The 69,411-nt window shown below is 40.6% G+C and overlaps 1 protein-coding gene and 1 non-coding gene across 4 annotated transcripts; both read right to left on the reverse strand.

Moving 5' to 3' along the window:
- Positions 1-637: 637 nt before the first annotated feature.
- Positions 638-52,974, reverse strand: SAMD13 (sterile alpha motif domain containing 13). 3 transcript variants are annotated; one of them, XM_056815419.1, is made up of 4 exons: positions 52,833-52,974; positions 46,873-46,963; positions 21,434-21,545; positions 638-833 (listed from the first exon to the last, which is right to left on the reverse strand). In XM_056815419.1, exons 1-4 carry the CDS (start codon positions 52,840-52,842, stop codon positions 690-692), a joined length of 357 nt encoding a protein of 118 aa, XP_056671397.1. In that variant the 5' UTR covers positions 52,843-52,974; the 3' UTR covers positions 638-689. The 3 variants fall into 3 exon arrangements, with proteins under 3 accessions (XP_056671397.1, XP_056671398.1, XP_007480677.1); XM_056815420.1 differs by lacking the exon at positions 52,833-52,974 and adding an exon at positions 48,388-48,587; XM_007480615.3 differs by lacking the exons at positions 21,434-21,545; positions 46,873-46,963; positions 52,833-52,974 and adding an exon at positions 8,380-9,511.
- MIR7262B (microRNA mir-7262b) lies at positions 40,383-40,440 on the reverse strand. Its single transcript, NR_127480.1, has one exon. It is a non-coding gene; the product is annotated as a microRNA mir-7262b (primary transcript).
- Positions 52,975-69,411: the final 16,437 nt, after the last annotated feature.

Raw genomic sequence — 69,411 nt, forward strand, 5'->3', positions numbered from 1 at the left:
CTCACGAAAACAAGCTGGAAGTGGACAATTACCCCAAATACTTAACAGCACTTCACTTCTCAGCATTGCCTTCGGCTCGGGAATGGGCTTATGTGCACAGTGTCTGCTCATTCCTTTCACACATTATATGGCAACATGGGTAAACCTTAATAAGGTCAAGTAGAGGACCCTCTATAAATAAGGGTGTTGGCAATTCCAACCAAGTAACACTAAGCTACAACAAGGAGCAGGAACTTGGGGAGGGTTCTTTCTTCCTTTCACTTTTCTCTCTTCCCACACCCAACTTCCACCCTCCTTTTTCTTTTTTTTCCCATCTCTCTCTAAGTCCATGAGCAAAGATGTTCTTTTCCTTGTTTCTTTGTCTTTTTGAGAGTTTGGGGGAAATAGCATGTGAAGGAATGAAGATATATGTATATATATAAAGCAAGCCTTGTCATTCAAGGCCTTGGAGCCCAATTCTCTCCAGGATTCTATGGATAACCATGCATTCTGGTGGCGTTCCTAGCTACCGATGGTTGAATTGGGGACAGTGGATTGCCTGTTCTATCCCATAGGATAAAGTTTTCTTTTGGTTTAAAATTCTCAACATATACATGTATATGTATTTCTATGTTTACAAAGTTTCATCACATGAAACTAAATTACTTAATCATTTATTATTTGAGGTCCAAGGCCCCAATTTGACTGTACTACGAGGAGTTGTTCTTTAAATGCCGTGTCTGCAGAGGTTTTACATGATATTCGTAGATTTTCAGAGCAGGACCCAATTTTAATGAAAGTCCTGTCAACACATCATTCCTTGTCATCAGCAGCAGGGATTTTCCATCAATTTCCTAAAACAGAAAACATAAAATAAAACCAATTTTTTACCTCTAAAAGCTCCAGAGAGTCTTAGAAATCTTGCTCTTCCATTTTGAAGGAAGAAATAAGGTCCTGGGGACTGTTAGCAAACCAAAAAACCCAAATCGTTTTACTTCACATGGGACGAGCTCAAGAAAAATGTTTCCAAAGGTCATTTTCCCTTAAAAAAAAAAGAAAGAGCCAAACAAATTGGGATTTGATTAAACACGACCCACATCTAGTCACAGCTATCAAAATCTCAAGGATTATATCTTAGTAACACTGATGGTGAGGTTTACAGCTCATGACCTGAAGATGGGAAAAAGGTAGCTCTCTAGATTGATACATGACAAGAAGAACTAAGTTACTGGTTTCTCCAAATGATTTGAAGGAAACAACAGCAAAGATTCCTAACATCAGGCACTTGGCTGTGCCAATAGGCACTCAGATTTCCAAAGTCTTGGTCATGTTGGACTCATTGATGATGGCTTTGGGCAACCTATCTTAACCTTATTACTGGGTCTCAATTTTCCTCTTAAAAACAAACAAACCAAAAAATAAAAAACAGTATTCCAAACCCACACTAGACTTTAACAGTTAATGCATGCATTGGGATATCAACCAATCAATTGCCATCAGAGATAAATGGATTTACAGCTAGTAGAACCTTGGGGACCATCAGCTCCGATCCTTTGATTTTCAGATGGACCCAATGCTCAGAGGAGTGGAGAGTTTTGCCTGAGGGTCATATAACTGGTGAGTAGGCATGGAAGGACTGAAATCTGAGAGCAGTTTCCAGGAGAATGGGTTTCCTGGGAGATCTCTAAACCAGCTACCAATAGCACATTTCCCTCTTCTCTGTGGTTTGCCAGGAGGCCCACACAGAAAATTATAAAGAAAAAAAAATTAAGTTCTTTTCAATCAACAATTTAACTATCAATCAAATAGGCTGTCCCTTTTTTTTTTTTTAACCTCTCACCTTATTCTAAGATGGAAGAGCAGCAAGAGCTAGGCAAGCTGGGTTAAGTGAGTTGCCCAGAGTCATCATCACACAGCTGGGAAGTAAATGATTTTAGATTTGAACCCAGGTCCTCCCTACTTCAGGACTGGCTCTCTATCCACTGAGCCATCTAGATGCCCCCAAGGCTATCACTTTTGCTGTGTATTGAGCTACATGAACAAAGGCTGGATAAACATCTTTTAGGGATGTTCTAAGGAAGATTCTGACTCCCCTGTGAGTTGCAATAGCTGAGATTCTATAAGCATAAAGTCAAGAAATGGAATCTCCTTGGGGGTGCAGCAGGAGAGGCTTTATTTTTGTCTTTGTACCTCCACTGGCTTAGAATGAGGGCTTATACATTTTTTTTAAATTTGGATTTCTGATGTCATAAACATAGAAGACTCTCAAGTATGGAGATTCCCACTACTAAGGCAGATCAGTACTCATCTGTCACTGAAAGTTTTAGAGTATTGCCCGCCACCGCAGGAAGACAAATGATTTGCCCAAAGTCATAGCCAAGATTTAAGTGTTGGGTCTTCCCGACTCCACATCCTGCCTTCCATTCACTACAATATGCTGCCCTCTCGTACTTTGCACACTGAGTCGGGAAGATCTTCTTCAACATCTTCCATGGGCACACGAGGTTTGTTTAACCGTGGATAAGTCCTCTGTCTTCTCCCAGTGCCCTGCATAACTCATTCTCAGGAAATCTGAAGCTAAAGGGGTAGACTTGCCCATCCGGATCCATGGAGAACGTTTCCACATCGGAAAGCAGATAAAATCACAGGTCAGGACCAAAATAATATAAAAGTTTTGGTTTCTTCATCTGAGATTAGGGAAGCTAAGGCCACAAGGGGCAGCAGACTTTAAAGCCCTAACCATCCGTCATCAACCTTGTTCTTATGGCTGAAGTGAATGGAATTTCAAGATGGCGAGCCAACCATCATCCCCTCCAAGAGCTACCAGGGTGCACATGAATATATTGGATAATCTGAGGTACAATGGGATGGAGTGAGTGCTCTGAGTGGGAGAAGCCCTACAGCAGGGGTCACCAAACTTTTTACACAGGGGGCCGGTTCACTGTTTCTCAGACCATTGGAGGGCCAGACTATTTAAAAAAAAAAAACTATGAATAAATCTGTATACCGCTGTCTGGGATAGTGGAGGCTGCAGAGCTGGCTGTGCTGGGCCTGTCACACCTTGCACAGACCCATCACCGCCACCATTATACCCAGCATCAGTAGACACAGTGCGGAATCCCCTCCCCCAGATCACTGCTCACCAGGCTGACATCTTCCATTGTGCAGCCACATAATCCTTTGCACAGAGCCTCGTTCTCATTCAGTTACTCTCAGAACAAGGCGCCACGCAAAGGATTATGTCACCGGAAGTAGTACTGCAGTGAGCAACACCACGATTTGTAGTGCCTCCACATACAGTGCTCCTCTCACTGACCACCAATGAAAGAGCTGCCCCTTCTGGAAGTGTGGTGGGGGCCGGATAAATGGCCTTGGGGGGGCCTCATGTGGCCCACCAGCCATAGTTTGGGGACCCCTGCCCTAGAGGAAGATCTGGGTCAAATCTTGCCTTTGATAGAGAATTAGCCATGTGACTATGAGCAAATCACTGAATTTCTTAGCATCTCAGGCAACATTCTAACACTATAAATTACGGGTGAGTTGCTGATCTCTATCTGGATCGATGGAGAGAGTTTCCATACTGGAAGATTCCCTAAATTGATAAAGTCACAAGATTTGGAAAAAAAAAATTATACACACACAGAATACTAAGGACACAAAGATAAAAGGAAAACATTATGTACCCTCAAGGAACTTATATATAAAGGAAATGAAAAGTCTCTCTCTCTCTCTTTCTCTCTCTCTTTTTCTCTGTCTCTGTCTCTGTTTCTCTCTTCTTCCCTCTCTGTCTTTCTCTCTCTTTCCCTCTGTCTCTATCTCTCTCTTCTCTCCTTCTCTGATTCTCTTTCTCCCTCCCTCTAACTCTCTTCCTCTCTCTCTGTCTCTCCTCTCTCTCTGACTCTCTTCCTCCCTCCCTCTGTCTCTCTCTGTCTCTCTCTCTCTCTCTCTCTCCCTGACTCTCTCTTCCTCTCTCTGTCTGTCTCACTCTCTCTCTCTGTCTCTGTCTGTCTCTGTCTCTCTGTCTCTCTCTGTCTCTCTGTCTCTCTCTTTCTCTCTCTCTCTCTCTCATATACACCCATACACACAACTGAAGACTTCTACAGTAGAAAGTGTTTTGAGATCCTTGGAATAATAGTGCTGTGGGTAATGTCACCTACTATTTATTTCTCATCAACACAATTGTCATGAATTCAGAAGTTAGAAACTTGGATTTGAGCCCTAATAAGCGGAGGGGCTAAACTCCTGATGGTTGGTTGCAGGGCTTCTTTTCTCCTCATGTCTAGACCCATTTTTACAAGTAAAGCAAATTGCTTTCCACTGTCACACCACTTTGCAGGTGAGCTCATTTAGGCAATGGAGATCAATGGCTACATGAGAGGTGGCATACAGCGGGCCATGAGGCTGGAGGAGCTCTGACAGCTCTGAAAGGAAGAGTTCTTTCCCCAGAGTGATATAGAAAGCTCACTGAAGGGATAAATTTCCAAAACTTCTCATCTACTTGAGAGAGTTGTTGTAAGAATAAATATGATCAGATCCTAATGAACTGATTTGAATATCTCTTGGGAAGAATGCTAGGAAATTGAGGATGACATCACGATCATCATCATCATCATCACCACCACCATCATCATCATCATTATCATCCTCCTCTTGGCTATGGACCCCATGACAGTCAAAGTCTCCAGGTTCCATGTTGTTTCTGGCAATAAAGCTTCAGCAAAATCTCTTTTCGTTCAGCCTGGTCATTTGTGGGTTTAGACTTCTCAGGCCTTCACTGGACTTTGCATCTGAACAAAACCATGTGCCTGGACTCTATATCACCCAATAACCAGTGAGGTAAGTTCTCAGGATGGCTCTTTGAGGGGGCAAGAGAACAGAGTATTTTAATAGCCATGTGGCTCAGCCTAGCCATGTGCCCTCCCAGGCATTTGATCATTCTTCCCCTTTCCCAGGGCAGCTGAGTAGGGAGCTTTATAAAGATCAGAGAGAACAAAAAAAAAAACAGTGTTTGTGTGGGCTCCCAGCAAATAGATTTTTTTTCCACCCAAGGGGCAGGCACAGGTCTGAAGGCTTTGTGATGTCGCTAGCGTCCAGAAGCAGAGACGGATCAAGGTTTGTTTTCTGGAGATGTGCAACCTTTAATCTGCCCACAGCCTCACCACCCACTTGTTCTCGTTTGAGACTTTTCAAAATAAATGGTCTCATCCGCAAGCTCCCCGGCTTTGCTTTTAGTCATTCATTGAAGGGGATGCTGGATGTGTATGTTTTACACAAAGATTAAGACAGATGGATCTGCCTCTGCTCTGCAAAATCAGGAGGCTTCCACGAGGGCCCGCAAAGTGAAATCTTTTCATGTCGGTTGGCATTAAGATCTTCCACAAGTCAGCACTTCTGTCAAAAGCAGAGAATGTCCGGGAAAGACGCCGAAATCTGGCTTCCACTTCAGACAAAACGGAAAATCGTGTTTCATGCTCCAATTTTGTTTTCCCTGTGCTCAGCAGACACTTTACTGTTCACCTTGGACCAGGGTTTGGAAAACAAAGGGCCAGATGGAATTCACAATTAAAAACAAACAAATACACATGGATTCGATGAACATCATGAAATTTCTGACTGATGCCTCTGAGTTTTGGGAGACGGAGGCAGGTCATAATTGCTGCTGGGCAGAAGTCAGCAGGTCCTTCTCAATTCTCGCCCTCCTGCCCTCTGCCTCCCCTGGACTCGGGGCACTGCTGAATCGCTGACCCCTACAGAAGGAGCTGGGGCATTTTTCAGTGTCAAGCCTCTGCCAACCTAATGAGGTTAAAATGCAGAGAATAAATGTCTGTGGTCAAACCACACAGGTTGGGGGGTTGCGGTGGTAGGAGACATTCACGCTCCGAATGTGCGATTTCCCCAGCGGGACCTGATGGAACTCCATTAGAACCAGAGGCGTGTGTGATACTAGAAGGCATCGCCCAGTGGTAGGAACAACATTAAGCCTTTAAAATTGGGTTCAAAGGTTTGCTTTGGACATGAACTGGGGACTAGAATGGCTCTCTTATCATCTACCTAATATGGGGAAGGGGGGTCTCTTGGAAAGGGAAATAGTGAGCCAGGGAAATCAGAATGGTGGCCAGCTCCTTTTCTCCCTCTCATCCTCAGCTTCCTCATCTGAAAAAGAAGGGAATGGGTCTAGGGGATGCTTGATGAATTGCCTTAATATTCCATAATCCTATGTGCCAACACCAACATGTTGCTGAAAGACCTTAAAGCATATGGCGGGGAATACCATAAGCTGTTCTCACTTTTTAGTTGAGGCTGAATCTTGCTAGCTTAAGGGAGGTATGACATCTTCCATTCTTTTTTTTTTTAACTTACTGAAATGTTTATCAAGATTCAACTGTAGAATAACAGACTGGGACACATATGTGGAGTGTGTGTCTAAATCCACCCCCCCCCATTCATAAATTAAATTAGATTATACAAACAGAACAGAAAGTACAGAACAGTAAAGACAGTCAGTCATGCAACAAATCTTTTACCTTAAAAAATAAATCCCCCCAAAGCTCAACAGCATAGAAATAAATGCAACATTGTGCCAATGATGACATCTTCCATTCTTAAAAAAAAAATTGGAATATTGAATTGAAAATATTGACCAAATTTGAGCTCCAAAAGAAACAATGAGAGATTTACAAATTTTCATTATTGTTGGGGGGAGCTGGGTGCTTGAGAGTCATGGGGATGTCCTGGGTTCAAATCTGATCTCAGATACTTCCTAGCTGTATGACCCTGGGCAAGTCACTTAACCCCCATGGCCTAGCCCTTATCAATCTTCTGCCTTAGAACCAATACACAGTACAGATTCTAAGATGGAAGGGAAGGGCTTAATTTTTTTTTTATCATCGTTCAATATCCACCAATGGCATCAAGATGAGAAGTCTTTTCCATATGTATACACACATATGTAATATTGCAACACTTTCACTTACAAAGATGTGTACACATATATTTGTGTTTTATGTATTTATACATATATACAAAAATGATTACATTTTAGGGAAAAAAGACATCAAAAGGAATTTACTAATTATTCCTTCCTGTTACTCGGATTCATCTCTATAGGTCAGCATGGTAGAAATTGCCATCGAGTTACAAATATCTTTATGTATATGATTTCACTTGAACCTCCCAATAACCATGAGAAGAAAGTACTGTGTATCATTATCCCCATTTAATGATGAGGAAATTGAAACTGAAAGATTAAATAATTCGCTTCTGCGTCACGTACCCCCCTGCCCCCAGAGAATGGACAGAAGATGAACCCAGGTCTTCCTGACTACAAGTGCCACACTCCATCGCCCATCCTAAGTGGTTTCTCCATCATGATGGTGGCGTCTTCCATTGTGTAACTGACTCAGTTTTCCACTTGCCATCTTGTGACTTCATCTCATTTGATCTTCACAACAGCCCTGTGACATGGGCAAGGGAGAATTTATCCTCACTGAACGGATGAGGAGATTAGAGTAATTTACTCAAGTTTACACATCTAAGGACTGGCAGAGATGGACTCGGTACAAAGATTTTCCATTTCCTAAGCCTTCATCCCACTGGACCGTGTTCCCTCACATGATAAAGTAGAGTTAAAACACCGGCTCCCCATGAAAGAAAAAAATATAGAAAGGCTCAAATGTTCCTTGTAAAAGTGTAAATTATTTAAAAGAGTTGTTGGGATGGGGAGTGTCCTATGAGAGAGGTACTAAGAGGCCTCTTAGGGAAGCAACATGTGGAGGGAGAGAGCATCCTCGGCCTACCTGCATTCAAATCACAGCTACTTCTTCCTACCTATGGGACTGGAGAGTCATTTAATCTCTCTCTAGTTAGTTCTCAATAGGATCACCCATAAAATGAAGGTGTGAGATCAGATCCCAAATTCCTTTCAGGGTCTCAACCTATAGACCCAAACTGTACAGGACACAGGAACTTTCAGCCTATATTTTAGACAACAGTCATGTGTCGTCAGTCAAATCTACCATTTTGAAGATCTGGAGGCCTAGAGATTTGCCTAAAGTCACACAAAAAGCAAGTGGAAGAGCTGGGAACTGAACGGAGATCCTCTGAACCCAGGTCCCCAATGGCCTCCATTGCTAAAAAAGTTTAAAAATAATTTTTTAAAAATATATGGGAACTTTGTCCTTCAAACTGCTTGATTGTTGCACAAAATAAAAAATAGCTTAATAAAGAGCAATGTAACCCAGAATAATATATTAATGGCTTCTAGCAGGCTTTCAAGCATTATATAAGTATTTAGGGTTTTATTTTTAATAGCTCAGCTGACTGGGGACTAACAACTCAGCCCGTGCCACCTGTGGGCAGCAGGCAGACCCTCCTTCATGCCAAAAGGCCCTCGTTCCTTACCAGTTGTGGCCGAAGAACCTACTGGATCATCCTCTCTTCTTCCACTTCGATCCTCTCTCTCCCATTCTCAAATATTTTCTTTGTAACGATTCTTCTGCCATTTACTATCTGACTGCAGGTGGTGACGAGTCTGAAATTTCCCATGCTGCTGCTCACAAATGGCACGAAGGACCAAGTCGAGCCCGTGCTTCTTCCTGAACCCAGGGAGACAAAGGTGGAGAACCCTGTGCCCAGGACGGGGGCCACATCAAAAAGAGAAGTGTGATACCTCCCCCTGGGTCGGGGCCTACGCCGGCTCCCGGGGCAGCTCATGTGGCCCGTCGACAAAAAATCCCTCGAAAAGAGGTCATCGTCGTCAAAAATGTCCTGGAAGGCGCTGCGGGGCATGTGGAACGTCAGATCTTCCAGCTGGCTCGTCTCTCGGCTGTTGTCGCCCTTCTCTTCTCTCCTGATATAGCTCCCTCTGGAAGTGTCATAGTCGTCTCGTTTCCTGGCGTCGGACAAGACCTCGTAGGCCTCAGCCACTTGCTTGAATTTCTTCTCTGCCGCTTCCCTATTCTCTGGGTTCTTGTCAGGATGAACCTGCAAGGCCAGCTGGTGGTAAGCCTTCTTAATGTCCGCTGGCGAGGCATTCCGAGGCACTCCTAGAACTTTATAATAATTCACCATGCTTTCTCACCGGCCTCCGGAACAACATCAAGTCATCCACTGCCACACCACAGCCGGGGCCGCCTGAGGAACTTCCACACACCTTGTGAAGGACGGAGGTGAGGGGGTGGGGGGGGACTTGCTTTCCTGACCTACCACAAGACCTCCCTTCTCTTCCTACCACATCGCTTCCTTGGCAGAAATCTTCTTCTGGGGAAGAAACCCCTCCTTGGTGTCCTCTGGAATTTCTAGCCCCCTGCCCTCAGCAGTTCATTACCAAGGAGGGAGTGATTGTGAGCTCAGAATTCTCAGCCAATGACTCTGCGGCCTGGGCTTTGCCTTGGGATCCTATTGGTGGAAGTGTGAGGCTCATGGCACAGAATGGAGGAGGAGGAGGCAGCCTGAAGGACCTGGCAAGGCCGGCGCTGAGGAGGGGTGTTCTGGAGGCCACTGGCTTGTCCGAAGCAAGAGCACACAGAAAAGGCCTTGCCTCCACAGCAGACAGATACATAATCTAGTTCAGTTCATTGTGAGGGTCAGTGCTTTCAGTGACCTAATGGAGAGGCCACCATCTTTGTGGTCTCCCTTGGTGGGTGGGAGATGAGCTGCGCCACCAACAGCTACCCTGGAAGGGAGGAAGAAGGCTCCTTATTTTCCATGATGGGGAAACTTTGGGAGAGGGGCTGTCTTGAGAAGTGGGATAAGAATGGAAGACTTGGGAGATTTCAATCTGGAATGAACTTCACCAGGACTTCTAAGTGTCTCATGGTGGACTTCTTGGCTAGGTGCCATAGTTGAGGCAAAAGGCAAGAAACGAATCAGTGCCTGTGCTAAAGGGGCTCACATTCAATCATGAGAACCAGCAAATTATTTATAAAAACAATAACAAACCACAACCTATGTGTGTGTGTGTATATATATCTATAAATATAGATATATGCATATATTTGGGGAGCACTAACAACTGGGAGACTGCCTACTCTTAAACCATGATGGGCCCCATTTTGTCTTGTGTCTCCCAAACGATGGATGTGCAAGGAACGTTGGATGAATTACTCTTGAATGAGCTGCCTTACTTTGAGTTTTTGCTTCAAAATGGTGACCTCTAAAAATCACCTTTGGACCACCAAATATAACATGTATTTATCCATCATCCATTAAAATAGTTGGAAAATTATACATGAGAATGATCAGGCTTCATGTCCAACCACATCCAAGAAGGTTGTATAAAAAATATGCCTTGAACTTAGGTCAATAAATTGTAGAGGTAGTCATCCGCGTTCTTCTGATCAGAACAGCAATCATGAAAATGACAAATTCGTAGTAATCACAATCATAATAGCATTTTTAAATTTAATATTTGGAAAACACATTACAAATAACTCACTGGACAAATGAGATAAATTTCAAATTAAAAAAAATCTTAGGAATGGATTTTAGTGGTTCCCAAAATGCACACTTGCCCCAACCTCCTTTCCAATTAAAAGCACTCTAAGGAAAAAAATGCAGCTACCCCTAAATAAAGAATTGGGCATCTACCAGCCAAACTGGCTGCAAAAGAAGATTTCACCTACTGAGCAAGACCCAATTCCCTTCCTGACTCTAACTGTAAAAAGGGCCAAAACGTCTAGGGTTAGTTAGATTGTAAAAGGGGCCAGAAGATTTAGGTTCATGACAGCAAAGTAGTAAGCAGCGTAGGAAGAAGAGAAATAATGATGGTGAAACAATGACTGTGTCTAGCTATTGTGCCTCCTAAGATAGTGATGAAGAATGCTATTGCTCTTATTCAGTTGTGTCTGACTCTTGGTGACTCCATTTGGGGTTTTCTTGGCAAAGATATTAGAGCAGTTAGCCATTTCCTTCTTTCTCCAGCTCATTTTATAAATCAAGAAACCAAAACAGACAGGGCTAAGTGACTTGCCCAGGGACATCCACCTCGTAAGTTCAAGTCCAGATTTGAAGATGGAAAAATGAGCCTTCCTGACTCTAAGCCTAGCATTCTGTCTATTATTTCACCTACCTCCCCAACAAAGAAGAACAGCAAAGGAAAAACTCTAGATTAGGAGTAAGCCTCGGTACCCTCCAAGGTCCAAAAGGCATAGCCATCATCTTACTGAAATGATAAAATAAGGAATAAATTGAGCAAGTGTTATTTAAGATGTCTTTAGAAGGAATATTAAACTTTCATTCTTATGAGTCTTCAGACAAACCCATTTTCTCACTGATCAATTCTGAAGGACAGAAATTCCATAAATTAGGTGATCCAGGGAAACATTATCCATATTCAATTTTTAACAATTCAATTTAATATTTTTCTGTTCATTATAAAATCTTCCCAATTAAGGCAAGAATTCAAAGTGCTATTTTCCTACAAGTTCTGCTTTCAATTAATGGCTATTTTGTTCTGCTTTTTATATTTGTTCTGGTAAATATTATATTAATCCTTTTTTTTTTTGCATTTGTATGCAGTGAAATTCTCATCCACAGCAAAATTTCAGTATTATTTCCTTCCTTACTGATAACACTCTTCAATAGTTTAAGCGTTCCTGAAATTTGTCACAATTTAGAAATATCAAGGTATCAAGGTTCTTTGAAAGCTTTCAGACTTTGGGTTTTATAGGGGAAAAATACTATGAAAACAAGTGTAATTTCCAAATGGGCAGGTTCTTCTCTACTAATATCTACTTGTATGACCTTTGGTAACTCACTTTATTGCTCTAGGATTCTCTAATTTCTTCATCTGTAAAACAAGGGCATTGGGTTGGGATAGCTTCCCAGGGTCTTTTCCAGATAGAAACCTTTGGTCTTCCTTGGGGCAGCAGTTCTCAAAGTTGGGATCTACCCACCCTGGAAATGTCTTCTCATCCAAGGACCAACCTCAGTACCTCAAAGATGCATGTATGTATAGAGTGTGGCAAAAAAAAAAAAGAGTTATGAATTCCATCAGTGGAGGACATGTGTACCCACTGAAACTGAAGATGCTCTTAATTCTGAACAGGTAGTTTTCAGAACTTTTCTTCCTGAAGCCACAACTCAGCAAATGCTGCTTATTGCTTAGAGTGGCTTCCTCTCTTTGCTATTGATTTTGGAGGCAGTTGCTGTTACTTTCTGAGAAGCAGCAAGGTTTTTCATCTGACTTAATTAAATGTGCCCCAATACGTCCTCCAGAAAGGATCACAAATCAGTGATCAGATAATGTGGGAAAATATCATCCTACATGATTTTTATTTCCTCCCTAAAGGGGAAAAGATGTTTCGAGCGAGCAACTTCAACAGAAATGCTGAGTGAGTAGCTATTTACAGTAAAATACTGTTGTACTTGGTGAGTTTTGGGGCGAGCGATGGAATAATAAGAGTGGAATGAATTGAACATCATGAGTTGTGTTCTGTGATGTCATGACATTGGAAAAGAAGATTGTCTTAAGAACAAGGAACGGTCTCGAGACACAACCTTTCATGCCACTGACTTAAGGAGCCCAGCAAAAAGATGACAAAAAGAAAAGAGAGACTGTATTTGGTTTATGGAAATTTATCTTCCCAGAGGCTTGATTAGCAGAAAAAGAGAGAGGGACAGAGAAAAATGATGGTTAGAACTCCAAAGACAAAGGGGTTTTTGCCGCTATGACTTAGAGCTGATGTTCAATGGGAAGAGTACCCATTGCCAAGCTAGACTGACAGATATATCTGATATCATTTTCTTCAAAGTAAAATATGTGGCTTTAAGTTTGAGAATGGCAGTAACCGAAATCAGTGAAAAAAGGAGTTCTGGTTTTGGAGTCACATAATAACTTTGGTTAAAAGTCAGTCATTTCCACTTAGATCTGTGAGGCTCTGGGCAAGTTGCTTTATACTTCTGTGTGCCTCAATGTCCTCATCTATAAAGTGAAAGGGTTGAGGTCAGTATGGTATAGTGTAAGGGATCTTGGCTTTGGAGTTAAGGGATTTGGGTTCAGATTCTCTCTCAGAAGCTGCATGACATTGAATGAATCACTTAGCCTTCCTGTGCCTCAGTTTCTTTGTACAATGGAAGAGATAAGCCTTTGAGGTCTCTTTCAGCTCCAGATTTTTACCTGAGGTCAAATCCCACCTCGGGCAGAGATGGAGGCACACCTTTAAGTTTTCTGTCCTTCAGTTGTTTATAAGATGAAGGGATTTTACTCTAATAGCCTCTAAATGACATTGCTCCCATCCCTATATCTATATTACCATGTCAGTATATCAGACAAAATGGCGCCCTCCAACATGTTGAGAGACAAAGAGATGATGCTATCCCATGTTAGCTCTTTGAAAGCTGAAATTTCTTTATTTTTTGTTTTTGTGCCTCCCCCTGGCCCAATGTCTAGCATTGTGCTTAGCACCCAGCAGATGTGTAATAACATGCTTATTGACTGCTACAAAGATTGGTGGAAAGCAAGCATGGATATTGGCCTGGACATGAAAGGATGGAGAGGAGGGGGAGGCAGGCTATGACTAGCAGTCACCAAGTGTCTGAAGGACTATTTGAGAGAGCACTGGTGCAGTGGGAATAGCACTACATTTAATGTAATTTAATGGCAATAACAATAATAATAGCCAACATTTGCATAGCACTTACTATGCACTGGTTACAATTGTTGTCTCCTTTGATCCTCCCAACAATACTGAGAGGTAGGTGCTACTATTATCCTCATTTTATAGATGAGAAAACTAAGGAGGGCAGCAGCAGTTAAGAGACTTGCCCAGATAGTGTCTGATTTTATATTTGAACCCAGGTCTTCCTGAGTCCAGGACTAGCTCTCCATTCACTGCCCTACCTAATTACCCATGACTACGTGTCCATTCTCTCAATTTTTCATCTCTGAAATGGGGAGAATAGAACCTATCAAACTTATCCCCATAGGGCTATTATGAAGAAAAAAATGGGAAAACAGATGTAGAGTCCTTTACAAATTTTAAAGCATTCCATTAATGTCACTTTTTATCATAAACACCACATGGAAAAGAGAGAAGCCTTGTTTTGCTTGACCCTGTGAAGATGGGATTGACTCTCCCCTTGCCTACTTTTAAATTTAATCAACTAAAAGTGAAGACACCCCTACTTAACATTAACTAGAGAAGGTTCAAAAACCACTTACTAAAGTGAGTAACACCTCCAGAAACAACTGGCTGCCCCCTAGGCAATGCTAAGCAAATTTAAAGACTGCATTTGGTCCCAGTCAAGTGGAAGGACAGGAAGTGATGTTAAAAAAGGGCTACAAAATATGATGAACTTCCTGTCCAAGAAAGGGTCTTTGGTCTTTGGTCTGAATCTTTAGTGTGAAGGACCAGGGGCTGGTGACTTGAACTGCTTCTAGTAAGACTGTTCTTGGATCTTCCCCTTTGGACTTGGACTGCAGCTTTGAGCTACAGATTGGGTGAGTGAAAAAAGTTGACCCTCCTTTCCTGGCTTCTGGAAAGATTAGCACCAGAGAGGCCTTCCTCTTGGAGGAGGCCACATGGGTAAAATCCTTGCTTAATTGACCACCAAGTCCTCCAGCTGAGGGGTTAACTACCCCTGCTGGAGTGGAGCCAGGAGCTAGAGCAAATATTTAGTGTGTTAGGTTAGATACCTTCTTTACCCTCCTTTTACATTTCTCTACTTTCACTCTTTCACTCTTTTTGTAAATAAAGGTGCTAAAAAGTCATTTTGACTTGAGTTGTATTAATTTTTTTAATTGGTGACCACATTCTCTTATATTTAGTCCAACTATAAATGTAATCCCTACAACCCCAAAGGGCAGAAATGGAGACAGCCGGGATGGATGTCAGGAACAAACCAGGAGAGTGAAGCCCTACTGGAATAGGCTATCTTGGAAAGTGGCAGGGAGGTCTTCAAGAAATAGCCAGCTGCCCCAGTCAAGGATGGAGAACTCTGAGGTCCCTTCTGATGATAAGACCCTGTAAAATGATAATGTGCTGGACCATCCATGGGAAAAACATCTCCAGGAGAATGGATTAATGCCATGTCAAGGGTCATAAGGAGACCACATTCTCCCCTCCAGAGTCTTTTTCACAGATGCTCTGAAACCATTTCCCAGGAATTACCCTTTGCAGAGGATTGTGCCCCTGGTAGGTCCAGCTATATAAATAAAGCCTCCCGACCATCGAGAAGCTTTATGGTAGGAAAATAGAAAAGGGATAGAAGTTTTTGAATCCCACGAAGGGCGTGAAAGAGCTGACCTTTGAGATATGAGTAATGAGTCAGTAATCAATTATTATTAATATTCGGGAGCCACAGCCATGCTCCAACCACTGGACGTTACTTTTAAGGCTATTCCCATCCAGTGATCCCAATTCAACACTGCACTGGTCAGAGGATAATACTAGCTCAGTAGAGAGAGAAATTAGAGACTGAAAGAGTTAGACAATGCTAGGTATTAGCATAGGAAAAGAGAGAGAGACAGAGAGAGAGACCTGGAAGGGCCAGGCCTCAGGAAAGAAAAGAGGAGAGAGAAAGGGGAGAAGTTGGTCTGTAGGGCAAACCTGTCCATGTCCTGGAAGTGGGCGGAGCTGGCTCTGTTCCTACCTTTTATTCTCTTTGATACGCAAATGAACTCAATACATATTGATAAGTTACATGATGCCTCAATACATATAGATGAGTTACAATGTGTATTGCCATTGGATAATTGCAAATTATGACAAGGTGAAGGTGGGGTTATTATCCTCAGGCGAGTGAGACAAAGGAAAGCAAGGTTTCACGCCCTAACTTCAGCCACTCTGGGAATAGAGTTCATTGCCATGCGCAGAATGGCCATGTGCTCACTCACAATCCTTGTCTCTCCACAATACCTATGGGCTGGACTGCTACAATAAAGAATAGAGAACTAACTGGAGGTCTCCAAATGAGACCAGCAGCCCAACTGGATAACAGGCCACACAGGCCAGAATGGTAACTAGTCTCCAAACAGACTGCACTTAGTGATCTGACATCCTCCTGGGTGACTGGCAGGGAAAAGGTAACAACTGAATCTGATTGCTATAGCAACACCCTAGTCAATAACAGGCTATCAGTCTGGGATAGGAAGAAGGACACACTTTGGAAATGTAACCACGAAAATGTGGGTTTCTGAGACTGTGAATTGCCAAAACTGTAAAGGTTTCAGCCAAACTGTGAAGATAATTTTTAGTGCCTTGATTTATATTAAAAATAAGTGGTTGCCATGGGAAAAATTCCCAAATATGAAAATACCCAAGTCAGCTGGGTTTTATGGAGATTTTAATTAATACAAATGAAGGAATTAAGGGAAGAGAGAGAGAGAAAAGAGAAAATAGTAGAAAGGGCCTACTGAGCCTTAAGGGAGAGAGAGTCAGTCTTTATCACTCACCACAAGATCGTCTCAAACAATCTCCAGTCCTTCACTGAAATCCTCAACTCCTAAACTGAGTTCAGAGACCCTCCTCTGAACTCCTGTACTTCTGAACTGAGTTCAGAGAGCTCCTTTTAAAGAGAATTTTCTCTTATGTCACCTCCCCTAAATTTTCACATCTACCAATCACAGTAGATGCTTTTTCCCAGGACTGCCCATTCTTAGTTCTCATCTTCTTTGGTTCTCACCTTCTCTGGTTAGACTAAAATTTCACACCTCTTTTTTTAAGCTTGCCTTTTGTAAGTTGCTTGACCTTTTAGTGATTAATTTAACCTTTATAGGTACTTAGCACCCTTTTGTATTAGATCTAAAAATAGACCACCTAGCTTAAGGTTTTGGCTTCACTATAAGTATGAGTTGGGGACTTTTCATTGTTCAGTCAGGAATTTGCAACTTTATCTTCCCCTAAGGCACTGTCTGAGTAGGGTGGAGTAATTTTAAAAGTTCTCAATACATTCCTGACCAAGTACCTCCATTGTTTAAAATGGGGAATAGCTTAATCAAATCTTCTAAGGTACAGTCTGAGCAGTTTTAAGATTCACAGAAACTAGCAATGGCAGGCTTGTCTGGTGGATGATATCAGTAATAAAGGAACTCCTGACCTCCATCAAGAACCAGGCCACAACCAGGATTAATAAGTTCTAGATCAGATTCCATCATGGTTTCCCAGGAAGTGGCAAGGCAGAGTCTGGAGATGAGAATCCAAGGATACAGACAGTACCACTTTTTGGGGGGTGGGGGAACACAGGTACCCCAGTTGCTGTATCTAAAAGGACATGGCTGGGTCAAAAATTCTGGCCATCATTGGGTTAGGAAGCATCTCAGCATGGGCATTTTAAAGTGAGGGTCCATTGGGATAATTAAGATATCCTAGAAAGTCCTTGCCTATTAGCCCAAAATGAAAGGCTTCTGTCTTAAACTGATGGGAGAATCAGATCACCCAAGATTCAGATTCCCCTGTCATTAGGAAACATGGGAGCTTGCTTGTCTTGTCTCCTCAAGGGACAGAACAAACTTCAGGTCAGCCTCAAATCTACTAGTTTCTTGTCTCTTCCTCACAGAAGGGAAAAAAATGATGGGAATTTAGAAGATGCAGGATTCCTCAAGACAGCCTTGGTTCTGTCCCTCCCCTGTTTCCTTGAGAATAAGAATCCATCTGGATTTTGGGCCACACTTGCACAACTCCAGTCCCCTGAGATTCTATTTCTCAGGCTCCAAGGCCAACTGGATCAACACAGTTACAAGAAGTTATCTTTCTCCCCTGAAGTATTTCTGAATGAAAATGTTTTAAGAAAAAGATCATTCCCATTTCAGCTCCCCATTTCCCTGTGCCAAACAAGTGAGATCAGCCCTGGCATGGCCTCCCTCCAAAGGATGCATCCCTGAACTAAGCTATTTCTACTTCTAAAGATTTTGTAGGATTCTTAAAGGGCTGAATGTGCCGAAAAGAATATTTACACCCCTTTTCTAATCTGAGCTGCAGACATCTCAATTCAGGAAGTGAAAAGCTTTGGGACAACTGGGAATAAGGCCTGTAGATGTTTCTGTTAATTCATTTTTTGGCTAACCTTTTAAAGTATCATTTAAATTTTAGAAGGGAGTTATTCAGCTCTATTCATCCAGATGGACACTGTGCCTCTGAAAACAAAGATGAAACCTAATCCAGCCCATCAGACACCTTCCTCAAGTCTTTCCAAAAGCTAGGATTTGGGGAGTTACCAAATACACAGAAAAAAAAGACAAGGATCAGGTTTTAAGAAAGCCATGACTGGAGGCAGCTAGGTGGCTTCAGTGGATTGAGAGCCAGGTCCAGAGATGAGGAGGTCTGGGTTCAAATCTGGCTTCAGACATTTTCCTAGGTGTGGACACTTGGGCAAGTCAACTTAAACTCCATTGCCTGGCCCTTACCACTCTTCTGCTCTGGAGCCAATACATATTGATATACTGATTCTAAGACAGATTCTTAGGGTTTTAAGGGGGAAAAGTCATAACTGAAGGCATCTTTAAAAGCCCAGCAAGCTAAAGGTGATCAGATCTGAAATGTATTCCCACTGTGAGAGGAGACAAGTCATGTCAGGTCTTGGGATCAGTTTCCCTCATCAGTGAAATGCAAAAGGGGGCCAGACCTGCTCTAAATCAGTAACCCTCTGTAGGTGGAGGACCAGCTAGAGCCCTTTAGATTCTTGACTTGAGGCTGTGTTAACCTGGCAGAGCCTCAGTTTCCTCATTTGTAAATTAAGGATAATAACATTTGCATGGACTACATCAGAGGACAGTTGAGAAGAAACTCTTGGAAAATGTGAGCTCTTGCTGTTAGTCCAAATGAGGCTCCCTGGCCCTCTTACACATCTGTCTCTCTGGATCAGAGCCAAGCAACCAATAGTGGAAGACAACCAGGAGCTGAAGGAGGAACAGGGTTTGGGAAAGAAGCATGAATTCTTTTCCTCATCAACATCCTGCAGCCCAAACAGCTTCATTTTCTTTTATTGTCAGGAAACCCTCCACCAAAATGTCCCCTGTCTGCTTCACCAGTATGGATCTAGGACCCTGTAATGGCTGAGGTTCTGCAAATGGAGCCCAATGTCCAGGGGTGCCTTCCAAGCTGGAAGCCCACCAAGGGACAATCTTGTGGGTCAGTCATACAAGGCTCGGTGCAGAGACCTGAGTCCGGAGGGGCTTAACACCAGCTGGACTTGAAGCATGGTACATTTTTCTGACAAACTTGAAGGCCATCTGTTTTTTTAATCTTAAAAAATTATTTTTTTTTTTACCAATTATTTGTAATAAATTTCCACACAGGTTTTCTGAAGTTATATGGTCCTAATGGTCTCCCTCCTTCCTTCCCTCCCTGCTCTCAGAGCTGGCAAGCAATTCAACTGGATCATATATGTATTATCACACAAAACATTTCTAGATTATTCATTTTTGCAATTGAATAATCTTATAAAACCCAAACCCCACAACATAGAAGGCTGTCTATCTAAGGGAATCTTCACACCAGCACAGGTAGATGGAGACGTCATCCCCACAACCAAACAAATAACAGATCCTTTCAGTATTTGTCAAGTTAGAAAGATGAATTAAGTTTAGTGGAAACGTGACTTCCCAGACAGGGATCTCCATGAGGGCAAGATGGTGCAAAGAACAGTGGAAAGATGCTTCCCAACCACTTCCATGCTTCTGAAGCCCCTTTGGCTTACCGTATTCATCTTTGGTGCTGGGGATGGGGGGACAGCACTACGGTACCTGCTATGTATCCTGGCTTTGCCTAAAGATGTTTGGGGTGAAGGGAACTCCTCTTGCCTATCTCCCTGCTCCCCATCACCAACCTTTTTACTCTAAGCACCTGAAAATGGAGCTTCTGGATAAATGCCCTGAAACAAATCATAATAGCTAATATTTATACAGCACTTACTCTATGCCAGGCACTCTGCTAAGTGCCTTACAATTATTATTTCATTTAATTGTCGAAACAACCTTGGGAAGTGCGTGCTATGATGATTCCCATTTTATAGATGAGGAAATTGAAGCCATTAGAGATGAAGTGACTTGCCCACACTCTCATAGCTGAGTCAGGAACGGAGATTGGATTTGAACTTGGGTGTCCCTGACTTGACACCCAACGTTCTATACACCAAGTTCCCTAACTGCCTATAAACGTGCCCACAAACCTTCTGGCCAGGAGAAGTTGGACTTGTTCTATCTGCTCTTCTGATCACATCTGGGTTGAAGTTTTATGGTCATCTCCCATTTAACAAATAAACCAATGAGAAATTATTAAGGATCTATTATGTATCGAGTGAGGTGCTAGTCACTGGAGACATGAATACAAATAAAGCTCCCTACTTTCAAGGAGCATCCCTACCTCCAGTGAAAAAGTACTTTTCTCTGGAATAATGCCCAAAGGGTTATAAATGTGTGGATAGTCTTTGATTCAGAAATACCACAATTAGGTCTGCTTCTCAAGATGATCAGAGAAAAAGAAAGAGAATCTCTTTTTTCTAAAATATTTATAGCAGCGCTGCTTTTGTGGCGGCAAAGAAATGGAAATCGAGGGAATGCCCATCCATTGGGGAATGGCTAAACAAACTGTGGTATACAATTGTGGTGATATACAACTGCATGGTAAGAAATGAGAAGCAGGTTAATTAAAAAAAATGAAGAAACAAACCTGGAAAGACCTCCATGAAATTACAATGAGAGAAATGAGCAGAACCAAGCAATAGAAATACTGTTTGAAGAATAACTGGTGAATGTCCACCTCTAGAGAAAGAAATGATAAATAGAAACACGCAAGGCATAGTTTTATATATACACATATGTGTGTATTTATATATACAAACACATATTTTATACACACACATATATATATTGAATGATACCTTCTCTAGTGCAGGGAGGGGAGGGAGGGAGATACCAGAGAACTTTAATATAACGAACAAATAAATACATTTAAAAAGAAATGAAATAGTGAATGTTAATACTGGGGGATGAAGGTGAGCTGGGTCTCAGACTAATTTTGGCTTACATCTGGGGGCATTTCTGCAAGTCATTGAGTGAACAAGAATTTATTAAGTGCCTAGAGTGTATGTCAGGCATTATGCAAAATGCTAGGTATACAAAGAGTGGCAAAAATAGGCTAGCTCTCTCATTTTAAATTTTTCCTATCAGCTTCATCTCCTGATTCCCAGGCCCAAGAGCTGTGCAGAGGCTACACCAAAGAACAGTTGTTTACTTGCCCTTTCTTTTACCCATTTCCCTGATTTGATAATTAAGGGCAAAGCTGCTCTCACGAGGTGGAGAGTGGCAACCTAAGCCAACAGTTTTTTTTCCTAAAAATTTTAATTCAATTTCTAATGAACAAATATTTATTTCTTTTCCTCTCACCCCTCACCCAATGGAAAAGAAAACGGAAACAAAGCCCTTGCAACGCGGACGTCTAGTCAAACAAAACAAAAGAAAAGGTCCCACATTGGCTACATCCAAAAATCAACAGCTGTTTTTCCATACAGATTTTACCTGTTCTTGAAAAGCAATAGATTGTTCTGCGAATCCCACTGCACGGAAATAATTGACGACATCTATGACCTCCCAGTCTACGGGGTCAGGCGGGCTCCCATTCTCTATGGCACTGCAAAATGCAAATTCAGAAAGACAGACAAGTCACCACAGCTGTCCACTGGACATGCCCAAAGCACCAATAACAGCACTCATTGCTTGGGGCCCAGAGTCATGGACAACTGGCTGGGTGCTGCAAGTTCTTCTTCATCTCATTTATGTTTTCTTTGACTCATCTCTCAGGACTGCTCCCTCGGGTTCCCTGTAAGCCAGCCACACACATACCAACCTCTGGATGTAGGAAACCAATAAAGCTCATCCTTATAAACTCTTGGAGTTTTAAGACCAGGTCCCCAGCACACAAGAGATGCTGAATTAATGCTTGTGGAATGAATGAATGAATGAGAGAAAATGTGGGATGTCACCAGTTCTTATCCCAGTTAGAGCTAAGGAGTTCTATAGGGCAGTAGGGAATATATTTTATGACCTCCAAGTTTAGCTGCCATTTTGAATGGTCATGGGGAACATGGCAGGAGAAAAGGATGGAGGAATATCAGACAGGAGAAGCAGGGAATGAACACTGAGGAGTGGTAAGGTGTCCTGAGGATCTGGCTGACCCTACCTTGTAGAGGTTGGCCAACCCTGATTCAAGGGATGTGCCACTTATATTTTAGTGCCCCAGAATCATGGATTTTAGACTGGAAGGACCTCAAAGGTCATCTCAAGTTGGATTATCTGCATTCTTATGTGGTAGAGTGGAATGAGCAATGAATTTGGACTCAAAGGCCAAATCTGCTCTTTACATATTGCCTAGTTTCTTCATCTTTACATGAAATGTGTGGACTTGATGGCATCTAAGATCTTTGATGGCCTAAATATCACACCCAAAAAGTGCTCTCGTAGGGCCTTGTGCCTATACCAACCTTTTGTGTCTGAAATGACTAGTTGGGTCATTCTGTTTATACCCATTTATTTAGCCCCTTGTTTGTGGGAGGTATTTGCTTCTGAGGCTTCTTCTATAGTCACTAATTAATTAGTTTTCTTTCTTTCATTGCATCTTTCTCAAACCCCAATAGCTATGGTAGTTAAGACCATCCTAATTTAGGTGTTTTTTGGTTTTGTTTTGTTTTGTTTTACTTCTCCTCAAACTTGAAATTATTTCAGCCAGTCTTCCTCTGTTATTTCTGAGTGGAACTGGTCTCAGATGGTAGGAATAAGGTCAAGGTCAGTATTGTCTTCTTTCTCTTCTCACTGGACCATGGCACTTTCCCCTCCCACTCCACCAGGCCAGGAAGGTCTCTCCATCCTTGTGCCCTAAACAGAACGAACCTCCCACTAGCTGGGAGCTAACTAGGCCTTGCTCCACAACTGCCCATTGGGTGATCCTGGATGTTCTATGATCTATAAGTGGCTTGTCTATGAATCCCATCTAACTACCCCTCGAGGCACTAGGGTCTACCCAGCAGGAGTCTCTTGCTATTTTACTTTCCTTCCCACCAGAATCAGCTACTGTCTGGCCCTCTAGCCCAAGGTCTTGGGCTTCTAGAATCACACATTTTTTAAGAATTGGAAGGGGCTTCCAGGGAACATTTGGTCTAACCCACTAAGTGAAATGAATTCCCTCAGAAATGAATCCTTTCCCATTCCAAGGAAATTAATCCACTCCTCCAACTGAGTTGCCATGATGAATAAGCAAAAACTCATCTCAATCTGTTGTATCTATGGGACCCCAGCCCTGTTTCCTATCCCAAGAAGCCATGTATCAGGGCACTGAGGGCTGCCCGAGGAGGGTGAATGATCTTGCCATCTACCTCTGGTCACTCTTTTCCATCTCTTATTCTCTGAACAATAATTGAATCGATATTGCTATTGGTGCCAGAGTGGGAATGACAACCAACTGCCTTATTCATGGTTCCATCACTGCCAAGACCAAAACCCCCTTCCCTCTTCATGGTGTCTCCTGAAAAAATGGAAGCTCCTTGTGGGCAGGAATAAATTTCGTGTTTTACTTTTATATATATCCAGGGCCTGGCAGTCTAGAAGATGGAGGAATCTGCAGGAATCTGCAGGAATCTGCAAACAGGAAGACTCAAGCTCAAATCTTACAGTAACAACCTCTTTGTCTCAGTTTCATCAACTGTAAAATAGAGATAATCACTGTAGCCACCTCAAAGGGTTGTTGGGAGGACCAAATGAGTTGACAGATATAAAATTCTTTGCAAACTAGAAGTGGCAGCTTTTATGACTTACAAATATTGATGACCAATCCCCCATTGGAACCTAAACTCCTTGATGGCAGGGACTTTTCTGTCTGTAGTTGCAAAGACTAGCCTAGAGCCTTTGGATATTATTGGCTTAATCTGAGGATCTATTGTCATGATCAATCAATTCATAAGCATTTTTAAAGGCTTACTTATTGGCCAGACATTGTGTCAAGCCCTGGGGTATTCAGATCTTGGGTCCTTCTGATCCACAATAGCACTGGGGCCTCCCCTCATACCTCAAAACTTCTCAGTCCACAATCTACCCCTCCCTCTTCTTCTTGAGTTCTTCCCAAGACCACCCCAGTCCAAGGTGCATTGTCTACCCTGTGATCTCCTCCTCAAGGGCAGGGACTCAATGGGTTTTATCTTTGAGTCCCCAGAAGCTAAATCTCCTCCTAGAATCTTGCTCCATTGATATTCCTTTTTCTCTCTTCTATCTTTAAACTCATCTCCACCCTTTCTTTGTCTCTTTTTAGGTCTTCAGTCCATAAAAAATATTTCCCAAGCATTCTAAGCCAAAGTACTAAAAAGAATGTGTTACGTTGGCTCCTCCACCCTCCTCATCACCCACCTTTGTAATGTGGCTTCCATACAGACTTTAGCATTTCTAGAGCAATTATGGTTTACAAAGCACTTTACAAACACTATCTCTTTAGATCCTCCCCACAGCTATGGGTAGGTGCTATTATTATCCTCAATTTACAGATGAAAAAACTGAGGCAGAAACATGTTAAGTGTCTTGCCCAGGGACCCACAGTTAAATGAAGTGAAAGGAGGATGGATTTGTTCTCAGGTCTTCCTGATTCATTAATTTCATGTTGAAATATTTCCTCTAAAAATTTCCTAAGTGTTTTTTTTTTTTTTGAGCTGGAGGGGACCTTAAAGATCTTTGAGTCTCATTCCTTCAACAGATGAGGAAACTGAGACCCAGAAAGGGTAACAGCCTTGCCCATGCTTATAGGGCTAGTGTCTGAGGCAGACTAAGAACTCAGATCTTCCTGACTCCATACACAAAGCTTTCTTTTATTATTATTACATATAAACCCTTTAATAGCTAGTAAAATGGCACAGAGGAAAGGCCAGTGGTCTTGGAATTGAGAGTTGCATGGTTCTATTTCAAGCTCTGCCACCCACCAGCTGTGTTACCCAGAACAAGTCATTTATCCTCTCTGGGGCTCCTTTCTTCATTAAAAAATGGGATTTGGACTAGATGACCAAGAAGGTTCTCTTTAATTTTGAATATTGATCCTGTGACTGCAGGACTTCTAAGCTCCTGTCTTGGTTTCCAGGGATGGGAATCTACAAAATTTTCAATTCTACATTGCTTCTATACACTATCCAACTGGTATATTCTCAGGGAAGGTAAAATATCTTTACATTAGTTTATCCTAATTGCTTAAATGAGCCATCGACCTATTCTATTAAAAAAAAAATAATGGTTTTGTTCCAGTTCCCCTTTCCCCCATTACTTCATCTGCTCAAAAAAATAAAGAAAGAAAGAAAGAACTGGCTTATTTGTGTGGATTCCTTAAACAAGGTATCATCTTTCTGTCCCAACAATTCAACAAACCCTTATTAAGAACCTACTAGATAGTCTGAGTAATCTGAATATTAAAATCAACTACAAAGGACCAACAAAGGGAGATGCTACCCACCTCCAGAGAACTAACTGCTCAATAGAAGTATGAATTATATGGTTAGATAGATAGATAGATAGATAGAGAGATAGAGAGAGAGATAGAGAGATAGATAGAATAGTGATCTTCTCTAGTTGAGGAGTGGGGAGGGAAGGAGATTTGGAATTTAAAATGTAACCAAGAAATTGAGTTTAAAAAGAAGGAATCTATTAGGTGCCAGGTCCATAGGTATTGGGAATACAGACAAAAATGACAATACTTGCCCTCAAAGGGCAATTTGCCATTTAGGAATACAAAAGGTAAACATATAAGGACACACACCAGAGCATTCCCCTATTTGCCATTTGAGAATACAAAATGTAAACAGAAAAGTACATCTACACATACATAAAATAATTTGAAGAGAAGAGAGAAAACACTAACAAATGAAGCAGATAAAGCTTCCCATAGAAGTTGAACTTTGAAATAAACTGGGATTTTCTTACAAGAGAAGTGAGTAAAGTGAATTCTAGGAATGGGGTCAACTTGTATAAAGTGTGGAAGTGGGAAATACTTGCCTTTAGGAGATAACAAGGAGCCCAATTTAGCTGAAAGGGAGTGATGGGCATTCCAAACACCTGGAAAGGTTGGGATGAATCAGATCATGAAGAGCTTTAGATGCTAAGCTCTGAGAGATTTGTTCTCATCCTAGTGGCAACAGGGAGCCAGGAAGGTTCTTAAAGAGAGGACCAGCATGATGGCACCCCCTTTAAGACAGGCATATTGGCAATGATGTAGATGATGGAGCAAAAAGGAAAGAGAGCGGAGGCTGGGAGTCCAGTGTGGAGGCTACGACAATATTCCAGATGAGAGATGATGAGGGGCTGCAATTGGGCAATGGCTATGGGAGCTGAAGGAAGGGGATGTATGGAGGAGGTGTTATTGAGAGAGAATAGATGATCTGGAGACTGAATTTTGAGAAGTGGTGAGGGGGAGGGAGGAGTCAAGGAGAACTTTCAATTTTCTAACTTGGGTGACTGGACTGACAGAATGTACTCTCACCAATTTGCAGGACTGAAGGGCTTAGGAGAAAGAGAATGAATTCTATATGAACATTTTGGCAGGTCTCTCTCTGCAAGTTATTGTTCTGGACACCTTTTAAAATAGCTTTTGAAAACACAGGAATTATATGAACACAATTCAAAACCCTTTCCCCACAAAATTAGATCTAAGCAATTGGAAAAACATTAATCGTTCATGGGTAGGCTGAGCTAATAGAATAAAAATGACAATCCTGCCTAAATTTACTTATTCAGTGCCATACTTATCGAAGTACCAAAAACTATTTTATAGAACTAGAAAAAATAACAAAATTCATCTAAAGAACAAAAGGCCAAGAATATCAAGGGAACTAATGAAGGAAACATGTAAATATTGGGGGCCTAGCAGTACCAGATCTTAAACTGAACTATAAAGCACTGATTATCAAAACAATCTGATATTGGATAAAAAATAAAATGGTGGATCAATGGAATAGTTTAGGGGTAAATGACCTAAGCAATCTAGTGTTTGATAAACCCAAAGATCTCAATGTTTGGGACAAGAACTACAATTTGAAAAAAAAAAGACTGGTGGGAAAATTGGAAAAGAGTATGGTAAAATTAGGTTTAGATCAATATCTCACACCCTATACCACTATAAGGTCAAAATAGGTATATGATTTAAACATAAAGAGTGATATTATAAGTAAATTAGGGGAACATAGAATAGTTTACCTATCAGATCTATAGAGAAGGGAAGAACTTATGACCAAATAAGAGACAGAGAACATTACTAGATATAAAATAAATAATTTTGATTATATTAAAAAGTTTTTTTCCCCCAAATAAAACCAATGCAACCAAGATTAGAAAGGAAACAACAAACTGGGAAAAAATGTTCATAACAAATTTCTCTGATAAAGGTCTCATTTCTCCAATATATAAAGAACAAAGTCAAATTTATAAGAAACCAAGTCATTCCCCAATTGATAAATGGTCAAAGGATATGAATAGGCAGTTTTCAGAGGAAAAAATCAAAGCTATCAATAATCATAGGAAAAAATGTTCTAAATCTGTCTTAATTAGAGAAGTACAAATTAAAACAACTCTGAGATTCCACCTTATACCTATCAGGTTGGCCAATATCACAGTAAAGGAAAATGACAAATATTGGAGGAGAAATGGCAAAGTTTGAACACTAATACATTGCTGGTGGAGTTGTGATCTGACCATTCCCGAGGGCAATTTGGAATTATGACCAAAGGGCTATAAAAGAACACATACCTTTTGATCCAGTAATACCACTATTGGGTCTATATCCGAAAAAAAAAATGCCAAAAAAATGGGAAAGGACTTATTTGTGCAAAAACATTTATAACTGCTCTTTTTGTGGTGACAAAGAATTGGAAACTAAAATGATGTCCCTCAACTGGGGAATGGCTGAACAAATTGTGGTATATGATACATGTAACGGAATACTATTGTGCTATAAGGAATGATGAACAGGATGATTTCAGAAAGAACTGGAAAGACCTCCATGAATTGATGCAGAGTGAAATAAGCAGAATCAGGAGAACATGGTACACAGTAACTGAAACATTGTGGGACGATCAAAAGTAATGAACTTTGCTACTCATAGCACTACAATGACCCAGGACAATTCTGAGAGACTTATGAAAAAGAATGCTATCCACAGCTAGAGAAAGAACTGTGGGAGCAGAAATACAGATGAAAACATATGATTTATCACTTGTTTATTTGGGTATATGAATTTGCGGGTTTGGTTCTATAAGATTATTTGCTATCAAAAATGAACAATATAGAAATGTTTTGCATGATAATGCATGTATAACTTAGATTGAATTGTTTGTCAGCTCTGGGAGGAGGGAAGGAAGAAAGGAGGGAGACAATAAGGATCATATGACCTCAGAAAGCTTATGTGGAGATTTGTTATTAAAATAAAAAATGTTTTTGATAGTCTGACAAATGTAGGTTTTTCAATAATACATAAGTGACTTCTTTGTGGTACTTTAAAGTTTACACAGGACTTCACACACATGATCCTATTTGAGAAATAATTATTTCTTGCAAAAATAAGTCTTTGAGAAATGTGTAAATTTAATAACCATTTTGCAGTGAACACTAAGAAGCTTCATGTTATAGAGTCTTATTAGGCAAACTTGCAGGGATGGCAGGAAACATCTGGTGATTAAAATCAGAATTCATTCATTCCCCAGTTAACTCTGGGGAGCAGCCACCATTGGTGTGAGCTGCCATAATTTAGCAGATATCTCAAAACTTTCAAAACATCATACTTCATTGTCCTCCCTGGGACAGATAAAGGGAGGCATCCTGTTTCTCAGTCTCCTGGGATGTGTTGAAGAGCCATGCATGCAAAGGACATCATCTGTCAGTCAAATGAGGATTCCTTTTGGAATGTGACTGGGAAACAGTTGGAGCCAAGCCAATGACTGAACTGGGAAAAAGAGAGGCTTTTGGGGCTTTTGGCTTCTGGCTGATGGTGGTGGCTGAACCTGAAGGGCTTTTGGCTTTTGCTGGCTGGCTGGTTTGAAAGAAGAAGAAGAAAGACAGTTGTCCTCATATCTCTCTGACTGACTCTGTTTCACAAGAGTGATTGGATTGCTATTTTCCTCAATATCCTCCAAACCAACATCTCTATAGAGAATAGGGAAATCCTACCCCTCTTACCTTATCCTCCACCTTTGTCCTATCTTCCCCAAATAAGCCCTTACTTGAGAAAAGAAGAGAAAAGAGTATTCCCTCTGAAATCTCATGGTTCACAGAAGAAAAGGGAGGAAGGGAAGCTGAAAGGCTTCCGAACAGGGAGGAAGAGGGAGGAGGGTAGACAAAGCTTGATCCATTAGTTATCTAGTATCAATCAAAGATACAACCCCCCCTCAAGTAATCATCTATTACAGATGTGTCCTCACATGAGCTTTATAAAGAGAAGAATGTTTCCTAAGTGTCCAAGTAGAGCCTTCATTAAGTTCCTTGATGGGACCCTCAGAAGACAGAACTTCACCCTGGCTATTTGTTGGTAAGAATGGAATTCATGTGATATGCTCCTCTGGAAGAGGGGAGGAGGTGGAAGCCTATGCAGGGGAAAGTTAGGTAATCTAAAAAAAGAAAGTTTTTAATAAAAAAAAATTTTAGAATGGCAATGATATTGGATTGTTTCCTTACATACAGTGATAAAAAGATTAAAGACTTAAAGAGTCAGAAGGACCTTTGAATGTCCTCTGATCTCATTTCTTTTCCTTATAGATAAGGAAAGTGAATTTTAGCTGTTAAGTGAGTCACCAGTACCACATATGGGCAAATGCCAGGATTTGAACCTAGGTCCTCTGACCCTAAATCTACCTTACTTTCCAGCATATCCTATTGCTTCGATGGAGTGTATCCAGAGGAGACAAAGTTTTATTTATCTATTTTATCAATTTATTTGTATATTTCAAATTTTAATTTTATTATTTAAAAAAATGAACAAAAATCTATTTTCCCTCCCTTCTTTCTCAACTTTATCTCCCTTTCTTCACCACAGAGAAAAGAAGAAAAGGAAAATCCTTGTAACAAATACATATAGACAAATGAAACAGATTTCTGCTTTGGCCATGTCCAAAACAATACATGAGATTCAGATTTTGAAACAATCCTAAAAAACACATTGATCCACCTAAGCTTAATTCTAATAGCAGTGCCAACAACTGATAGGCCAAGAGCCAAAATAATTAGGTACCAAGTGGAGCCAACAATTGTTTGTTCAGCACTTTACAAATATTCTGGGCACAATGCTCTAATTACTGGGGATTGTAGAAAATCTAATGGAGGACACAACATGCAAGGAACTGTGTGCATCCAAGAGAGAGAAACAGGACAAATTGGAGAACATCTTAGAAGGAAGGCACTAGCATTTAGGGGGATCTGGGTCTTCACCAGGACCTAAAAAGAAGCCACGAGACAGAAATGTGGAATGAGAACATTTCAGCTAAAAGGACCGCCAGGAAAATGCCTCAACAAGCTGTTTATTCTCTGAACACCAAGCTAATCTCTGAAGGAGCTTTAGCACCGGTCATTATTTTTTTAATTTCATAGTAAAGCAAAACATTAATTGACTAATATTAGTCTGACTTTGGTAGGAGGAGGGAAGTTAGGGGAGAAGCTTTTTTTAACCATAAAATCTTAAGACTATTTGAATACAAACTCCTGGAGACAGTTTTGGTTAGATTTCCACAGGGACTGTCTTTTTGCAACAGTCTTAAGCCATCTACAAAGCTCTTTTGGGGAGAGGAAGAAAGAAAACACTGGGAAGCCAAGCCCTGATATTTGGAGGATGCAGTCTAAAGCTTTACTGCCCTGAGATGGCTTGCACTTTGTCCATAAAATAACCTGACCAGAGTTTCTTCAAGAGCTGACATTTAGAGCCATGCTCATGTCTTCCAGTCTTACACCCTTTAAATGCAACAATGTCTGCAGGTACTTTGCAGGCCAAGTCCTGGATCTGGAAATTCACCCTTAACATTTTGCTGGCCTTGTCCGCGGCGCCTTAATGTCGGCTCCTTGTCTTGCCCCAATAAAATGAGAGACTCTATGTACAGATCTTTCGAAAAGTTAAAAAATGTCAGGAAAACGCAAAGCATATAATTGGGAATTAAATTGGAATGACTTTATACACGCGCACATTCATTTGATACTTAATTCAATTTAACAAACATTTATTGAATTTCTGATATGTACAGCACCTCGACATGTTGAGGAAAAAAAGAACTTGAAAAGCTTACAGCCTAATTGGGGAGATAACAAAGCACAGACACACAAAATTAAAATATAAATTAGAATATTATAAATGGAGAAGGTTTTCCACAGTCCAATTCTCTGGGAGCAATCTCCTTCCTGCCATGTCACATCCCAGACAAAAGGAACAAACAAGCAGCTTGTCTTTCCGGTTTGACATCTCATCTCCTCCCTCCTGGTTCTTGGGAAGGTATCGCTCTATGTATCTAAGATGCGATGCTTTAACTCCTCTCCAAATGGCTATCCGCCATCTGGGACTGGCTCAGGTCCCCACTCTTCCCTGCTCTCTTCATCGGGCACCACTACCCCATTGGGTTTGCTTACTCTTTTGTCCTTTTGCACCCCCAGCCCCAAATCTTGTATTATACTTCTTGGGTGAAATTCTACTCCTTGCCTCTCACTTCCCCAAACTACAGAGACCTGGAAACTTAGGCAAAGCCTTGCAAGCAGTTGGGCCCCAACTAAATGTCTGTTGAACTGAAAATGTTTCCATCTCCTGAGAATTCAGAGGAGGCATCAATCAGGTCAGGGACAGGATCTCCGTGCAGGGAGTGACCCTGAATATGTCAATAGTTGGATCCTGGATGGAGGAGGCGGAAGGATCCTACCTTTAGAGACACAGAGGGACCTCGGGGGTCACAGAATCCAACACTTTCATTTTATGTTTGAGGAAGGTGAGGACCAGAGTTTGGGTGACTTGCTCAGGGAGTAAGTAGTGAAGCTAAGACTGTGAAACTTGGTTCTCTGACTCATGAGACAATGCTCGAGTCACTTGTCAGTCAATAGGTAAGTCAACAGGTATTTATTAATTGTCTGGCACCATGGGCCCTCAGGGAGCTCACAGTATAAAGGGGAAGAGGAGCAAACAATCAGGTACAAACAATCTGTATGCTGGATAAATAGGAAAAAAAATAGGAAAAATTATGACTCTGATCTACCCATTTGTGGGTCAATTCTTAAAACAAATCTCAATCAATAATTATGATGAGATGTTTATAATCCGTGTAGATGACATGCAGGAATCTTTTGCATGGCACATAACATAATATCACAAGTTCAAGGGCAGGGAGGAGATTTAAGTACATTTTGGAACCATTTTACTTGAGATGAGCCATCTCTTTTGGGCCACGATCTCTTGGGGCAGGAAGACAAGAGAGAAGTGATCTTGGGCCTCAGCCATTTACTAGCTATGTGATCCCAAGCAAGTTTTCTAACCTAGGAGCCAGTACACCATAGGTGCTTAATAAGTGCTTATTATTTGATGGAAACGCATCTTCCTCATCTGTAAAATGAGTGGGTTAAATGCTAAGACCTCTGAGGTTTCCCCTAGTTCTACATCTACTACCCATAGACTAAAGGACAAGTGAAATGTATGGGCATTTCGATACTTCCTTCTACACTGACAACCAGGGATAGGGGACAATAGTCATGGAATCTCTTAGACCACCATTTCATCTCCTTTCATATTTTATTTTTGTTCTCCAATATATTTAAAAATGAACAAATGTCTGTGTGTAAAATATATTTCCTCTAATTACATTTAGCCAGATGACATTTCTTTAAGACAGAGGTCTCATATTGAGTAGACTTGAACATGTCTAAAGGCTTAGCCACACTATACTTGAAATTATGAGGAATCAGAAGAGAAAAAGAGACATTTAAAGGTTGATAGAGGGGTATAAGCATTTGTTTCCATTATAATAATTAACTTCCTTTGGATTCGATTGGAGGGAACCCATGGATGAAGAACTAGGACAAGCTTAGGAACTCCAGGCACCTGAATGAGGATGGATTTCTTCTGGGACAGAGTACTTGGGCATGTCTTCTTATGAGCCCTGCTTCATATTTCTTCTTTCTTGGTCTTCAGTTACCAAACCAGTACCTGATCTGAAGAGGAGTCAAGCCTATTTCAGCAGACAAGACCTTGGCTTGGTCATAATGAATATACTGATTTCTATCAAAGTTCTCTTTAAGGGTCTTCAATTGGTCTTCTGAAACCCCCTCCTTTTTTATAACTAAATGTCATTCTTGCTTACTCTTCACTTCCTTAGGAGGCAATGTCTCCGAAGTAGTAGGATAGAAAGGGGGATCTTTTGTTTTAGTCAGCTCAGATGGTACCATGCTCTTTGATGAATGAGCTACAACCTCGTAGGTTCCACTATGCTCATCATTACATAACCACATCACAGACCACCTTGGTTCTAAGGGTACTAATAATCTCATGGGGGAGGGGGATGGTAAAAATAAAGGAAAGCCATGAATGATGTCAAAAACCTGACAAATGGTCATCCAGGCTTTGCCTAAGGAATGGAAACTGTTTTAGACACTTTATTACAAAACAAAATGAAAAATGAGGGTAACTGGAGACATTCAGACTGTGATTTTGTTGCTATAAGGAATTTATATTGTCAGTTTCCTCTACCAATGAAGAGAAATAACTTTCTGCCATTTTAAGTCTCAAAGGACTAGAGCAGGTTGGTACCACTAAGGTGGGGGGTCAGTGAGGGCAGGTAATGAGAAATTAAATGAGTTGAACAAGGCGACACAGCTGGTATATGTCAGAGGCAAGTCTTGAATATAGGTCCTCTTGGCTCCAGTTAGTTAGCTATCCACTATGCCTCTTCCTTTTATGAAATAACTCATAAATGGTACCTGGTTTTATGTTCAAAGACACTCTCAATTTGATCTGTTCTTGTCCTAATAACTTCTTTTTTTTTTTTAATTTTTATTTTTTAAAACCCTTACCTTCCATCTTGGAGTCCATACTGTGTATTGGATCCAAGATGGAAGAGTGGTAAGGGCTAGGCAATGGGGGTCAAGTGACTTGCCCAGGGTCACACAGCTGGGAAGTGTCTGAGGCCAGATTTGAACCTAGGACCTCCCATCTCTAAGCCTGGCTCTCAATCCACTGAGCCACCCAGCTGCCCCCCCTAATAACTTCTTGTAAACTTATGTCAATCTACTTCTTTGCCCTGGAATCTTGCAACAACCCGTAGCCAAAAGATTAAAAATTCTGATTGTGGCCCATCAAGTGTTCATGTCTATCCCCCCATGGTATGTCTAAATGTAAGCAGTAAGATGACCCTAGGTTTCACTTGCTTTCTTTGTTACTCTTAACTCTTATTGCTAAGGAGCAATTAAGTGGCCCACAGTGTGGGTACAACAGGGAGAAAAGAGAATCAAGGACTCGAAATCATCAGTCTGGGGAAAATCAATGATTGAATCCTGCCTAGGGAAAAGTCTCATCCTCCCATCCAAAAGCTATGACTCTCCAGAAATTCTGGACTTTTCTATCATATTCCAATGGGCACTTTGGTTTGTTGTGTGAAGGTCTCATCTCTCTAGAACCAATGGCTTCTAAATTCCTTGAGGGCACCCACAATGTCTTATCTGCTTATATGCCAAAGATAGGAATTCATTGGTCAATGTTTGAATTGAAGTGAAAAAGAAAATAACATCAAGGCTCCAAAGCTTCTATCCCAGCCCATTCTGAAGCAGAATCCCAAGTAAACAGAAATGGGTACTGGTCCTTTCGCTAATGCTAAAATGAAGAGTAGCCTTTCTTCAAAGTGACTAATAAATGACCTACTGCTGACACCACTTGAGCATGTTTAGGACTTTCCATCCACCTTGAAGCCAAGCTCTCTTTTACATGTTGTTGCCTTGAATTAGAATATGGAGTTCCATGAAGGCAACGATTTTGACTTGATTTTCCTATGTGTATCCTCAGCACTTTGCATAGTATTTTGACAGAGAATAACCATTTAGCAAATTTTTTAAAATTTATTCATTCATCTCCCTACAACAAATCCTCACTTCTGTGGTCACAAATTGACTGGTATTTTAAAAGAGATGCCATGTTAAAAAACACTTGCCTCCACTGTAGGAAAGACACTTCCTAGGGTAGGAAAGGTCTGTGACCAAGGTTGGACATCAGCCTGCACAACACTGGTGGAAAGCCAGTCCAGACCTCACCAGATAGCTGATGGTTATCCATGCAGGGTCCCAGTTGCTTGAATGGAGATCTTCCCTAAGTGGGACTGCCAAAGCAGTTGGGTATCCTGCCATCTGATTTCTTTAGACTTTACTGGGACTATTCACAATTGAACAGCCAGCATTCATGGGTTGGAGGAGGGGGGGAAGTTCCACCCCAGAAATGGTAGGATATAATGACAAAAGGCATCAATAAAACTTTTTTTTTTAAATGGAGATCTTTAAGAGAAATATACGAAGTCATTTTGCACTTAATCAGAGGGTAATAAAAGTCTTTAGCATCTTCAACATAGCTAACAAATATTTATATAGCATTTTTATAAAGTAGTTTACATATATCGCCTTCTATATGTATTATTTCCCCAATAGAATGTAAGCTCTTTGGGGGTAAGGGCTATTGTTCTCTTCTATCTGTATCCCCAGTCCTTAGCACAGTGCTTTCATTATCTCATCTGATTCACAAGTTATTCTTTGCCCGAGATGAGGAAACTGAAATGTAGGGAGGTTTGTGGCTTCCCTGGGGTTATTCAGGCATTTACGATGAATTTTGTACCCAGGTCTTCCTGACTTTATTTACTTGGCCATGCTGTCTCCAGGGGGCAGATTTCTCCATGTGAAATCCTCTTAGGGTCAATGGTGAAGTAAGTAACAGAATAATAGTATCTCATATCTGGCAAGAAGCTCAGAGACCGTCTAATCCAAGTCATCTATGAACAAGACTCCTCTCTATAACACACCCATCAAGGACTCTTTGGAAAACATTTAATGAAGAGGAACATATTACCCCTGGGGTAGTCAACTGCCATTTTGGAGACTGTGAATTTTTATACATTTTTATTTATATCAAATCTAGATTTTCCTCTTTTTAATGCCCACCCATTGCTCCTTCCACCCAAGACTACATTACAGTCTAAGATATGTGTCTGTTGTTGCTTATGCCAGACCAATCATTTCTGGGAAACTCCCAGTGGGGCCAAAAAGAATAAATCTTCTCCCTCTTTTACATTATAGCCCATCAGATACTTGAAGACAGCTATTATGTCCCTCCTAACAACAAGACAATTAGAAACATTTTGCAACTGAATGATTTGTAAAGTACAAAACTAAATGACTTAACTGATGAGAGTTAAGACATAACATATGGAAGCCCCGTTGAGCAAACGTGGGACGTGTTATTTTTAATTCTCTTTAGATGTGCCTGGCATTGGTTTGTTTAGCTCGAGAAATCAAGGTCAGGCTTGGTCCCAGGACAGGGGCTGCTCAACTTTGTCTTTCTGATGACACCTTTGCCAGGATAAAGGAGCTGGCAGGTCAATTATCTTCCACTTTCCACTACAAATAAAAATCTTTCCAATTAGTGAAAATAGCGTTGCCTTCGCAAAGAATCCATCAAGGTGGTATGGCTTTTATTGATTATGGCAAGAAAATCACTAACGTGTGCCCCACAACAAAATGATTAACAGCAATCCTCTGGGAAAGCAGTCCCAAGACAACCTTGGAGAGCCTTGAAGACTGGGAACGTCCCAAGAAAAAGTGGGTAAAGAAACTTCCCCGTCTTCCAGTTCTGGCTTGACTTCAGAGGGCTCAGCTGTCTCTCTGAATCCAATCTGAGCAGACAGAACAGGTAAAAGGCATGGTCTTTGGAATAGAGTGGCTGTGAACACTACTTAAATGCTTTGGGCTTGCTGGTCTGTAAAAATATATTTATATCAGGTGTTCTCTGGATACTGACAGAGCTGCTTCCAAGGTTTCCTAATTGTTTTCATGCTTCAAATAGAACGTCCCCTAATATGGATTTTACTTTTAAACTTTGGGGCATTTGGGGGAGACAGGGATGACCCTGTGGGAAGGAGTACTAGCTTATGAATCAAGTTCCTAAACATCGCGAAGCTTCTCCTCCAGGGTTGTCATTAATTAAATTAATTAAAGGTGGGCGATGAGGGAACTTCCTCCTTGCACAGTTATCAAGCAAATGTTCAGGGCTGAAATCGACCAGTCCGGCTAAGACATTTCGCCCAAGTTTCCAATGCAGATTTCCACTCACCTACACAGTGTACATTTAATTAGTTATGTTTTAATGAAACGGTATACCATGGAATGATAATGACCTGAAGCCTGGCCCTGGAAAGAGCTGAGAAAATACATTTTTCTTCTTTGCAAGGGTGGGAAACTATAGGCAGGGAAGGGTACATATACCGGAGGCCACGCAGTCTATAATAGCTAGCTGCTGCTTCTCTTCATGGGCAGCTGAACACGAAGGGTGGGATCACAAATAAAAACAGAGGAGGGGAAATGGTCTCTGCCCTCAAAGAGCTTACATCTAAATGGAGGGCTTCAACATATAAAAAGAGGATGAAGGGCAGGGGGCCGAGGGGGACGGCTCAGGTTACAGTTCTTCCAATGTGTGAAGTCCAGAGATGGAAAGAGCTTCTCCTGGTCTACAGCAAATGTCCAGTCAGGACTGCAGCCTGGCCTGAATGAAGATGTGGCTGGCCTGGGTGCTCTCCTTAAAATGGAGGTCCTGGAGGAGTCAGCTAATGGGGGGGAGGCAGGGGAAAGGAGGAAGCTTTTATATAAAACTTTTACTATCTGGTGGGCAAGAATGATCTTGTCTGATTCACACAAGCCTGTGAGGTAGGTGAGGTTAAATAACTTGCCCAGAGTCACACAGTGTCTTGAACTACATTTGAACTTGGGGTCCCCCTGACTATAGGGCCCAGGACTCTATCCAATGCACCAGCCAGTGCAAAGGGGCAGGGGGATTTCCAAGGTAAAGATGTTTCCATGGCAGAAGGATCCAGAAACTCTACAGTAGTCACACATAGACAAGACATCACATGTGTCAATAAGAAAATGTCTCAGAGGGGCCAGTGGATTGAGAGCCAGGCCTAGAGATGGAAGGTCCTGGGTTCAAATCTGACCATCTGGGTGACATTGCCTAGCCCTTACCACTCTTCTGCCTTGGAACCAATACTGATTGGTATCGATTCCAAGACAAAAGGTAAGGATTTAAAAAAAAGAAAATGTCTCAGAGGCCAAAGGACAAATGCAATTAGATCCCCCTGATCCTATCATCTCTAGAATGTAACCCATTCGAGTTTCTGAAATTCCTGGCAAAGTCATCAGCAGTCTTTATGCCCACCTCCCCCTGCTCACCACCCTGCAATACCCTGGCTCACATGGGCAAAAATAATCTCATTAGCTTTTAACAGGTCCTTGAATATATACATTCAATGACAGGACATGATGGCAGATGATCACACTATAGGATCAGGCAGACAGCTCTGTTCAGAGGACCTCCTGCCATATTGACACAGATGTGGGACTCATCAACATGTGCTTCCTTAGGATGCTGGGTCATGGAAAAAGTCCCCCAATTCTGCCAACCAAAGGAGGGGCAGAGATCCCCCCAAAGCCCAGCCTGCAGCAGGTAATATAGGGACTACTGAGAGATTCCTCAGTGAAATCTATCAACCCAGGAAAAACTGGTCTCCCCAGTCATACCAGGGAAACTGAGGAAGAAAGCCATGGCTTGTCTAGACCCCAGATGTTCAAATGAGACACTTTCCCTATTCATTTTGCTATTGGCTTGTTTTTGTTTTAATTGGGGTTGTTTTTGTTTTTTTTTTAACCATGATTTCAATGAAGCACCAAGGTGGTGGCAGTGGATAGACCTGGCATCAAGAAGACTCATCTTCCAGAGTTCAAAACTGGCCTCAGATGTGACTGGGACAAGTCACTTCACTCTATTTGCCTCAGTTTCCTCCTCCATAAAATGAGCTAGTTTAGAAGGAAATGGCAAACCACTCTGGTCTATGCCAAGAAAATCTCAAATAGTGATAATACATGTATAACCCAGTGGAATTCCTTGTCAACTCCAGGAGGGGGAGAGAGAAGAGGGGAAGGCGAATCATGAATCATGTAACTTTGGAAAACATGTTTAAATTTGCTATTGGAATAAAATAAAAATTAAAAAAAAACAAAGAAAAAGAAAAGAAAAAGCCAAGAAACCTCAAATGGGGTCTCAAAGAATGGACACAACTGAAAAATAACAGGAAGAAATGACCCTCTCTGGGAATGAATATTTATTAAGATCAATGGGGAAAAAGAACATCTCATCAGAAATACTAAGAAATATTCTAAAATGGGAACCTTTTAAAAATTGCTATAATAAAGCACTGCAATGATCCAGGAAAACTCTGAGGGACTTATGAGGAAGAATGCTATCCACATCCAGAGAAAGAACTGTGGGAGTAGAACTCTAGAAGAAAACATGACTTTTCACTGGTTTATGGGGGTATAGGATTTGGGGTTTTCATTTTTAAAATATTACAAGAATGAATATTACAAGAATATTACAAGAATTACACTATTACAAGAATGAATAATAGGGAAATAGGATTTGAGTGACAATATATGCATAATCCAGAAAATTGCCATTATTGTTATTAAAAAATCATCCTCTTGAACACTGCTGTAATGAACCCACTTTCCTTGTTATTCTTTTATCAACTGTAGAGATGTATAAAACTCTATTATATACAGAGATGCAGACTTGCATCCATATTCCTATACCCACAGGTCTGCTTTGAGAAGGTCTATCCAATACCAAAGAGAGCAAGACCTCACTTGTCAGGAGTTGGGTTCAAATCCCACTTCTAGCATGTACAGGCTAAACCATTTAATCTTTCATCAATGGAGGAAACTGCCCAAAGACTCTGGGGGTCACAGATCCAGTGTGAATTGGTACCTATAAAGGGAGTTTCCTCATTGGTGGGGGTAGGAGGTTAGGGGTTGGGGAACAAAAACAACAACCAAAAAGTGTATTTTAGCACAAAGCGGTAACTCAATGGGCTCCCAGTCCCACGTGCTCATCTTCCATTTTGTTTGCCATTCAGATGATCAGGTGATGCCCCTCCCCTCCACGTGCCACACATCACCGGCACTACAGACCGGAAGCTGGTTGGTCCCAGGGCGTAAGGGGACTCTCTGTCAACGAAGGCGACGTCAATGTAGAGGTTGTCCCAAAAGTCTTAGTGCAGTTATAGGCTAGGAGTTCTTAATACTGCACTAAGACTTTTGGGACACCCTGCACACCAGGCATCGGTACCCACGATGGCAAGCGGGCTCCAACTCGCGAACAGGACTTCCCCGGAGTCAGTACAACGGAAACATATAGGTTGTCCCAAAAGCCTTGGTCCAGTTTTAGGCTTTGATAATCTTAAAACTGCACTTAGACTTTTGGGACACCCTATATAAGAGGCGCCGCAAACGGACTGTGAGGTGGTTCCAGAACCAGGAGGCCGGATCCCTTTTGGAAAAGGGCACGGTGGCTTCCGGTGGCTCTCTTCCCCCAAAGCCCAGCTCCTTAAACAGCCACATCCTTCCTTGAAGAGGCTGGGTGGTTGCGAAGGATGACACACAGCGAACTTGGAGAAAAACAGAAGGACAAGTCATTGCAGAGGCGAAGGAGGAAGCTCACGACGGCGGGCTGAGGGGGGCTGGAGCCCACAGGGAACTAGGGCTTACTCACGCGAAGTTGCAGAAAGAAGCCAGGAAGGACACACTTTGAGCCCGGAAGCAGGACAAGGCATGGCCGGCTGAGCTGAGAGACTTTAGGTTAGCTCAGAACCTGGGAGAGGGAGGCGCTTCTGGGCCCCGAGGGGATCTTCCACAGGAGACTCAGAAGAAGGCGCGGAGGCAATTTATCCAGAAAAAGAAGGCGGGAAAGAGGCTGCAATTTGTACCTTTTGTCCCATCATAGAGAAACCCGCCAGTAATATTTCAAGGAAGAGGGTGGGGTGCAAACTCTTGCTTTTGACTCAGGAGGAAAACAAGAAAATCGGAAAGCGGAGGAATATTGTCACAAGTCACGAACATTAGAGTGGGAATGTCTGTTTTCAAAGCACTGGGGAACAACGCAGTTGCGAACCCTCTATCCCCTCATTGCAACTAAATTGGGGGTGGAGGGAGAAGAAGAATGATGATGAGAAAAATAGTATTTATAATAATGAAAATAGCATTTATATTGTGTTTTGAAGCCTCATGTGATCCTCCCTACCACCCTGGGCAATTAAGTGCTATTAGTATCTCCATTTTAAAGATGGGGAAACTGAGGCAGGTAGCAAGTTAAGAGGCTTGATCATGGTTACACATACTGACTATGGTCCTAGGTACTAAAACTATTTTTTTTCCTCCTAGATGTTTACAGTATTTTACTTTGGTTTAGGGGGTTTCGATTTTGGCAATGATACTCCTTGGAGTTTTCTTTTGGAGAATGCTTTCAGGAAGTGGTCAGGAGATTCTTTCCATCTTTACTTTGTCTGGTTCTAAAAGATCTGGTAATTTTCATTTAAGAGTCTTGAAATTAGTGTCCAGGATTTTTTTTAAGCCAATGTTTTCAGAATCTAATGACTTTCAATAGTTTTCTTCATCATTTTTTGATCTGTTGTGAACTTTATGATTTTGCCAAAGTTGGTATGTGGAAGCTAGGTGGTCTGCTCCCATTAAGAAAGCCGTCTTGGCCAGAAGTCCCCTTACCATTTCTCATATACAGTACTCTTTCTCCTGTCTCTCTTCCTATTAATGGCCTTTCCTCATGCCTGAAAAGCATTTCCTTCTCACCTCCAATTCTTAGTATCCTTGGTCAAGTTTGAGACTCAGCTCAAGAGCTACTTTCTGTATGAAGCTTTTTCTGATAGCCGGAGTTGCTAATACCTCCCCACTTAAAAAAAAATTAATTTGTATTTACTTCATATATAATTTGCATATGCCTATTGATGGACATGTTTTCTCCCCATTAGAATGCTTTGTTTTCAAAGGCTTAGAAATCCATATTAAGTCTTAAAATTCATATTAAGTATTGGTTCTGAGGTAGAAGAGAGGTAAGATCTAGGCAACTGGGGTTAAGTGACTTGCCCAGGGTCACATTGCTAGGAAGTGTCCGAGGCCAGATTTGAACCCAGTATTTCCCATCTCCAGGCTGGACTCTCTATCCACTGAGTCATCTACTTGCCTCTCCCCAATTTAATAATAAGTACCTCTTCCCAATGGATAGTAAGGTCTTCTAGGTATTCCTTTTTGTCAGTGACATTATCCTGATTACATCAATTCTCAGAACATTATGGAGTCTTCAGGAAGAAAACTGTAATCCACTTAAAGGAGTCTGGCCTAATCATCAACACTGAAAAGAGCAAGTGGGTGAAAAATGTCTATCATTTAGATTTTAACCTGAATATTATGTATTACTCAAAGAGCATGACCATATATAACAAGGTCAAAAAGGACAGTTAATGAATTGGGCCCACAGTTTTGAGCAAGAAGAAAGCAGACTATTGCCTTCATGAAACCCCAAAACCCCAAACTTCCCTTGAAAGCCAAGGCCTATCTTTTTTAAAGCCCATTCTACTGGTAGTTCTAGGTGCTAGTGAAATATGAGATGGAACTGTCTCTGAAGAGTTAAAAACACGAATGTTTTTAATGAAGACTTCAATGAAGAAGAACAAGAGTAAAAGATATCTACAAGGAATTAATTGTACACTAAGAAGAGAAGAAGATGGATAGGTCATGGGGGGGAGTGGTTATAACAGATGGGCACAATGGACCAGTATCCTCACAGAGTCGAGATTAAGTAAAGAAGAGCTCCAGTGCATTGGGTAGACCCTCTGGGACAAACTTATAAGAAAACATGGGTCAGAGCTGCACAGAGTAGTCAGGCAGGGATGGATGGCATCCATGGGAGCTTCTGACTCTATAAGTTCCTGGATCCATTGGAGTACCTGGTATATAGTAGGTTCTTCATAGATGCTGGTGAAGCTGGGTCTCAACTTACTACAAAAAATTCAGAACTATGAATTCAGGGATGCTTCCTCATGACTATTACATGCAGGGATAAAAAGCAACGCTCAGCTCAAAGTACTTGCTGAAGTTTTATAACCCATGAAATTCTGCATAAAATTTATCAACCGTATCATTTTAGGATGAGTTCAAGTATTCCTCCCATTCTTGCTAATTAATACATCAAGACTAGGTAGGCATATAATAAATGGCAGAAGAAAGTAATAATTTGAGCAATCTCAGGGCCACACTTAGGGAGGTAAAATGTCCAACAGAAGGGAAATAGTATTTCTAGTATGACGTATCCTAGTGTTATGTTCAGTGGGCCCCACTGTTCAAAGGACATCGACAAACTGGAGTATGTCCATCATAGGGCAACTAGGAGAGTGGGAGGCCTAGAAACCCTGCCAAGGAACTGGAGATGGTTTGGGGGGATTTGGGGGAACCAGCAGCCAGAGATGGGGTTTGTGGGGGCGTGATAGCGATTGTCTTTATTATGTTAATAAAATATTATTCTGCCTTGGTTTCGGCAAGCAAAATTAGGTACAATGGGAAGAAACTGAGTTTTGATGAAAGGAAAAAAACTTTCTGACATAACTGTGTCAGAATGCAATGAACGGGCTGCCTGGGTAGGTGGCAGGTTCTCCATGACAGAAGGTTATCTAGCAAGGGCTAAATGACCACTTAAGGCCAGAGAGGATGTAAAAGAGACTCTAGTTTAAGTGAGGGTTAGACTAAATCATCTATGTAGTCATGTCTGTGGCTAGGTTATCCACACAAAATAGGGTCTCTTCACCTGGGATCTGTGAACTTTTTGTAAAAAAATGATTTTTACTTATGTATATATGTGTGTGTACATATATATACATAAATTTATATTTAATAGTTAATATATAACATAATATGAAAATAAATGTATATACACATATATATACACAATATAATATATCATAAAATTCAAGCTATATGAAATATATACTATATGATATATAAGACAATTTTTTTACAAAAAGTTACAGAAAACACATATATGTATACATATGTTAATATCAAAATATTTGAATATAATTGGTTTCCTTTGCCATCTTATATATTTTACTTTATGCATCTAAACAGATTATCCAGAGAAAGGATATACAGGATTCCCCAGACTCATGCCCTGTCTTGTAAGTCAGAGCTCCTGGTTCAAATCTTGCCTCTGATGCTATCTGTGTAAACGTGGATAAGTCACTTAAACCATCTTGGGTCTCAGTTTCCTCAGCTGTAAAATTAGTAAACTAGATGGCTTCTGAGGCCTCATTCAATTCTAGACCTCAAATCCTATGAGGCAGACAATAGACAGACTTGCCTCTAACCACAAAAATAGTGTGTTTAGTCCCTGGCACCATATTTTAGGAAGGTCAGAATGGTGAAGAGCTTTGAGCTCTTTGAGTCCAATGAAGAATGTTTAGCCTGGATGACCACTTGTCATTCTTTCTCAGATGTAAGTTAGAGAAGATGACGTCTGAGACCCTTCTAGTTGGAGGACCCAGGGATTTGGCCTTTGACTGTATGTTAGCTGGTTTCTATTACACTAAAATTGCCCTTCAAAGTAATTTCAAAGAGGGCTTAGACTATATCATATGTTATAATTATTTAGGTAAGAAATTAAGGGTACCATATTGATTAGGGGAGCACAAGTATCCCCTTGATAACTTCAGTCACATTTTATTTTTTGTACCTCTCTTTAGATGGCAAAAATAAAAATAAAAACAGATGGACTAGTTCCATAGCCTTGAGCAATTAGAGACCCTAAAAAGTCTGTGTCAGTGTCAATGACCCTGGGCAAGTCACTTAACTCCATTTGACCTTCCATCTTAAGAGTTGTTACTTACTAAAACAGAAAGAAAAGGTTTAAAAAAAAAAAAGTCTATGCCCCTTGACAGGGGCCCATGATGCTACTCTGACCTCAGGCCTTTTGAGTAGGGACCCCTAGTTATTCCCAAAGGAAATAGCTAAATTCTTCCTTTTGGGACACTGGTGAGTCTTTAGTTATGTTCCAGTCTTTGAAGTCAAAGTTGTATGTGTTTGTACTCCTCTTTCTAACCTTCCTGTGTCTGTTATCAAAGGAAGGAGTGAGAGGGAGGGTTTCACTGGAAAATATAGGAATGGGGTGCTGAAAAAAACAGCATTTTAGGTTTATTTTTATGGGGTAACTTCTCTGTGGAGTCTAATGTGCCTTCTATCTAGACATCTGTGGCACACACTGTGTCTTTATTTAGAAGTCACAGCTTCTATTACATTTAATTATGCTTCTCTGAAGCTTCAACTCAAGGGCAGTTTTTAACAGAATCCACAAGGGAAAGAAATGAAATCAAGGCCACCCTCCTGCAGCTTACTGTCAACAGCATAGCAGAAGCCTGACTGCCCCTTCGGTTTAATTTCTAAATGAAGATATTCAGTCTAGTTAACCATAACCGTAAACACAACCTTCAAATCCTCCCATCTTGGAGATTTTAGAGTATATCAGGTAATACTATATATATATATTAAATTACGTGTGTGTGTGTGTGTGTGTGTGTGTGTGTGTGTGTGTGTGTCTACCACAAGAAATATACAAGAAATACAGGAGTTTAACATACGAGACAAGAAAATAACAAATGCTTTTAACCAATCAACAGATATTTTTTAAACACTTACTATGGGTAGACACTGTGCCAAGCAATGTAAAAAACAAACAAAAAACAGTTCCTGTCCTCCAAAAGCTTGCATTTTTGTCAAGGGGAAACAACAACATGTACAAAAGAAAATATAACACATAGAGGAAAAACAAGCAACCTGGATTCCATTCCCATCTCTATCACTCACCTCTGTGGCCTTGGACAAATCACTTAGCCCTGCGGTCCTCAGTTACCTCACCTGTCAAAGGAGGGGGCTGGACTAGATGGCCTCTGAGGTCCCTTCAGCTCTACAGCTAGGATCCCGTGGATTTTGGAGGGGCCATTATCAGCTGGGGGATCAGGAAGGATCTCATGGGGGAAGGTGGTATTTTGAGTTGAGCCTTGAAGGAAATGAGGGATTCTAAGAGGCAGAGATGAGGAGAGAGTACATTCGAGGCAGGGGAGTATGACCTAGGCAGAGGCATGGAGAAAGGAGATGAAATGACCTGTGTGAGGAATAGGAAATAGACCAGTTTGGTTGGAGCATAGAATGTGTGGACAGTAATATGGGGGGGGGGGGGGGGAAGCCTAGAAAGGTAGTTTGGAGCCAGATTGTAAATTTTCAAAGTGCGAAGTAAAACAGGGGGTCCTCCATTGACAGGTCTTTATATTCTTGATGAATTTCAGACAAACAAACCATGAATCTTTTAAAGAATTCCTTCTGTGGCTTTTTTTCTTCGCCCCCCCCCCCCCCATGACCATACACTCAGCTCAGAGAGTTAAGAAGGGTTCCTTGTTTCATAACAACTAAGACGCCCTTCCTCTCCTCATTCCATTTCTCGATCCCTCTCTCTTGACCCCCATCCTATCAGTCTTCCCAACTGGGCTATTCCTGCACAGCTTCCTTGGACAATATGCTTATGTCTTGATATGCAGGCTATTAGGGCTGAAATCCTCCAGCAATCTTTGTGCCTTCATGCCCCATGCTACAAGCCCATTTTAATAAATCTGGAGCATCTCTTGTCTTGGGGCTGGAATATGGAGGGGCCAACTGAAAGTGGAGCCAGTTGGAAAGCCAATTAAGCCATCCAGGGCAATGTGCTTTCTGGACACTGTGCAGGAGGCACCAATAAGGGAAATCCTAACCATCCCTCTGCTGTTGGCACAGCTGGACCCAAAATCCAGGAGTCACTCACTTACTTTTGGACACCAAGAGAGCCATTTTCCTTGTTTTCCACATCAACCGAGTACATTGGAAGGCCTCGATCTTGGTCTTCTCTTATTCCAGCAACTAATCAACAAAGTTGGCAGGGAGGAGAGAGAAGATAGAGGGAAGGAGGAGAGGGAAAAAAAAACAACAATAATCTTGTGTTAATACCTAGAAAGCAAGGAATCTCCGCATTTATTCGGTAGCAGAAATATCAAATTGTCATCTGCTGTGAGAATAAACTTCATACTAATTGATGTATTTATGAAAATTCCCATTTCCTTCAAAAATTGAAGGAAGCTGATTCAACTCCAGCAGAGAGGTGACACTGCTTATTGGTGCTTCCAGATGGAATGGCATTCCTTGCTTTAGACCTTGGCAGACTTCTAGTGAACAAATCATACAAATATATGCCATGCTCATGGGTGCAGGCTTCATAATGTGCGTACTAAGGCCAACACTGCAGAGAACTCATCAGCAAGTCCAACTAAGGAGAAACAGCAGCAACTGGGATCTTCCCTCTTCCCATCCCCCCTTTCCCTGGCATTCTGGTATTTTAATTCACTATAAATGCTTTTCACTGCCCCCCAGGGGTTCCTTCAACATCCATCCCTCTCCTACCAAAGCAAAAAAAAAAAAGTCCCCTCAAGCTTCTTTCAGCAAATATTCCCTTCTTCACATATTCATCATGAAAGCTTCAAGTGACTATTTGTGAAATAGCCATGCTGAGGAGGGAGTTGGGAGCCCATAAAAATGTCAGTGAGTCCTCAGCAAGACTGTGGGTAAGGGGGCTCATCCACTCAATTGACCACAACAACTTTATAAGGCTCGTAGCAATGGGCCAATTAAGAAAAAAAAAAAGAGTAAAACAGCTAGAAACTGTCCCAGAAAGATACTTTTCTCTCTTCTGCAGTGGAGCTATTTGCTCGAATATAATTCCTCTCCCATCACTTTATACTTGGGTGGCCCTTCTAGAAGGAGGGCCCTGGGTAGGGGGTCCCACCTCATCTGACATGTGAATCTGTTAGAGAAGACTCATAAGGTGCTATCGCTAGCAGAAAGACCCTACCAAGGTGGAGAACCCTGCTGTACCCCCAGTGGGATAGTAAATCCCGCTGTGAGTGTGGGGTCTTCTCCATTGCATGCATGTTAGTACAAAAACACACCACACGTACACAACTTCAGTTAGTAAATGACTTCTGCTTCTTCTATGCATTCCATACTAGGTCTACTAACACACATATACTCCTCGATACAGGAAAGACTGAAAGAGATCAGACTGTTCTGCCAACACCAGAAAGATTTCATTTCAGTTGGAAACTACATTTACCATTTTCTAAGCATCTTTAGAAAAGAAGGGATGGGGGCGGCTGGGGAAGGAGGGTTTGTTGCTTTGTTTTTTTAAAGCATCACTCTCAATGAAGCTGCTATTCAAACAGCCCCACTATGTTGCCATGGGGTGGGGGTGGGGGAATTTTTTTTTAAAAAAGGTCAAAAAGCAAACCTACCTAGAAGCAACTAAAACGGAGCATTAAAAAAAAAAAAAAACCTCATCAATACCAGCCCAAGACACCCCAATGCTTTCTTTCACAAAGTAGGCTGGCAAAGGAATTCAATAAGGAGGCACAATTTGACACAGTGAAATAAGAGGAGACTGGCCCTGAGCCAACATGACGTTGGGACTCATACACGGGGGCTGCACCAACTGCCTTCAGTTTCATGGCTGACTTTTTAAAGCTACAGCGTGCCTGGTGCCTGCTCACTTGGGCTCACCACCCCTGGCAGCATCCCTGGGATGGGAGAGGAATCCCCTTAGGAGGCTGGGAACTGCAGTCTCTTCTAGCACCTCTCCCAGAAAAGGAACACACACAAGGCATTGATGAGTTTCATTTTGTCCCCCTCTCTTCCTCCCCACTCTGAACCAATTCAATGTCAACCTCAGAGCATTCTTTGGCTAGGGTTTCCCTGAACCCCAAAATGAGGTTTCTGGCTCCTCCGTACATGAGAGAAAGCAAGTGAGGGGTCTGGGCTTTAGGGAAGCCTTGGGTGTGCAATCTTCTATCAATAAGGGGTCTTTCTCTTCTTGAGTCTAGTCATTGGACAAAGTTTCCCGAGCTGGAATGGCTAGGGCAGGTCAGTCAGCAAAACCCTTACATGACTATGCAGGAAAGTAATAAGTTTTCACCATCGTCTTCTTAGAGATGCCAAGCTTCTTTCTCTCTTTCACCATCCCTCTCCCTCTCTGTGTGTCTCTGTCTTTCTCCTCTCTCCGCTCTCTCTCTCCCCCTTTCTCCTTCTCTCTCTGCCTCTCTCCCTGTCTCCCTCCCTCCCATACTGTCTCTCTCTCCCTTTCTCCCCTCTCCTCTCCCTTTCTACTTTTCTTTCTGTCTCTCTACCTCTCTCTCTTTTCCCCCTCTCCCCTTCTCTCTCCCCCCTCTGTCTCTCTCTTTCCCTTTCTCCTTCTCCCTCCCTCCCTCCCTCTCCCTTTCTCTACTCTCTTTCTCCTTCTTCACTCTCCGTCTCTCCTCTTCTCTCTCTCTCCCTCCCTGTCTCTCCCTTTCTCCTTCCCTTTCTCCCCTTTTTCCTGTCTCTCTCCATCCTCCCAATTTCTCTTTCATCTGTCTCACTCTCTGCTCTTTTCTCTCCTCTCTTCTGTCTGTCTCTTTCTCACCTCTCTTCTCTCTTTCTCCTCTGTCCCTCTCCCTCTTCCTCTCTCCCTTCCCTTCCCTTCCTCCCCCCTCTTCCCCTTCTGTCTGTCTCTCTCTTTCTTTCTCTCCTTCCCTCTCTCCTCTTTCTCTCTGGCTCTCCACCCCCCCGCCCCCCCAAAAAAAGATTCTTTGGCCTCCATCCTGCAGGATGCAGCTATCACAGACTCAAGCAGAGGAAACAAATATGAACTTGTTATAGAAATGGAAACTATTAGTGCTGGCTATCTATCTATTTAATCCTTTCCTCCCATGACACCCAAGACATGATAAACACACCTCACGCAACCTAAGCACAGGCATTGCAATTATAAATGACTAGGGCTAGGCTGAATTGCCATTGATATACATTCAGAAGGCAAAAAATGTATTATTAGGCAGTATCCTGAAAAAAGAGGTTGAATTACTCCTATACACTGAAGAGACCCTGGGGGTAAAAATCACATGCAAAGAAAATGGACAGACTTGCTTTCCTTCTGCCAGTGTCTAAGACCATCAGGAGCTCTTCAAAGGCCACCAACCTGAATTTCAACGCCCTGAGATTTCTTTCCCCTCACCTTTTGCAGAATGGTCCTCTGTGGGGAAGTCGCTGGTTCTCAAAAGAAAACTGTCAGTGTATCACATTTACGAAACACTCCTTTATCCCCTTCCCTTCTTGTCCCCTCCCCCAAATCCCACCATAATTTAGCATCAGGAACTCCCAAATGGTAAGGAGTCTTGAGCCCCCTATTTGAACCTGCCTGAGACTGAAGTTCTCTCTTGAGCAGTGTTTAGCCACTGGTTCGACCTGGATCAGGATCCCTCCAACCTTCTCCAACTAAATCCAGCTGGAGTGGGTTGTAGGAATTTGATTGGGGCTTTAAATCCTGGCAGATGAGAGATGGGGCTGATCCTTCCAACTCACACAAACCCAGCCTGGTGCCCATAAGGGGAAAAAAGACCAACCCACTTCTGCGCACTCATCAGCACACCTGCTCACAGGGGAGAGAGACGGAGATAAAGTTTCAGATATTAGAAACTGCACACACACACACACACACACACACACACACACACACAGAGAAAGTTTTTTTTTTTCCCTAGTCTTGCCAGTTGGGTTAAAAAAATTATTTTCAAAAGTCCAATAGAAAGTATGAATTTCAAAGGGGAGAAAGGAAAAGAAAGAACTAGTTAGAGAATGAATTTATATCTAGGCAATTATTGTAACAAAACAGATGGAAATAACCCAAAAAACAGAACTCAGCTCCAATAAAATAGCCAATATAACTTCCAAATCACTTCCTTTCTGTTGAGAAATGGCAAACTTTTAGAATGAAAAGTTATTTGTGCTCTGACTCCCAACATTAGACTATTGGGCTGTTTTTGGTTTGGCTTGGTTTATAGGAAGGGTCTATGATGGGGGGGGGGGGGTATTTATTGGAAAACTATTGATGTACACATATAAAATATATCAACACTTGTTTAAAAAAGAAAACATGTTTTGAATTAACAGGAAGCAAATTCTATTTAATAATAATTTTTAAAATGTGCTAAAGGAAATCTAAATCAAGATAATCTGAGGTCTCCTGAATCAGCAGGTTTCTAACTTTGGTAATGAGCTGACATCTCAGGATACAAATAGCTTATGGCATGCCCACCCCACCTCTGATTTCTTCCATCATGATATTCAACTTAACCTTCCAGTACTTAAAATGAAGAAGGACAAGTGTAAGTGTGTGTGTGTGTGTGTGTGTGTGTGTGTGTGTGTGATGGGTGCAGAGAGACTTTGCACCCTCAGTGAGAACTCATTCACAGCCCTTAACACCTCATAATTCATGTCTTGATAGTCATTTCAGGGACCTGTTAGTTTATAAGAAGCATGCCTGGGTATAGAATTAAATGGAAAAAGAACTTTTTTCACCAGTGTAAAAAGTATAGGACATTAGTTCTTCCCCCCCCCCTTTCTCTCTCTCCCTCTCTCCTCCACTCTCTCTTTCTCTTTCTGTCTCTCCTCCACTCTCTTTCTCTCTCCCCCTGCTTTCTCTTTCTGTCTCTGTCTTTTTCTCTCCTCCACTCTCTTTCTTTCTCTCTATCTCTCTTTCACTCTCTCTCCCTGTCTCTGTCTTTCTCTCCTCCACTCTTTGTCTGTCTTTCTCTCTCTCTCTCCTCCAATCTCTTTCTCTCTGTCTCTCTTCTACTCTCTGTCTTTCTCTCTCTCTCTCCTCCACTCTTTCTGTCGTTCTCTTTCTCTCTGTCTCTCTCCCTGTCTCTCTCTGTCTCTCCTCCAGTCTCTTTCTGGCTCTGTCTTTCTCTTTCTCTCTCTGACTCTGTCTCTCTGTCTTTCTCATTAAAGTCTTTTCCCATACAGGAGAAGGACCATGTCAAGAAAAAATTAGGGGAAAGTACTTTTGAAAAGGACATTGGTGACTTACTCTCTCATCTCTCTCTGTCTCTGATTAAAAAACTCTTTTTCCCAGGCAGGAGAAGGGTCAGATCAGAAAAAATCAGAGAAGACTTTCCAGCCCTCGGAGCTGTCCCACAAAAGCCATCAAACTTTAGTTCACTGGGACCCTACTTCCAGGCGTCGGAGATGGTCCCTTTGCCCCAAGTGCCCCGCGATGGAAAATGAGAGATGTCCTAATCGGGAGTGTCTGGGCGGGGCGGGGCAGGGGGGAATGGGGGTGGAGTTGGGGGCCAAGCAGTGAAGGCAAGAGTGGAGCCGGGGACTGGAGGCGTGGGATAAGGGAGAAAAAGATGATGGGACAAAAACTGGTCCTCAACTTTAGTCAGATGACTTCTGCACTGACAGAATGGGGGAGGGGGGGAGAAAAGAAAAAGAAACTTGACGCTAGGACTCTCCAAATAAGAATCGGTCCAATAAAGCTTGGAGTTTTCAGCTGGAGCCTTGAATAAGGGGGAGGAGGGATAGGACTGCAAGGGCACCTCTGTCTTGTCAAAATCAGTTGGTGAAAGTAACTCTTCCACGCCTCCCCCCCATCTCCACCTTCCACATGCCTGATCTTCTCAAGCACATCCCCCAGGTGTAGCATCTCTCCACGAAACTGTGCAAGTTCCTGCCCTGGAACACACTCTCCCGGGACTGAGGCGTGCCTGAGGGGGCTGCGGGTGGGATGGGCAGGGTGGCTTCGATTGCTTTTGCTCTGCTTTGCGATGCGGGGCTGGGGGTGGGGAGGGGGCTGGAGGGGGCTCTGGGCCAGGCCAGTCCCCACTTCGCCCCCTGGAAGCCCGAGAGTCCAGAGAGCACTTACCTCTCCTCATAGCCGGCGGAGTGAGTGATCCCCTCTCCGCTCGCACACACTTACACACACACACACTTACACACACTCACACCCACACACACACACACACACACATACACACACAGTTCAGCAGCAGCCCAGGAGCAGCAGCAACCACATGTCCAGCTCCAAATACAATTCCCCCCCGCCCAATCAGCCGCGACCTGCGCGGGAGCGGGGCACTCTGGGAATTGTAGTCCCCGGGGAGCCTGCCTGGGCAGCTTACTCGGTGGCTGAAAGCCTGAGGGGGGTGGGGAGGGGACAGGAGTGGGGGAAAGGACTGGACCAGGGTGTGGGGGAGAGGAAGTGTGCTGCAGAGGGGGGCGTGGCTAAAGAAAGGGCATGCAAAAAAGAGGGGTGGGGTGTGGGGAGGAAACCAGGGACAACTCCAATAGAAGCCCCCTCCTACATATTTGAGTGGAGGGGGAAGACCCCTCACTCCAACACACACGCACATATACTGGTAGCTTAGGGCCTTCAGCCAAGTATCTTTTCTTCACTGGCATCTCTGCAGCCAAAGCTTTTTGCAAAAGTATGAGCAGGTCTTAGATAGGAATCTGAGAAGGAGAGGTCCCAGGAAATGGAGAACTAAGGTTTTTCTTCCTTAATCCTTTCTTTATTCTTCTTTATTTTATATTCTTTATTATTGATATTTTCTTTATTAAAATTGTTCCATCTGCATCTCATAGCACTGGATTGGGAATGGAGCGGGATGGGAGTTCCGATGTCAACTGTTTACTCGGGAGTCCTGGAGTTTCGGGACCAGCAGGATTACAGGGCGGATAAAGTCCCTTCCAGCTCTAACTCTTCCTTTTCCTCTTCAATTTTCTGGAGGCTTTTCCTGACATCTTCTCTCCCCCCCCCTTCCCCCCCATTCCACCCTCTTAAGAATTACTTTGTATTTATTTTGTTTATATTCTGTATCTAGCCATTCCTCCTCTAGAAAAATTAAGGACAGGCACGGTTTTCTGGTTTGTCCTGGTATCCTTGGCACCTAACAGTGTGCAGGTGATTTAGAGCTTAACTCATATTTATTGTAGTTAAGTTTTCAATTGTTTTTGTCCCCTTCTTGTTCATCTTCTCCCCAATCTCAAAAAAAACTTTTTTTTCACTCCCTGCCGGCACTCTATTCAGCAGGTCGAAGTCTGTATAAAAGTATAAAAAGTATTTTTTATAAGTATTTTAAAAATCTGACCAATTCTTTAAATCTCAGTTACAGCCACCCTTTTCCACTTCAAAGTCACCACAGAGAAAAGATGGAAGTCACAGCATTCCTTGAAATTCAGTTTAATTCGAAATGTGTATTCAATGAATTGAATATGAAATGAAAGTTAAATGAAAAAATATTGACCAAGAGCCCTATGGGGTTCAAGGCACTGCCCTAGATTCCCAAAGGATGGGCGGGGACACCAAAAAGAAAGGAAAGTTCCTACAATTTTACTGATGTTTATTAAGCACTGGACTCTGTTCCTTGTTCTTTGGTTTCCTTTTTGAAGTATTTCCTGGAGACTTTGAAAGAATTGCCTGAAGGCATTGAGAGATCCAGGGGTCAAGTTTACTAGCTAGACTGGAATTCAGTGCTTATTGACTCCTCTGCTGGCTGGCCTTTTGGCTAGAATTTCACTCCACTTCTCCCCAAGAGGCAAAGAGAAAGCAAACAAAAATGCTTGCCCTGAGGGAGCTTCCATTCCACTAAAGACATTCACAGATAAGGGAGTATGAGGTCATTGAAAGGAGAATAATAAAAAGTGATGAAGGAGAAAGGATGCAGAAAATAACTGACTTGTAGCTAGTATTGGTTAAAGTGGACAAAGTACATTATATTTAATGAAAGGAAAGCCTGGATGTCACATATCCATCCCATTGATTTAAGGCTCCTGGCAGCCTTGTGAAACAGGTTCCCTTCAGTATTTTTATCCCTAATTTGCAGTGTAGCAAAATAAGGTTTAAAGAGGGAGCTTAAGTTCCCCATGATCAGTAAGGGTAGAAAGAAAGGTTCAAACCTCAGACTCCTCTGGATTCCTTTGCAAAATGATCTTTATCAGAGTTTAGTACTGGGGATGATATGAACATGCATAACCAGCATTTTTTGTTTCTAAAAGCCATTTGCCAGTGTGAGTTATTACTATTCTCAGGGAAAGAACTAGGGGAGGGGTGTTGGTGAGGATTGGTGGAGGAGGGAATTTGCTGTTTCAAAAGTTTTAAAAATAATTCATTTTAAATTACTTTAAAAGCCAAGGAAGACAAGGAAAGATGAGTGAGTTTATGACTCAGAGTGGTTAACTGCTCAATACTGCTGAGGAAATCGTGACACCAAACTCAGCTTCAGATGTAAAACACTTAAGAGATTCTTGAATATGTTTATTATTGTTGTTGTTATTGTTGTTGATTTGTGCAGGCTCAGTGTTGAAAGAAACTGGTGAGGGGGAGGAAAGAAGAGAATTGTAATAAGTAATTGTAATAAATGTTTGTAATAAGAGCTTATATACTTAAGAATTTCATAGACATTTTCACATCTGATCCTTGTAGAAACTCTATGAAATAGGGTTCAATGGTGGGACGGAGGGAATGGAATAGGCTAGATAACCACTAATATCCTTTCCAAGCTCTAAGATTTCAGTATAAATTTCTTACTCAAGATCACTTGTCTGGGAAGTGTCAGAACCGGAGTCCTTCAATTTCAAATCCAGGGCTTCCATCCTCCTTCTCCTCCTCCTTCTCCTCCTCTTCCTCCTCCTTCTCTCTCTCTCTCTCTCTCTCTCTCTCTCTCTCTCTCTCTCTCTCTCTCTCTCTCTCTCTATTTCTCTCTTTCTCTGTCTGTCTGTCTGTCTGTCTGTCTGTCTGTCTGTCTCTCACACCCTTACCTTCTGTTTTCAAATCAATTCTGTGAGTTGGCTCTAAGGCAGAAAAGCGGTAAGGACTAGGCAATGGATGTGAAGTGAATTGCCAAGGGTCACACAGCTAGGAGCTGTCTGAGGTCAAATTTGAACCCAAGACTTCCTGTCTCTGGTTCTCTATCCAAGGAACCACCTAGCTGCTCCCTCCATCTTCTTTTTATTTTAGAACACAGGGACTCTGCATGAGACAACAAAGTTCACAAAATTAAAACACTGTTTGACATTATTGGGATGTACATTTCTTGTATTTTCACCCTAAGTCTCAGACTGAGGATACAAACAAAATATATCATGAGATGTGAATTTTTTGGACAAATTGCTGGGGTTTTTGTTCTTTTGGTCCAGACTAGTGGTTCCATTCATGTAAGAATCTCTGTGTTAATGCATGTCAGTAGTAACTTTGAAACTTAGAAAGTTTTGAGTCTTAGAGAATTGCCTGAGGCATTGATAGGGTAAATGTCTTGAATGAATGGATAGGAAAATGAATGAAATGAATAAACATTATTAAGCATCTACTATAGTTGAAGCACTTGGGACACAAATAGAAAAGGTGAGACAGCCCTTGCTCTCAAAGAAGTCACACTTTTGGGGGTAAGATCACTTGTAAATTGGGAGATATCTCCAATAAAAGTGAGTAAATGGCTAGTATCTGTCAAAGGCAAGACTTGAACCTAGATCTTCCCAATTCCCAGGCCATTCCACAATCTACTAGGCTATAGTACCTCTTTGCTGATTGATGTATTAGTTTTTGTTAATACATTAATTATAATTAATAATAGTAACTCGAATTTAGGGTACACATTAAGGTTTAAAAACTGTTTTTCTAGAAACATCCCTGTGTTGGGTAGGTAATGCAGAATTACTATCCTCATTTTGAAAATGAAAAAACCGAAGATCAAAGGGGTGAAAGGATGGGCCCATGTTTATAAAGTTGTTGCAATTAAAATCCAGGACTTTCTCTAATTCTCTAATTACATCCCTTTTTGTTCTGAGGTCATATCAGTTGTTTATTGGTATGAAAGTCTGTGTTAAACAGCCGAAGAAAAAAAGGACCACAGGAAACTACAGGGAAAGACATCAAATGCCATTCTATTTTCTTCTTTATATCATATCATTCCTCTTCATTGCTTTGGACTCAAGTCAAAAGTAGACTGCTTGCAGTTTTTCATGACTGCCACAACTTTGTCCAGTCTCTTCCCTTGATTGCACCATCTCTTCTGCTTTAGGTGTCTCTATCCTGGCTTGTTACCTATGGAATTTTTGTCTGTTTTTTTTTTTTTTAAGTTCAATTCATTAGTTATCTCCTCTAGGAAGATTCTCATGATTGCCTGACCCCCTAGTTGGTAATAAATTTTCTCTTCTAAGACCTCACGTACAACTAGGTCTTTGCTTACACCTCTTTTATACACATACTCAAAAGGATTTAGGATGGCATGAGTATGGGATGCTCTTTCCAACAAGGCAAATTGCAATTTACCCATCCTGACTGTCCCAGGTCACCCTTATTTATGTCTTCTAAAATTTTCACATCAGAAGCTCACCCAACACTAGAGGCAAACTATTTCTGACTTTCTCCAGGCATCATCAGGGTATCAGTAAAGCACCCAGGATGTGCTCTGGTTGGCTCTTGCTCTCAATAAGTGACCAGCCCATCTTTTTAAGTTCCATATTCCTCTGATGACATTTTTACTGTAGTTCCCCTTTGTTATGTTCTGCAACATGCTCCCCTCACACCCACCTTGTGCCCCCTCCCATTCCCATCTGAGTAATACTCATTTTCAGCTCTTCAGAGTTTGTAGGTTCTGTGACTCACCATCATGTAATAATGCCATTAGGATTGTCAGGATCAAAAAGAGAAGGCTTTTGTTTCAGGGAGTAGTTCGTGGCCATTAAAGAATCTTTGTGATTCCTTAAAGGTAGTTCAGCCTTCTATAATACTCTTGTTTAATTCTGAGTCACCAACTCATCCATTTGTACTCTGTGAAAGATGTGTATATAGTGTATTTATTTACACATTTGTATTTTAAGGACATTTGCATCATCTGTGAAAGATGTGTATTTATATTTATATATGTATGTATATATTTTATCAACATTTGCAGCGCCTATTATAGATATATGTGTGTATAACTACACATGTTTATATTTTACAGGCTTTGCATTATCTATGAAAGATGGGCATATATGTGTATACATGTGTTTATTTTTATAGATATTTGTATTATCTATGAAATATATTGTGTCCACATATTTATATTTTGTAGGTTATAGATCTAGTTTACATATGATTTTATATTTTATAGAGAGTTATAGATTTTATATGTGTAGTTTACATATATAATTTTATATTTTATTGATATAGTTATATATTTCATATATAGTTTACATATATTATTTTTTATTTTTATAGATATATAGTAAGTTATAGATTTTATATATAGTTTACATATTATTTAATATGTTTTATATAGAGAGTTATAGATTTTATATATGTAGTTTAAATATGATTTTATATTTTATTGATATAGAGTTATACATTTCATATATAGTTTACATATATTATTTTTTATTTTTATAGACATATAGTGAGTTATAGATTTTATATATAGTTTACATATTATTTTATATAGAGGGTTATAGATTTTATATATGTATATATAGAATTTTGAATATTTTAAGATTTTAAGATATTTTATATTTTTATAGATATAGAAAGTTGTAGATTTCATATATATAGTTTAAATATATTATTTTATATTTTTATAGATAGTTATAGATTTTATATACATAGTTTACATACATGATTTTATATTTATATAGATATAGAGTTATATATATTTATATACACAGTTTACATATATGATTTTATATTTTAATAGATATAGAGAGTTATCAATTTCATATATGTAGTTTACATATTAGATTTTATATTTATATAGATATAGAGTTATATATATTTATATACACAGTTTACATATATGATTTTATATTTTAATAGATATAGAGAGTTATCAATTTCATATATGTAGTTTACATATTAGATTTTATATTTTATAGATGTAGTTATAGATTTCATATATATAATTTACATACATTCTTTTATATGTATATAGTTACAGATTTTATGTACATAGTTTACATATATGGTTTTATATTTTAATAGATATAGAGAATTATAGATTTCATATATAATTTACATATTCGATTTTATATTTTATAAATATAGTTATAGATTTCATGTATAGTTTACATACATAAATTTATATGTATATAGTTATAGATTTGATATACATGTTTACATATATGATTTCATATTTTAATAGATATAGAATTATAGATTTTATAGATAGTTTACATATATGATTTTATATTTTTAGAAAGAGAGGGACATATAGTGAGAGTTATAGATTTTATATATATGGCATATATATGAAATACATATATAGGTATATCTACATAGTTATATTTTATAGACAGTTGTATTGCCTATGAAGGTGGAAAGATATATGTATGTATGAAATATATATGTACTTGTATCCACATGTTTATATTTTATAGACATTCACATTATCTATGAAAGATAGTTTCAAGAGGGCATAAAAGATGCCTCCTCTAAGTTTTTTCTCTTTTCAAGAGCCTGACTCTACTCTGAACCATCATCGCTCAATAACATTTTGCTTGGGACAACAATTAATTAATTGTCCCAAGAGAGCTGCATGCAAAGAACTCTTGGGATTCAGAAATGGGAGAAGGATCCATTTCCCAATACAATGAAGGATTTTCACATTTCAAATGAGATGGCATATGTGTAATGGGGGTCTGGAGCATGTGCAGAGCCTATCAGTTTGGAGAGCATCCTCATGGAGGACTTTAGGGAGCACATCCTGTCCTTTCCCTTCCAGGCAGCACTTCTGATTTTCTCTTTCACATCCCCTCCAGTCCTTTTGTCTTCTTCTCTCCTCCTATTTTCAACTTCTCTTTAAGGGTTATCTTCTTCCATTAGAAAGTGACCTCCTCGAGGCCAGAGACTATCTTATGTTTTACTTTCCTTTTTATTCTTAGCAAAATGTCTGGCACTTAGTATTTTCCAAATGCTAGTTCCTTTTGGCCTACCACTTGGTTGGGAGCAGGCTTTTTTCCCCATTGGTTTTGTTGCTAGAAATGTTGATGTCTTCAAAAATGCCTGGATTATCTCTGATCATTTTGTTACATCAGTATGTGGAGGAGTGAGGAGACCCCCTTCTCTCACAACCAGTAGGACATGTGGTAAAAGAGGGTCATGCTTAGGGCTTCCTTCTTCCCCCCTTAAGGATATTTAATTCCAAAGTCCTGGATCTTTGACCTCTCTGTTCATTCTTTTCCATTCTAAGTACAGTGAATGGAGTCTTGAACCTTGGAAATTCAGCTTTGGATGTGAACTTGATGAGATCCATGCTACGTTGGAATTGAGCTCAATTATGAGCCTAATCCTTCCTAAGAGGCTTGTGGTAGTATAGGGGGAAATCATGTGGCTTGTTCCCACCAGGTGTAGGGGGAAATGTTTCTAGTTTGTTCTTGCTGTGTCTTTAAAGTAAATACTCCTTGGTGTTAAGTGACTAAATGGAATTGGGTTGCTAGCCACCGGCCCCCTAAAAATAGGGGGAACCTATCCAGTGGGGTTACGGCAGAAAAAAGAGACTCTCATGAACCCTTTTGGGTATCCTAAAATCCTAAGTGGTAGCTGTAGCCCATCTGGACCCAAGAGAGTGGGGCCAGAGCATTCTCATTCCATTCGTCAGCACATCCAGAGTCCAGGCTTAAGACTAGAAGGGACTTCGAAGTTCATCTACTCCAGGCTCATCGACTGCTTTTCATTCTACAGATGAGTGAAGCGAAGCCAAGCCTAGAGAAATGAGGTGATTTATTTGTCCAAGGTGGCACAGGTAAGAAGAGCTTAGGAAATATAAGTAAAGACACAAAGGTAGAAGATCCTGCCAGGCATTTGGGAAGATGCCAAGAAGTCTAGTTTGGCCATGGCTTTGAGTATGTAGAAGAGAGTAGGGTGACATAAGTATCAAAGGGTAGAACCCTACTTTATTGTGAAGAAATTGGAATGACAGCCCAAGAACTGTGGATTTTATTCAACTGACAGTCATTAAAGGGTTGTGTGTGTGTGTGTGTGTGTGTGTGTGTGTGTGTGTGTGTGTGTGATGGAAGAATAGTGTATAAGGAAGTTCAAAGTAGGAAACTGAGGTTTGGAGACTTAAGTGACTGATCTAAAGTTACAGGGGTATCAAGTACTACAAAAAGGACATCATCTCCTGGCTGTTCCAAGGATGAGACACTGCATCCCTCAGCTCAGAAATTTCTCTGGTTGTCTACCATTCCTGCAATGTTTTCTCTCTTTGTTCTACCAATGACTTTCCTGTCTCCCTTCAAGTCCCAGTTAAAATCCTACATAAAAGCCCTCTTCCCCAACACCTTTTAATTCCAATGCTTTCTCTCTGTTAATTATTTTTAATTTTATCCTGTATATGCTTTGTATAAGTTTGCTTTCATGTTATCTCCCCCATTAAACTGGCCTCCTTTGGCATCTTCAGCACTTATCCCAGTGCTTGGCACATAGTAGGCTCTTAATAAATGTTGAATGATTGACTGAGTAAACCAGATCCTCTGATTCCAATCCAACACTTCTCTCCACTGTACCATAGGTGCCAGAGCTCTGAGCCCTAAAAGAACAAAATTGTTTTGGCAGTGTCTCAGTATATTCCTACTGCTTCTGATTTATGTGCTAACCAGGAAAATCCTGATTTCTTTTTTTAGCCCTTCAAGATTCAGAGTAAAGCCTTAGTAGGACTCCCATCCTGCCTTAGGACTGCTGATTGGACTATTCATACTGTCATATCTTTGAATGTCTCTTTGTATTTTGCATATCTTTTTGTATTTTGAATGATTGGGCTTGAATTTTAATATGTTGCCTCTCAAATTTTATTGTTTGTTTATAAAACTAAACCAATGTTTATTCTTCACTTATTATCAACAAAGCGTACTGGCTTAACAGTAATACTTATTCTCTTTTCCTTATTGGCTCCCTCAGATAAGACATGTCAACCAATCAACAAAACATTTATTAAACTACAATGGGCTTGCTATGCCCTGGAAATAGACAAATATGAATTAGTTCATGTCCATTCATGTCCATAAGTCTGTGAAAACTCAGTAGACAAATACCTAAAGAAAAATTTCAAGTGCCTAGATAATCCTAACCTTATTTAATTGATAATATGTTGTAAATTGAGTAGACATTTTCATCAAATGCCTCATCAAAATCAAGATAAATGGTAGCATTTTAATTATAGGTTTACCATTATAGCAGCTATCAAAAAAAAAAAAAAGGAAATCAAATTAGTCCAGTATGACCTTTTTCAATGGAATCTTGGTAACTCTTTGTGATCATGACTTCCTTTATTCACCAAGTATTCATTTTAGCTCTCAAATGTCTTTCTTAGAATTCTGCTTTCTTTATTAGTGAATAGCCAGTTATGTCCAGGAAGACTTCACTTTATTTCCTAAAGAGTTTCTTGCCAGCTGCCTTGCAACTGTAAATACATTCTTTATATCTTTTACCCCATACCATTGCTACTGGACTGAGTATGTCAAAATATTCCCCTATGACTCCATTCACTAGCCCTATAACTTTCTAAACCAAAATATCTCTTCCTATCCAAGATTCTTCTATATGCCTTTTGTCCTTCTTAAGCTCCTTGAGGGGGGAGACTGTCTTCACTTTTTGTCTGTATCCCTAGTGCTTAGTGCAGTGATTGACACATAAGTACTTAAATTCTTTTTCATTCATTCATGATAATATATTCTCTAACTTTTCAAGGATTGGAAGTCAAGGTCAGGGTCAATTTTCTGCTGACTTCATTCTTTCACTTTTTTGAAAATCAGGATTTGCCTTTCTTCAATATTTTCTCCAAGAATGTGTTTCATTATTGAACAATTCAGCAATTCCAGAAAATGCCTCTAATACTTTGATATTGTTCTTATTCTCCATAGTCTTTCAAAAATTATTGACATCAATTCAACATTAAGTCAGTTTCTTGGTACTTAAGGATGTAGTTCATTTAGGTCAGATGACTTGAAATCATTAAAAAAAACCCAACAAAATAAAGAGTTATGACCCACAAACATCAAGGAAGAATTCATTTTGGCCAATATATTTGTGTGCATTTTGCATTGATGGTATTTTTTTTAATTTTTAACTAAATTGCAACATATTTCAATCTCAGAAAATTAAAAACAAAAGCAAACCCCAAAACCTCTTATATTGGTCTTTTACAACATTCTGTCTATTCCCCACCCTTACCTTAAATATGAAAAGCAACCCCAATGCTATAGTTTCATACCAGTGAAACTGGCAAGTGTGAACATCATGGATTTCATGTTGGGTACAATATAGATATATAATATGACCCTTCGCTAATCCAGCTTCTGCTCATGTTCTCCCATTTCACACAGTGGACATACCTAGCCAGGCCATATAGCCTCATCAAAGCAAAGATTATGATGGAAAGGAAACATTGGTACATATTGAGTTCTGGATTCAGTCAAAACCATGGTGTGCTCAGGTTCCACTGTCCAGTGATGGTGGTTGCAAGGTAGGGGGGAAAAAAAAGTGGCACCAAGGAGAAGTCATGGGGGTTGGCCATAGGGACTTTGCTCTCCCCTACTCACCAGGATTAATGGATCTCTCTACTGAACACAAGCCCCAATTGACCATCACTACTTGCACAAGCATCTACACACATTCCAGGTGCTCCTTTACCTAAGGGATCCATACTAGTTTCATGGGCAAACATTCCCTGTAGGGGCAAGCCTTCTGCCCTCTAGAGTGAGTGCCATTAATGGAAAACCCACTTCAAATGGAAAAGGAGATAAGGATTCGTCGCTAGACAAAGAAAATGGCAGATACATTTTCCCTCACAGTAACTCTGACTTCCTCCATCCTACCCCCAAGTCTTACCTCTTCCTCCTGCAAAATCCAAGAGTTGAGTGCTCTCATTTTTTCTAGCTTTCTTGGGTAACAACTCTCTAGTAATCATTTTTATTGTATCATTTCCTTTGAAAAAGCCATTTTCCTGGGTCAAGAAAAAAGAAACAAACTAAAATTGTAGTTGCTTTGGCTTCTCTCTATTGTCATTTATTATCATCTGAACCACCCTCAAGCAATAGTTCCAACTATTATTTAACCCTCCTCCCTTCCTTAAAACATTGATAATGTAATTGTAATTGTAATAATGTATTTGTAATAAATGTAATAATGTAATTGTAATGCCATTGATGTGGGAACTCCTGGTGATTAGAGGGAATTATCTTTCCTGACATAGATCACAATTGGTCTATAATTTGTGGTCTTGAATCCTTTAAACTCGGATAGTTTTAATGACTGGTTTATGATCACAAAGCTACTAAGGGGCAGAGAAGAGATTTGAAATCAAGTATTTCTGACTCCAAGTTAAGCACTCTCTTCACTCTACCAAATATATTCTCTTTCCTTAATGTAATTTAATATAATGTTCTCCTTCATATCCTTCATTTTCCACTTAAGCTGCTAAGTTCATTCTGAACATTAACACGTTTTTCAGAAGGTCATTGTATTTATCCTCTATTACATATCCTTACTTCCACATTGGTCTCTCCTGCTAGTCTGCATTCTCTTCTGAATTTTGAGATTTGTCCAGCACAGGTTCAATAACTTAGAGAAGTTAAGAAAGTTGCCAGAGATTACAAAGTCAATTGAAACAAGCAAGACTTGAACTCATTTCATCTTGATTCTAAGGCTAGGCTACTAACCTGGAATGCCTCTCACCACCTCTGAGACAATGGAAATATATAACATATGTGAATAATTTATAGAAAATGCTTTTAAAATATTTTGTTGTCATTTTTCAGTCTCTCCTACTGTTTGTGACCCAATTTGGGGTTTTCTTGGCAAAAAAGATTTGCCTTGGCAAAGATAGAGTGGTTTGCCATTTCCTTCATTTTTCAACTCATTTTACATATGAGGAAACTGAGACAAACAATATTAAATTATTTGCCCAGGTCTCAGAACAAGTAAGTGTCTAAGACCAAATTTGAACTCAGGAAGAGAAGTCTCCCTGGCTTCAGGCTCAGCACTCTATCCACTGCTCTACCTAACTGTCCCTTTAAAACCTTAAAGGGATATAAAAATGTTAGCTATTATTATATTATATTATATTATATTATATTATATTATATTATATTATATTATATTATATTATATTATGTTATGTTATGTTATGTTATGTTATGTTATGTTATGTTATGTTATGTTATATTATATTATATTATATTATATTATATTATATTATATTATATTATATTATATTATATTTCCCTTTTAAAATTTTGTTAATGAATTCCTTCTGCATCAATATTGGACTCTTTGGATAACTTTCTTTTCTCTATCTCTTCTTCATCAAAATTATGTTTCTTTGTCTTCAGAATTTCATTAACAAGAACTTTCCACCCCACCCTGACCTGACCTTCCCTGTCGAATAGTATTCTAAGGTAAAGGTATGCCAGTGGCTCAGCAATTGGTCAGAATACTGGTAAAATGGCTCTCTGGGGGGGAAATGTTCACCCGCTTATGTGTCTCTGTGTATGTGTGTGTACACAAAACACTTTTAGTTTAATCTGGATTTTTAATATTTATTCTATCTACCTTAATTCTAGACTATCAACAAAACAATACATTGAGCCTTGATTTGGAGTTGTTCTAAAATTTAAGTCGGCTGAGTCCTTTTTACTGTTTACGGAGTCCTCTCTGTTCTTTCTCTCAGTCCTTTGAAAACTACTTTCTTAAAATCTAGGATGTTAGACTCTCTTTAGCTTTCATCTCCTTCTCTATCACACATTCTAAGATGAAAAGAGTTCCTTCCTCACAAGGTTCCCAGCAACCAGTTCCTCCTCTTTGGTAAGAAGCAGAGCCAGAGTTCAATTTCTCCTCGTTAGTTTCTCCAACTCTTGAAGTATAAAATTGTCATTAAGGGAAGTTAAGAAATGGTTTGCTGTTCTATTTTTGGCAGAGAGAGTTCCAGTGGTTGTCTGGCTAACTGAAGTCCCTCATCAGGAGTGTGATCTGCTTCCCAAACCCCTCATCTATTTTCACTTTCTTTCTAGGTACTTCTTAATAGACTCTAATGACATTACCCATGTTTTTTTCTTTTTCTGATGTTCTTCCAAAAGCTTTCTATGAGACATCCTCACTCAAATGCCTAGAGTTTCTCACATGAGTTAATCTTCTTAGTTACATTGTGACTCCCCATCTCCTTTTTTTTTTACATTTTTATTGCTTTTGAATAAGATTTACTTATTCAATACCAGAGTCACATCATGAGTTTCACCCCCTTGGCCTTAACTTACTCATCTTGCTTGTTAGCCGTACTGTGAGCATTTATGTATAGACATTGGAGACAATGTTTTCATTCTGGCCCCCTTTTTGGATTTTACTTCTTGTGAATTTCTGGGTGTTTATACTGCTACTCTCTCTTCATTCATTGGAGCTACTTTCTATGAGACCTAGCTTGGTAGATGGACAAAAGTTATTTTCTCAGCCTCATTCCCGTCCTCTTTCCCTTTCAATTTAAAGATTTTAAAATTACATTTGTAAAACACAAGGAAATTAATCATTTTATAACCCCTAAGTTACTATATACTTGCTATTGTTATTATCATCTTGGTCTGCTCATATTTTTTAATGTTGTTTAAAGAAAAACAGTCCTAGGACAAATTATTCCTTTATAGGTAATGTTTTATAGACCATGGCACAGATAAAAGAGATGCATTTTGTGGTTGAATAAAAGTAATAAGTATAGTTAAATTATTATGAAAATAATTAGTAATAAAAGTAAATATCCTTTGTGGGTTCATGAAATCATCTTCAGTACATTCCATTTAATTTTGAATTTGGGATTCCAACGAGCTTCAACATGCCACAGACTTTTTGACACCTTGGTACTTAATTTGCCTGGCCTGGCCAAAACCAAGGCATTCCTAGATAATGTCTTTATCAATTGGTTCAATGTGACCTCTAGATTCAAATCTGCAGCTTTCAGGCTGTCTTTTCTTGGCACATGTTGAGAATTTTACACGTATTGGCTCAAAATGGCATTTTGATTTCATTGGAAAAAGAGTCCTTGAAATGAAAGAGCTGTTTAATATGGTTTTTGGTAAGGTGATATAGTGAGGTATTATCCATGTAAATAAAATGATTAATGATGTTTTCTTCTTATTAATTATTATTATCTTTTTCTCATCTTTTTGATGGGGTTCACATAGAAATAGTTCTTGGATAAATCAATATCGTGCTTTTATTCTTTTATATTTAATATTTCATGGGCCATTGCACAGGAGGATAAAATAACTCCTTTTTATAGTTGAATTGGGATGTGAGCTCATTCTCTATAGTTTCACTGAAAGTCTTGGCAAAATTCCAATAGCAAACAGGATATCAGAGGTGATATGTGTCTCATCTTGTTTCTACAAGTAACACATGCTCCTTAGTGATCATCCCTGATCTCACTCTCACTGACAAGTTGGATGCTTTAGGGGTCTAGGAGTAGCCCTGAGATATTAGAGGAGTCTTTCTAATGCTATATAGCTTACAAGCCCCCACCAGTAGACCTGTCATCATGATTATCAGTTAGGATTCTTTTAGTCAGTTAGATTTAAGTAGCTTTTAGAAAAGGGCATTTATTATAATGGTATAGTTTAACTATTGGCATAAAAATCCCACTAAATAGCTGTGACATACTCTCACATGGGTACATAAATGTCCAGAGGAAAGTAGGCTCAAAAGCTTAAAGAGTACATAAGGCAAAGGGATACTCATAGCTCCTAGAAGTTCCTTTGTATAATGTAAATCTGTGTGCAGTCTATTCTTAACTCCTCATGTAGTTACTACTCTCAGCAGTTCCAGGGACATTGGTAGGAATAGATGGGAAGATGAAAAATCCTCTGAATTTCCAAAGTTCACAAGATCCTACTCATGCTAATGTGGGAAGTGTAGGAGAAGAAAACAAGACCAAAGCTGAGGTGCTCTCTTCCCTCCCCAAGCAATTCTCTCTCTCTCTCTCTCTCTCTCTCTCTCTCTCTCTCTCTCTCTCTCTCTCTCTCTCTCTCTGTCTCACTACCTGTCTCTCTCTCTCTCTCTCTCTCTCTCTCTCTCTCTCTCTCTCTCTCTCTCTGTCTCACTACCTGTCTCTCTTTATCTCTCTCTCTCTCTCTCTCTCTGTCTCACTACCTGTCTCTCTTTATCTCTGTCTCTATCTTTCTCTGTCTCTATGTCTCTCTCTCTCTCTCTCTCTCTCTCTCTCTCTTCTCTTTTCTTTCTCTCTTTCTTTCTCTCTGTCTGTCTCTGTCTCTGTCTCCCTCCCTCCCGCTCCCTTTCTCTCCTTCTCCCTTTCCCTTCCTCCTTCCTCTTTCTGTCTCTCTCTCTGCTCTTTGCTGCAACTCACTTGACTCTGAAGTTCTGATGACCCAAAGAACCTTGATATTTTTATAGATGACCCCTATAGTAAAACCAAATTTTCTTAGAGTATCCAAACAGCTTTTCTGTGCAGTGTCAATTCTAGTTCATTCAAGCTACTTGAGTTCCCCCTTGGTTTAGTTTACAGTGGTATAGTGTTTTATTACTTACTTTATAGTGGTGTGTGAATCAGTAGCTTAGCCTTCAAGGCTTGTTAGTCCATTAAAGATGACCAGTTAAATTATGGCATTTGGGAGTGATTGAATCATGGCTGTACTTCTCAACCTAGAAAAGAGAGCAGAAAGAATTGAGCAGGAAAATGGAAACCAGTGTTGAGTATTGGCAGAGAGATGAAGAGCTGAAGACACTGCTTATCCATACAAACCCTCTGGGAATTCCTCAGGCCCAGAGAAGCAATGACAGATCAGGGAAGAATGTCTCAGAGGAGAAAGGAAGCTGGTGGCCCCAGGAGAGGAGGGAACCACTTAAGAAATGAGAACTGTCATTGAGAAATTAGGGCTACCAGAAGAAGTGGTGAACTGGTGAAAATTCTTTAACCTAGCCTGACCCAGCCTTTTGGAGAGAGTTCTGTCAGTCAGTCGATGTTCTAAGTGTGGGGGAAACCAAGAAAGGATACAACAAAAATCACTTTGGCAGCTTAGAGGAGGATGCACCGGACCTGGGACTGACTTGAGGCAGGGCACCAATCAGGAGGCTATTGTCATACAAAGACACTTCTTGGCTCCAGCTTCCTAAAAAGAGGAACTAAGTTCCAAGGACCTCACTGTGTTTGTGGCTTTTTAAAGAAAAGAAATGCATTTGAGGTTGTTGGGTACCATCAACTCTACCCAATCCAAGTAACTTATGGTAGTAGTGGAGGGAAGGTTTCCTCATCTTCATCATGACTCTATCCCTTTATGCTATTCCTTTATTTAGTCAGCATCTTGACTGTTTATGGCGTTGTTAAGATCTATTTTATGTTTTTGCATTTGTGTGTGTGTGTGTGTGTGTGTGTGTGTGTGTGTGTGCGCGCGCGCGCGCTGAGGGTAAAATACAGAGAGACATTCTATATTCAGGATGTATTTTTAGCCTTTTGCCATGTATATAAAAATGGATCAAA

Source organism: Monodelphis domestica, chromosome 2 (assembly GCF_027887165.1).
Source record: "Monodelphis domestica isolate mMonDom1 chromosome 2, mMonDom1.pri, whole genome shotgun sequence".
In the NCBI taxonomy this organism is placed as follows: domain Eukaryota; kingdom Metazoa; phylum Chordata; class Mammalia; order Didelphimorphia; family Didelphidae; genus Monodelphis; species Monodelphis domestica.

Coding starts and splice junctions, on each gene's coding strand:
- SAMD13 (XM_007480615.3), bottom strand. CDS start 9,048: ATGGTGAATTATTATAAAGTTCTAGGAGTGCCTCGGAATGCCTCGCCA.